The 72,089-nt window shown below is 38.6% G+C and overlaps 3 protein-coding genes and 1 non-coding gene across 8 annotated transcripts; 3 read left to right on the top strand and 1 right to left on the bottom strand.

Annotated features, from left to right (window-relative positions):
- The first annotated feature begins 5,121 nt into the window (after positions 1 to 5,121).
- On the top strand, positions 5,122 to 5,195 carry trnaa-agc (transfer RNA alanine (anticodon AGC)). The gene has a single exon. It is a non-coding gene; the product is annotated as a tRNA-Ala (tRNA).
- Positions 5,196 to 35,010: 29,815 nt separating this feature from the next.
- On the top strand, positions 35,011 to 37,510 carry junba (JunB proto-oncogene, AP-1 transcription factor subunit a). 2 transcript variants are annotated; one of them, XM_063009651.1, is made up of 2 exons: positions 35,070 to 35,092; positions 35,278 to 37,510. In XM_063009651.1, the coding sequence occupies exon 2, from the start codon at positions 35,319 to 35,321 to the stop codon at positions 36,144 to 36,146; it is 828 nt and encodes a 275-aa protein (XP_062865721.1). In that variant the 5' UTR covers positions 35,070 to 35,092; positions 35,278 to 35,318; the 3' UTR covers positions 36,147 to 37,510. The 2 variants fall into 2 exon arrangements, with proteins under 2 accessions (XP_062865720.1, XP_062865721.1); XM_063009650.1 differs by having other exon boundaries at positions 35,011 to 37,510.
- A 6,695-nt stretch (positions 37,511 to 44,205) lies between these two features.
- Positions 44,206 to 60,262, bottom strand: prdx2 (peroxiredoxin 2). Of its 4 annotated transcripts, XM_063009385.1 has the most exons (7): positions 60,167 to 60,218; positions 58,938 to 59,013; positions 57,728 to 57,845; positions 52,672 to 52,825; positions 48,406 to 48,528; positions 47,135 to 47,265; positions 44,206 to 44,579 (listed from the first exon to the last, which is right to left on the bottom strand). In XM_063009385.1, the coding sequence occupies exons 2-7, from the start codon at positions 58,989 to 58,991 to the stop codon at positions 44,497 to 44,499; spliced, it is 663 nt and encodes a 220-aa protein (XP_062865455.1). In that variant the 5' UTR covers positions 58,992 to 59,013; positions 60,167 to 60,218; the 3' UTR covers positions 44,206 to 44,496. The 4 variants fall into 4 exon arrangements, with proteins under 4 accessions (XP_062865455.1, XP_062865456.1, XP_062865457.1 ...); XM_063009386.1 differs by lacking the exon at positions 58,938 to 59,013 and having other exon boundaries at positions 60,167 to 60,262; XM_063009387.1 differs by lacking the exon at positions 58,938 to 59,013 and having other exon boundaries at positions 57,728 to 57,870; positions 60,167 to 60,217.
- Positions 60,263 to 62,941: 2,679 nt separating this feature from the next.
- LOC134329592 (uncharacterized) lies at positions 62,942 to 71,674 on the top strand. Its single transcript, XM_063010873.1, has 4 exons — positions 62,942 to 63,050; positions 63,141 to 63,764; positions 70,054 to 70,125; positions 70,213 to 71,674. Exons 1-4 carry the CDS (start codon positions 62,993 to 62,995, stop codon positions 70,842 to 70,844), a joined length of 1,386 nt encoding a protein of 461 aa, XP_062866943.1. The 5' UTR covers positions 62,942 to 62,992; the 3' UTR covers positions 70,845 to 71,674.
- Positions 71,675 to 72,089: the final 415 nt, after the last annotated feature.

Genomic DNA, 72,089 nt, shown 5'->3' with positions numbered 1-72,089 from the left:
TGTAAATTTTACTATATTGTTTTTGTGTTTCTAAAGTTTTTTATGCTTATAAGTTATACAACAGATGATTTATTGCAATTATTGTAAACTATTTTTGTTATTAAAATATACTTGTTGTCAATTTGTATACTTTTGACAACAATCTTTTTTCTCATTTAAGTGTTGTTTGAATTAGGCCTACATTTAAAGCAACAGGTAGCAAAATTCGCATGATTGTTCATCGATAGTAATATCGGGGGTGTCTTATAGTAGTTACCCAGTAGCACCTCACGCTGCCTGAAAAAAAGAATGAAGAGCCAATTTTTTGGAACGCCTCTTTAAAAGGAACAGAGCCAAAAGATCCGGCTCCCTTCAAAGATCCATAATTCCCATCACTAGTGGCTAAACTATTAGGCTGTTTGATCCGGCATAAACAACTCTATGAATCGGTTCATTTGGTGAAGAGATTCAGATGTATAAACCAATCAGAGCTTTTGAATTCACATTCTGGGCGGAATTTTAATCTTTTTCTTCATTGGTTGTTGTATAAATGACAGTTTAGTAAACGAATCACCAATTTAAGCTTTTTACCGGGAAAGCTAAGAGAATAAATGATCTACAATGGTTTTCATTAGTTAGGTGGATAAAAGAGTTGGGTATGGATTTATATATTCTGGAAACATACAAGATGGTCTTATATAAAGTGGATTATATCCCTAATGGAACAACACATGGATATACAGTGTATCACAAAAGTGAGTACACCCCTCACATTTCTGCAAATATTTTATTATATCTTTTCATGGGACAACACTATAGAAATAAAACTTGGATATAACTTAGAGTAGTCAGTGTACAACTTGTATAGCAGTGTAGATTTACTGTCTTCTGAAAATAACTCAACACACAGCCATTAATGTCTAAATGGCTGGCAACATAAGTGAGTACACCCCACAGTGAACATGTCCAAATTGTGCCCAAAGTGTCAATATTTTGTGTGACCACCATTATTATCCAGCACTGCCTTAACCCTCCTGGGCATGGAATTCACCAGAGCTGCACAGGTTGCTACTGGAATCCTCTTCCACTCCTCCATGATGACATCACGGAGCTGGTGGATGTTAGACACCTTGAACTCCTCCACCTTCCACTTGAGGATGCGCCACAGGTGCTCAATTGGGTTTAGTCCATCACCTTTACCTTCAGCTTCCTCAGCAAGGCAGTTGTCATCTTGGAGGTTGTGTTTGGGGTCGTTATCCTGTTGGAAAACTGCCATGAGGCCCAGTTTTCGAAGGGAGGGAATCATGCTCTGTTTCAGAATGTCACAGTACATGTTGGAATTCATGTTTCCCTCAACGAACCGCAGCTCCCCAGTGCCAGCAACACTCATGCAGCCCAAGACCATGATGCTACCACCACCATGCTTGATTGTAGGCAAGATACAGTTGTCTTGGTACTTCTCACCAGGGCGCCGCCACACATGCTGGACACCATCTGAGCCAAACAAGTTTATCTTGGTCTCGTCAGACCACAGGGCATTCCAGTAATCCATGTTCTTGGACTGCTTGTCTTCAGCAAACTGTTTGCGGGCTTTCTTGTGCGTCAGCTTCCTTCTGGGATGACGACCATGCAGACCGAGTTGATGCAGTGTGCGGCGTATGGTCTGAGCACTGACAGGCTGACCTCCCACGTCTTCAACCTCTGCAGCAATGCTGGCAGCACTCATGTGTCTATTTTTTAAAGCCAACCTCTGGATATGACGTCGAACACGTGGACTCAACTTCTTTGGTCGACCCTGGCGAAGCCTGTTCCAAGTGGAACCTGTCCTGGAAAACCGCTGTATGACCTTGGCCACCATGCTGTAGCAGTTTCAGGGTGTTAGCAATCTTCTTATAGCCCAGGCCATCTTTGTGGAGAGCAACAATTCTATTTCTCACATCCTCAGAGAGTTCTTTGCCATGAGGTGCCATGTTGAATATCCAGTGGCCAGTATGAGAGAATTGTACCCAAAACACCAAATTTAACAGCCCTGCTCCCCATTTACACCTGGGACCTTGACACATGACACCAGGGAGGGACAACGACACATTTGGGCACAATTTGGACATGTTCACTGTGGGGTGTACTCACTTATGTTGCCAGCTATTTAGACATTAATGGCTGTGTGTTGAGTTATTTTCAGAAGACAGTAAATCTACACTGCTATACAAGCTGTACACTGACTACTCTAAGTTATATCCAAGTTTCATGTCTATAGTGTTGTCCCATGAAAAGATATAATGAAATATTTGCAGAAATGTGAGGGGTGTACTCACTTTTGTGATACACTGTAGATCAGGTAAGCAGATAAGTGGTTATGATTTTCTGCTGCTGTGTGATTGATCTGGGTCGCGGTTCTGCTGTTTACGATATGCTTACATTTTGCAATGATAGCAAAGCATTATGAAATATTGTGATTTTTTTTATGTTCATTTATTTGAAGTAAAACGGACAGAATAAATGTGATTGTGAGATTCTGCTGGTTTGTTTTTGATTTTGGTCATGTTCCTACGACAGGGTAAGACCCGTTATATTTTTTATAAGTGCAACCCTAACCACCTAAAACCCCCCTCACCCCCTATTTTTTTGAGGTCAGATGCAATATTAAGAGCTTGAGCGCAGCTCTATAAACCTTTTTAGGTATCTTTCACTTATTATTTCTCTAAAACACGGCACATAGACGATGTATTGATCAGACATTTTTTGCACATCAGTCCATAGATAAAAGGAAGTGAAAGATGCTGGCCTGCACAGAGAGGAAGCAGATCAAAGCCTTTGAGCAGGAAATGAGAGCAAACTTCTCTGTGTATAATCTGACTGATGGTTGGGGGTCTGTGTTGTGCCACGATAAGCACAAGAGAAAGACACTTAGCAAAAAGAGACTCCTTAAAAACCGATGTTTAGTCAACTAATTAGACCAACTAAAGCAATGTCCTCTGTAAAATGTGGTGGAGCTAAGTGGGATAAGGACTTTGCTTAAGGGCTTAACAGTGGCTGCTTGGCAGAGTCACAAATTTTGGACCCTCAACCTTCTTATGGATAGCCCAAAGCTTGAACCACTGAGCTACAACTGTTTTACGAATTAAGCAATAGAACACGAGAGGGAGTATGCTATTCGCGATAACACATGACCTCAAGTGTTCTATTGCTTTTATACAACAGTTTTTACAAAATAAATAAAGAAAATAAATCAAAGAAGCCCTGAATTTCATAATAAATATGCTTTAATATTGACAATACCTTCTGCCAAAAAGTAGTTCCACAACAAATATAAAGTTTAACACTACAAAGCAGACATCCCAAGTTGCAAAAACTCATTCAGGGAGGTAAGAACAACAAGAAGAAAAAGTCAAGAACCTCCGAAGAGAAAAAAAAGAAATAAAAAACATCTTGCACACACCAAAGGATATGGGTGAGAACAGAACAAACACATTAATGTTCCCTACATAGTGCACTAGATTGTGTATCGGATAACACATTCATGTTCACTACATAGTGCACTAGACAATATATTAGACAATTGATTTATGTTCCCTACACAGTGCGCTAGATTGTACTGTATATCAGATAACGGATTTAAAACGCGATCGGGAATAAGGTCTGTGTCGCCTGCGTGCGCGTTTGTGTGCATGAAGCTTGTCGTTACTGGCAACGCGTCAGCGGAGTAATACCATTGTGGTGTGAAAAGATCGTGCTGTTATCACGAATATCAGCACAGTTAGAACGCTTCTCAACCAATCAGATTGTAAGGTCGGAACTACCTGTTGTATTATCCCCGATAAACGCACACCTATGACCACCTCACATCATTCCATATTAATAAGCCACTGAAAAGAAAAAGTGAATGTTATGTTCGCCCTCGTGTTGCCTAGCAACACTGTTAAGAACTACCTGGGGTCGCGGAAGAATGCTTTTTGTAAGTGTTTTTGTAAATAAAAACATTTATAAATTGAACATTGTTGTATTTTATTATATTTTATGTTGACCGCCGTTTTATAAAAGCAATAAGCCACTCGAGACCGTGTGTTACTGCTATGATTTTATCACGGGGAAAGATGTTTTAGAACATTAGGTTTAGAACAACCTTCCCCGTGATAAAATCGCAGTAACGCACGGTCTCTCATGGCTTATTGCTTTAGTAATAGCTGACAAATGTTCCATGACTGAGTCTTAAACAAAGGTTATGAATATGAAAGCTTATGATTTTTTTTTTACATTTGAGTTTTTTTACATTTAGTACTAATAGTATTTTTTAGATAGAAACATTTTGATTTTTTGGAAGTGGTGGGGGGGCTCTCCCTTGGAAATAAGTGTCTGATTAAAACAGTATTTTCATGTGATATTCTTATGAATCCCGATTGTGACAATCACATGTCCAAAAAAGATTTGGGGGACTTTTTCACAGCACAGTATTTTAATGCATTTTTTTAGCATTCTGAAAAACACATTTATCAGAATCTTACTCTTTTATAAAAAAATCTGGGCAAAATAATTCATAAACGCTGATGCACTAAAGATAAAATGCTGAATGAACCAGTTGGACAACACAGATGTTTAAGAAAGAGCTTAGCAAGAACAAACATGCCAGTGTGATTCACTGATTGATTAATATGCCACTTTCCAACTGACGTCAATCAAATACAAATTCATATTTAAGAAAAAAAAAAACTCACCCTGATCAGGCAGCAGCTGCAGCAACAGGGATAGGCTGCAAAACTGACGCACTTTCAGATGAAGTGACAAATCACTGTATTCTAATGTTCTAACCACTGGAGTGGAACATGATAGACATGGAAACTTGTACTTACAAACAGGGCTATGCACTAAATCACAAATACAAATTCAATATACACATTTAAAATCCATGTTCAAAATGCAAACTTCATAGTTAATGTTAAAAGATTACAAACACTTGTAAGAGACATACAAACCCTATTTGGGTTTGTATATCATGGCAGTCTGATGATTCTACACCCATCTTTCTTTCTTTTTCAGTTCATTGTGGATCCAACATTCAATTAATTAAAATATCCATTTAGCAGAGCAAATATTAGGTTATGTACCGTAGTTACCTCAATCATGTTCATTTGTACATGATTGTAGGGCAGTTGTAGCCTAGTGGTTAAGGTACTGGACTAGCAATCCAAAGGTCGCTGGTTCAAGCCCCACCACTGCCAGGTTGCTGCTGTTGGGCGCTTGAGCAAGGCCCTTAACCCTCAATTGCTTAAACAGTATACTGTAACAGTACTGTAAGTTGCTTTGGATAAAAGCGTCTGCTAAATGCCGAAAATGTAAATGTTGTACACTAGTAAGTGTAACAAGGGCTTTGGAAAGACCATTTTACAAGTCAGATTTTACCATGCCAGCCAGTTGCAGAAATCTTTGAAGACCCAAGACTGCCATGGCATGAATAAATAATTGAATACTAACATGCAAACAGACACCCACCCACACCAATACTCACAAAAAACACACACAGACACCCACCCACACTTACAACAGGAAATAATGAGAACATCCGGTTTCATCTGGTAAGAGATTGGGCAGGAAGCAGTCAGTGCACAAATTGCATGGTCGGTTGGTCTTATACAAAAACATCTGATTATTCATTGAGAGCTGAGCAAACTAGACACCATACCTAATACCAGAAAATTTTGGTTTATATCATATTTATGTATACTTTGGAGAAACCAGTATTCACACACTTAATATAGTTAATCACTTAATATACCTGTAGTATATACTTCAAGTGCATATATTTACTTTTGATGTTCACACACAGTTTCCTTTTCACAGTTTCCACTATAATTCCCAAATTATAGAAAAGCCAGCAGTTATTTAAATAGAGTGGCAGATAGACCTAAAGGCAGCAGGTACAACAGTTACACAGCAATAAACTACACCACAGTCATCTCTGTTTCTACACCCCACACAAAACAACTGCTAAGAAGGGCTCAGCGATGTGTGTCTGAAATTAGCACACAAGCATTCGGACACATGAAAAACAAGACTTTCTGGACAAAAAACAAAAAGTGTAGATTGGGGCATTACATGCCATATGAGAAAAGCATTTGTTCTCATTGGCAAAGAAATTTGGATGTTGTTTTAACCTTAATTCTAAGTTTTATATTCTAAAAACTATAAATCAATAAAAGTTTCAACATTTATAAACAGGGGTGCCTCACAACCTTACAAAATTAAAGACAATTTGAACAGAAGAATGGGTCAAAATTGAACCACAATGCTGCAAAAAGCTAATTGTTATCGTGTAGACTTACTGAAGCTATAACTACCAAAAATAGCTTTGCATCAACGTCCTAACTTTATTTGTTTGTGGTGTCTGAATACTTTTTATTGTTTGTAACAATTTGAATTTTGAAATTACATCAAATCACAGTGGCACAACTAAGAGTGAGTGCCGCGTAGCAATAGCCTTAAGGACCTGGGTTTAATCATCATCTCTGGCTACTGCCTAAATAAAGTTTTGTCCACTCCATGTTTCCTTCCGCTTCCCAACAGCATGCAAAATGTGAATTGTCTGCTTTACATCGGCCATAAATGTGAGTGATGTTCTAAACATAATGAATGTGTGTAAAATACTCACACACTTTAGCTCTTGTTTATCTTATGCTATTCTACCTTTTGTTAAACCACATTCATTCATTTTTGTTTACATTTAAGATGCAGCCACTATTGCTACAAAGTCTGATACGTGTTTTTGTCCTTTTTATAAACATTAAGAAACATATGAAGATATTTTAGATTACAAGACAAGACACAGCTTAAGGCATGCAGTTTGCATGAAGATGAACTGGTAGCTACCGTTGCAATTGGGAACATTCAACCTCTTAAAGAAAATTATTTAGAACTTCAGTTCTGCAAAACTAGATTTTGCTTTAATTTAAGTCATCAGATGATGATGATGATGATGATGGTAAGGAAGAAATAAAATGAATGATGAAGTATTTTAGAGTGGCAGAATTTTTGTTAATACTGCCATGTCAGTATTAACAAAAGTACAGCTGTAGCCTAGTAGTTAAAGTACTGGACTAGTGATCAAAAGGTTGCTGGTTCAAGTGCCATCACTGCAAGGTTGCCACTGTTGGGCCCTTGAGCAAGGCCCTTAACCCTCAATTGCTTAGATTGTATACTGTCACAACTGTAAGTCACTTTGGATAAAAGCATCTGCTAAATGCCAAAAATGTAAATGCCATATGTATTCAGCTCCTGCATTTTGTTACAGATCTTAAAATCTTTGACTAGGCTGTATGACCTAAAGTTGGGTCATAATCATTATCGGGAGTCAGTGCCAACCATAAGATGATCACTTATCAACCAAGTGCTCCATAAAAGGACTCCACAACACACACCATTTGATGGGACTCAAAGAAAGCAGTTGCAGCACAAAATCCATTAAACCTCAATGAGCTGGAAGCTTTTGCGCAAGAATAGACAAAGATTAAACTAGAGAGGTGTCAGAAGCTTGATAGCACTTCAATAACCAAAATAGCTTATTAGGTTATTAAGGCAAAGAATGTTACACCAAGTACTGATATTGGGGGTTGAATAATAGTGCACATGGACATTTGTCAAGAGAACTGAATGTTTCTCATTGCAACTTAAAATGATGTAATTTATGTTATAAAAATTGCTTGTGTGTATCAATAAATGTTCTTTCTCCGTTTACTAAGTTTTCTTGTTGTATGGTTTATTTAATTCTATACACATCACCATAATATACCATAATACACCAATACTTCTGACTGCAACTGTAAAAAGTTTTCTGTACTGGTCGGATAAATTATCATTGAAACTTAAGTGCAATGTTGGTTGGTTTACAACATCTGGGAGAAAGGGAACTTTGTAAAAAACAGCATGTTCCTATTTACTAATGATTAATCAGAGAAGTGAATGATTAAGTGCTTAACAACATACCTACTAAACTTGTTTAACTCCTTGTTTTTGATCATCTCAGCAATATTAAACACACTTCTGCCTGCCAGTCTGATTATAATTGGTCAATTACCAGAAGTGCTCATTAAACTGATTGAGACCAACAGCTTGTGATTCAGAATGAGACATGCAGGCTCATGCAGACCTTTAATAAGGAGCATAAACTATTAACTTTCTCCAGCTGTTGTGTTCATCTGAGCAAATGTCCACTTTTAACCATACATTTAAATGTATAAGATGTATAAGACAATCAAATAGCAGCTGTACTGTATACTGTATGTATATATGATAAATGATATGAACTCCCCATACATTTACATCTACAGCAAACAGTTAAGTAGAAAGGAAATTCTGGCAAACCCAAAATGGCTCAAAACAGAGGGCTGCAGGTTGCTCTTCTTTGAAAGAGAATGACTAAGATGTAACCGTTTCAGTGCCAAACCCTTTTGTGTGGTCTGTGGCTGACATGTAACTTTCAGTTTTAACATATTGGCATAAGTTCAGTTATAGGTACCGTTCACGCGACCACCACTCTAAGTGACTTGCCCACTACTGCTGAGATCCAGGGTTTAAATCTTAGTGGTGCTATTGGCCAGTCAGGCGTCTACACAGGCATGATTGGCTATGACTGACAGTGAATAGCTTAGCCATTGGAAGGTGCTTGTCATTCCACTTTTAGTGCAGGTCCCAAACCTGAATTAAAACAAAGAGGGTTGCTTCAGAAAGGGCGTTGGCCATAAAAAACTGTGCCAAATCAGGTATTCAGACCAGAATGCTTTGCTGTGGTGACCCTTTAAAATATGAAGAAGAAAAATGAATTGTTTCTTCTTTAAAATATGAAATTTGGCATTATGTCCCTCAGCTCTTTTCACCTTCATCAGCTGGTTTTAATAGCCATCAGATTTGACATGACTCTGGTGGGATTGTTGGGATCTGGTTGGACCACTACTACCAAACATGCAAGTCAAGACTGCCATGCCAACAGTCAATGGCGGCTCCTGCCAAATGTCTCGGGGGGTGGGGGCCAAGGTGACCCGTTCAATGGGTAAATCTTACAGGGTTGGACAAAATAACTGAAACACCTGTCATTTTAGTGTGGGAGGTTTCATGGCTAAATTGGACCAGTCTGGTGGCCAATCTTCATTAATTACACATTGCACCAGTAAGAGCAGAGTGTGAAGGTTCAATTAGCAGGGTAAGAGCACAGTTTTGCTCAAAATATTGCAATGCACACAACATTATGGGTGACATACCAGAGTTCAAAAGAGGACAAATTGTTGGTGCACGTCTTGCTGGCGCATCTGTGACCAAGACAGCAAGTCTTTGTGATGTATCAAGAGCCACGGTATCCAGGGTAATGTCAGCATACCACCAAGAAGGACAAACCACATCCAACAGGATTAACTGTGGACGCAAGAGGAAGCTGTCTGAAAGGGATGTTCGGGTGCTAACCCGGATTGTATCCAAAAAACATAAAACCACGGCTGCCCAAATCACGGCAGAATTAAATGTGCACCTCAACTCTCCTGTTTCCACCAGAACTGTCCGTCGGGAGCTCCACAGGGTCAATATACACGGCCGGGCTGCTATAGCCAAACCTTTGGTCACTCGTGCCAATGCCAAACGTCGGTTTCAATGGTGCAAGGAGCGCAAATCTTGGGCTGTGGACAATGTGAAACATGTATTGTTCTCTGATGAGTCCACCTTTACTGTTTTCCCCACATCCGGGAGAGTTACGGTGTGGAGAAGCCCCAAAGAAGCGTACCACCCAGACTGTTGCATGCCCCGAGTGAAGCATGGGGGTGGATCAGTGATGGTTTGGGCTGCCATATCATGGCATTCCCTTGGCCCAATACTTGTGCTAGATGGGCGCGTCACTGCCAAAGACTACCGAACCATTCTGGAGGACCATGTGCATCCAATGGCGGTGCCGTGTATCAGGATGACAATGCACCAATACACACAGCAAGACTGGTGAAAGATTGGTTTGATGAACATGAAAGTGAAGTTGAACATCTCCCATGGCCTGCACAGTCACCAGATCTAAATATTATTGAGCCACTTTGGGGTGTTTTGGAGAAGCGAGTCAGGAAACGTTTTCCTCCACCAGCATCACGTAGTGACCTGGCCACTATCCTGCAAGAAGGATGGCTTAAAATCCCTCTGACCACTGTGCAGGACTTGTATATGTCATTTCCAAGACCAATTGACGCTGTATTGGCCGCAAAAGGAGGCCCTACACCATACTAATGAATTAGTTTGGTCTAAAACCAGGTGTTTCAGTTATTTTGTCCAACCCCTGTAAGTCATCTGTCAGTTTGCCCTCACACATAACTTTGAACATGGAGAGAGACCAGCTTTACCATTAATCATAAAATTAAGTAAAGCCTTCACACTAACAATTTAATTCAGTCTTCATCAGATAGCATTTTTTTTTAGGTGCAGCAGATCCAGAATGAAGATTGGCATTGGGGCTGATGTGCAATGAATAAAAAAGTACAATTAAACAATTCGGGAGATACAATAAGTGCAATCACAATTCACAATTTAAAAATTATATTACTTACTTGTAATTTACTTGTAACTTATATGACTTTGTAGATACTTGCTTGATGTTTAAATTTGGTCTGGGTGGCCCTAATTCTTAAATTGCTAATTTATCCTGATTACTACGACGACTAAATGGCATTTCCCTTAATGACACGATGGAGTTGCTCCGAACTAAAGTAATGATGGTCATGGTGACGAGATCGCGACACCAGGTTAAGTGCGAGCCCTCCCAGAACCCATTCAGATTGTATTGCAGCGCCTGCAGTTTGAAAAAAGTGCCTTAACATGAGAGTCTATGAGAGCAATCTGGGGCAATTTTTAGTCAGACTGAAATCACCCCAAAAGGGGCGGTACTGTATGGAACACAACTCGATGCTGATTGGACTACGATATTCAGAGGCAAAACAGACTGTCCAGAACAGTAACAGCTGTGATAGAAAAATTTCTTCCCTTTCGCCCTTTGGTGGTGCGTCGCCCGATCGCCCTAAGGAACGAGCCGCCCCTGCCAACAGTGCTGTTTCTGCTAGATGTGACGGGAACCTGTCGTGTTTGCACCGAAAATGTCAAGAACTCACTTCGGACTTTATCACAGACTGGACTGGATAATGAAGAACTTCAATTGTTTACATTATTATTATTATTTATTTATTTTAGCTAGTTATATTTTTTTGTTCAATTTAATTTTGTGTATGTATGATTTGAAGTTAGAACCTTAGGATGGCTGACCCAACAGTTTTATTTTGTCCTGTATTTTGCAGTGCTAAACCAGTTTAGATGTGTGTTTTGGGTCATTGTTCTGTTGGAAAAAAAACTTCTGACTGATGGTTTAACGTTGTGTTAAAAAGGGTTTTTTCTTTATTATTCTGTCAGCTTTCTGGAATACACCGGTTTCACTGAGAGCAGAACAGCTCCAGAAAGTAATACCACTTCTTAATGTACTTTTTAAAGGGTTGCAACAAAACTGCCCTGTTTTTATGGGCACAAAGTCACCAGCTGTAGTCAATCATAACCAAAAAACAAGGAGTTAGGAGACCAGGCAACAATGCTAAGCAGACGATACAATTTTTTTTTTACACAACCAAGTTAATAATAAACAGATATAAAACAAATGTCCTTTACAAGTGTCAGTAAATATTTTACTTTTAAATGTATCTGGAAGTATCTACAGTCATTATGTTACTCCTCTCATTATTTGGGGTTTTCCCTATTCTCCCACCTGTCTGTGGGTCAGCAAGCTCATATTTGCAAGTTGACCATGTTTGTGTTCTTTAGAAGGTTCTGTGGTTCTTTGCGTTGTGTGCATTTACTGGACGTGTACAATTAGTTATGGGTTTGTTTGTGGGAATTTTTGCCTTTCACGTTGCATATTGCAGCACATGCAGGGAAATTTAAGAAACAGTTAAAGAACCAGTCCGGTAAGAACCTTCCCACAATTAAGTTCTTGCTCTTTAAAAAGCACATTCTGTGGTGAACCTGGATGGCACTGCAGCATCCTGGTGGCTAGCAGGCGACGACATGTGCAGGAAGAAGCGCTGAGCGAGATGCTTACATGCAGATGTTTATCGTGGTTTATAGCAAGGCTGACCTGGAGAGAAGTAGAATGGTGGTTTCTGTTTCTCGACAAAACCCACACAAGCGCATCACACACAAACACTCACAGTCATATACGCACATGGTTCAACCACAAGTGACAAGGCTTTTTATGTGTCACTGTTCACAGAGCAAGGAAGGAAATTCTCAGGAAGCTTCATTATTGGGGTAAATGGATCGTATTGACTATTATCATGTAAGTGTGTGTGTGTGTGTGTGTGTGTGTGCGGTTGCAAATTCCCATGCACTAGCTGTTTAAGTGCCTCAGTCAAGTACGATAACTCTACTGTGTGTGCGTGTGTATACGTGATGTGTACTCATCATGAAAAAGGGCATTGAGGTGGTGGTAAAAGGGTTTTTAGAAGCACATGGACATTTAAGAGAATGCTTAACAGGTGAGCGATATCAAAACGTCCTGTGTTACACAGCACCAGCACACGTTTATATATCTGTTTTATGTTTTTCTGTATAGTTTGCCTGGCCTGGTGAAGCTTGTGAATCTCATCCCTGAGAATTAATTTGGGGAAAGTGCATCTGGTGCTTGGGGAGGCCAGGAAAAGTGCTGGATCCAGATGTTCATCAAAGCAGTCTTTAATAATTTTAGTGTGGGTATTATTATTATTATCATTCTTTATTACAGGGGTTATCATTAGGAAAGAGTACACTTAAACACTTACTGTTAGTCTACAAACTATGTGTGATACACAGCAATTTTTACTACCTCTGTTAATTACACACATACACTTTACACACATACACACATACCCAGTTCCTCTCCAAGGTTCCTCCCCAATCTAAAAGAACATGCAATACGTGCACTGACTACTCTAAATGGTCTCTCTATTATTATTCATCATTATTTTTTACGTTACATTCTTACTTTAGTTAGTACAAACTCAAAATAAGAAAACATTGCATCAAAGTGCATCTGCTAGCTGTGATTTCTACTGTTTTATATACATATTTATATTTACAAACCAATAAACCTAGCCAAGCGAAAAACTGATTTCACTCATTTAATTGACTGATGTACAGTATATAGACATACAAAAATTGGTGACATACACGTAGAACTGGAGAGAGCTTCTGCCAGGCAGAAATGAAAACTAGCCACTGTGGCTCTTCATGCTCTTCAAGACTCCTGCCAGTTGCTTTAAAAAAGGCACCATGCCAAGACTAAATAGCTACAGGGACACATCCAATTAATGCACTCTGCTACATACACAAACACTTCTGCAAATACCAGAAAGAGGAAACAGCCTAATGCTAAAGAAAAAATACATGAAGAGGTGGATAAAACCCATTTCTGTTTTCGCCTTCTCTCTTTCCCCCCCTCCTCTCTTTCATTCTGTCGTTTGTGGGTGTTGGATTACTGGAACATTCGGCTGCAACACTGTTTAATGCAAGAGTCTCTGGCTGCAACGTTACAATTCAGGGCTTGATACAAAGCTTTAAACAGGAATGTATAAGAATGTTTGGTGCATGAGATAAAGGCAAGGCATGGCTACGAAATTAATTGGAGACCTAGGTGCATAAAATTGTGTGTGTGTGTGTGTGTGTGTGTTTGTGTGTGTGTGTTTTGTTTGTTTGTGTTTAAGTTACGGTTCCAGCTACCATTTCAGTGAAACCCTAAATGTGCTACTTCAAGAAGCTAACAAAACTGGGGAAAGCACCAAGCTAAAAATATTTCCTCTCTGCATAGAGACTCAGTCAGCGAGTACCTAAACCTGAAAGCTTATTTTTGTCTACACAACCAACTTACTTCTAATTTTAATTTTCCCTGACTTCAAAGCATGTTTTCTGAATGATCACTTTAAGATGGCTTGTTTAAATAATTGCTAAATACAATGATAATATGATTTCCTGCTGAATACAGAACATACTAAATAAATGTAATTATTCTTTTGCAATATATAAAAAGTTCAGAATTGCATTACATTTTAAAAAGTTATACTAGTTCTGGAAGTTCAGGGGTGATGAGTTGTGTGCAGGACAGAATAGAACTTTGGACCCACATACACAGAATAAGACCATTTATAAAAAATGCATAAAGAAAAAATATGCATGGAGCAATGTATTCTTTTTTCTGGAGTGCCTAATAGAGCACTTTTGACTGCTGACGTGTATAAAAAACAACCAATTTTTTCAAAATACAGGCCAAAAGCTTAATTATACCAGACCTTTAAGCTGTATTGTCACAATTTTCTCAACTAATTATTTTGCTGAAATTGGCTACTGAAAAGTTTTTGTCTCTTGCGCCCATTTCTTCTTTTAGCATTGTACTTAGAACCTTCTTAAGATCCAATAGTGCAAAATGCAAAGTCTTGCAATTTTTTAAGATTTTGATCAGGAGTGTACACTGCCTGGCCAAAAAAAAGGTCACACACGCTAATATTTCATTGGACCGCCTTTAGCTTTGATTACGGCACACATTTGCTGTGGCATCGTTTCCACGAGCTTCTGCAATGCCACAACATTTATTTCTGTCCAGAGTTGCATTAATTTTTCCCCAAGATCTTGTATTGATGATGGGAGATTTGGACCACTGCGCAAAGTCTTCTCCAGCACATCCCAAAGATTCTCAATGGGGTTCAGGTCTGGACTCTGAACGACCACCTGACCACCTGAACGACTCTTTCACAATTTGAGCCCAATGAATCCTGGCATTGTCATCTTGGAATATGCCCGTGCCATCAGGGAAGAAAAAATCCATTGATGGAATAACCTGGTCGTTCAGTATATTCAGGTAGTCAGCTGACCTCATTCTTTGGGCATATAACGTTGCTGAACCTAGACCTGACCAACTGCAGCAACCCCAGATCATAGCACTGCCCCCACAGGCTTGTACGGTAGACACTAGGCATGATAGGTGCATCACTTCAGCCACCTCTCTTCTTACCCTGATGCGCCCATCACTCTGGAACAGGGTATCTCTGGACTCATCAGACCACATGACCTTCTTCCATTGCTCCAGAGTCCAATCTTTATGCTCCCTAGCAAATTGAAGCCGTTTTTGCCAGTTAGCATCACTGAAAAGTGGTTTTCTTAAGGCTACACAGCTGTTTAGTCCCAATCCCTTGAGTTCCCTTCGCATTGTGCATGTGGAAATGCTCTTACTTTCACTATTAAACATATCCCTGAGTTCTACTGTAGTTTTTCTACCATTTGATTTCACCAAACGTTTAAGTGATCGCCGATCACGATCATTCAAGATTTTTTTCCGACCACATTCCTTCCTCGAAGATGATGTTTCCCCACTGTCCTTCCACTTTTTAATAATGCGTTGGACAGTTCTTAACCCGATTTTAGTAGTTTCCTTAGATGTTTTCTCTGCTTGATGCATGCCAATAATTTGACCCTTCTGAGGCATTACTCAGTGCTCCTTTCATTGATGAGTAAAAAAATTTTAGTCAATTAATCATAACTAAATCCCTTACAGTCATCAGGTTAAAAACATGGTGTAAGTTATATGTGATACCTTTCACATCAACAATCACATTTAAAAAACATTTTGGACTAAAATTAATTGCACACAGTAGTGTGTAATGTTGATACTGCACAGTTCCTGCTGCAGCAGCTGTGGAGTTTGGCATGTTCTTTTTTGGTTATTCTGATTTGATTGCACATGATGAAGCATAAGTGTGATCAATTAAATGTGTGTTTGTCCTTGATGGACAGGTCTCTCATTCAGAGTTTATGCTTGCATTGGACTCAGAGTTTCCTGGATGAGTTCCAGACTCATTGAATATGTTGATATCCAGAACAACTTGAACAAGAAAGTGGTATTAAAGAGAAGGCCAGTGATTTTTTTCTGAAGATAAAATCTTTAAAATCAACAAACACCTCTGGCCCACATTTGTTCACTCCAAGCCTCAAAAACTTCATACTGCTTAGAACTGATTGACAGTCATATAGAATTTGATTAATTGAAGATTTCTGGTCATTTCAGTTGTTTTTTATTCTTTCTTACAAAGAGCTGGTTACTCTAAATGTATTTTAATATAAAAGTTGTCTGGCTAAAAATCACCCCCTCCCCCAAACAAAAAGTACAGAAATGGTCTGTGGGTGAATGCGGGTAACCTGGTAAATTACCGTGTGAAAGTTGCAGGTGAGAAAGATGTAAAGCCAGGGCATTTAGTGTAAAAGGTACACAGTGTAAAACACATATAAACCACAGTTTGAAGTACTTTCTATGGGACGTTACACATCTTATGGCTAATGAACTACACTGCCTTTGAAGTCTTATCAAAACAGATGTGGGGGTTTTGACTGAAAAGCTGAAAATGTAACAGCATTTCTGGAGAAATAATAGTCAGAAACATCTGCATTTTAAACTTTATTCACATCATAAGTATTCTAGTAATGTATCAGAAAAGAAATTGACCAATTGACTCTCAGGATTATGAACATTTAAGCCATTGCGCTCAAAAATATCTTTAATACACAGTGAAAATCTACAGAAATTCTACAGACCGTTATAAAAACAAAAATCTCAGGAGCTCAGCAGTTTCTGGCATCCTCAAACCAGCCTGTCTGGCACTAATATCAAAGTTAAATATACCTCGTTTTGTACCTAATGTTTAATGGAAACATCCCATGTCAGTAGGATTTTGTGCATAGCACTGCTGCCACATAACTTGTTGACTGGATAATCACATGATATTGATATTAAAAATACACAAATGGACAGGTGTACGTGATCCTAATAAAGTGGCCTGTGAGTATATACGTGTTGCAATCAGTATGAACCTCCTGATACAGGTTATCAGGGTGAGTACACATTACGGGAAAAGACTTTTAAAAAAATCCATAGACAGGATTATACACATTTTCCACAGGAGACTTTTTGGCAGGGATTTTCAACATTGTATAGTTGTTCACACACGTCTGTGTGTATGATGTGTTTTATTTGGGTGTGTTTGGTTTAGCGTGGGTGAGTCGGACTTTACTCACCAGAATGAAAACACACACACACACACTCACACACACACACTTCCTGTGGTATGCACTAAAATATCACATTCCCTTTGAATGACCCTGCTAAATATCACAGTACTAATGTACAAAGTGTATACATTTACTTTCGATTTTTAGAAAATCAAAAATAAGCAATCAAATACATGGCCAAAATTACGTGTACTTCCTGTACACACAAAATGTCGCACTGTTGGATTAAATTATTTTAGCCACAACTTCCATGCAGTATCTGTTGACAAATGCTGGCAGTAAAATATGGCATACTAAAAATCCTAGTGATTTTCAAAATGGCACAGTTAAAGCACAGAAAGCTATTTTACACCAGCTTTGTGTACCAAATTTAAGCCTTGCTACCATTATTATGTGACAGACCTTACATATAAAAAACTGTATATATAGCATAAAAAAATTTTTCCTCAGACTTCCAGTCGGCCTCTAGCACAAAACCTGTTCACCAGACCTGTTCACCAGAAGCTTTAGGGTACAGTGGTGCACAAAAGTCCAAATAAGTGGATTTTAAGGCAGTGAAAAGACTGAACAATTTTACAGATACATCAGAGTGTGGCAGGTAGCAGAATATGCTACTATTGATAGAGTACTGACTGTGAAGTTTGGTGATGAGGGACAATGGACTGGGACTGTTTTCTTTATGATTTGGGTCCTGTTACAGTGAAGGGAAATCTTTATGCATAAATGCCCTAACGCACAAGTCAAGCTACATAAAGATTTCCATGAAGACCTTGATTTATCTGCTCGCTGCGTGCTCTCAATATAACTCATGTTCCACCTTTAGAGACCTTTAGAATAGGGATGGTTGTGTTTAATGTTTTTTTAGTTTTAGGATCTATATGGCTAATGTAGGTAACAATAACTCACAACTTTAATATTAGAAAATACTATACGATACAAAATCTGACAATGTGTTCTTCACACATTATTCTGCATCTTGGGTAAATTTTCCTGAGGATGTGGAAAGGATTATTACATTATTATATTTTTCCATGGCTAGACTTGGGGTAAAACCACTGACCTGTTTCTGACACTGCTTACCAGCTTCTCTGGATCACATCCAAGGACTTGCTAAGACAGGAATTTACCTCTGACAAGTTCTGGCAAAGCACTGCAGTTTCCTGATCTCGCTGCAGGGTCATTTATCTTTAGTGCATTTGATTGCTGCACTGAAATTTGTGGAAGAGCTTTTATACGTAAATCACTTGGCCTTGTGAGAAAGAAAAAAGGCATTGCTAAGCAAAAACAGCAAGAAGGAAAATTAAGGAGTTGTGTTTACTTATTGAAAAATCTCATTAATATCTTCACAGCATTTTTTTATAAACCTGTGACAGTCTTTATGATTACTTCCTTTTCCTCTTCACCCTTCATTTTTGGCACCACCTGTAAGATTTTCCTATTTCATTAAATAGGTGGATGTGTTTTACCCTGTGATGGTTTGGTGCATTGTCCAGGGTGAATTACTACTCTGCACCCAGGTTTCCAGGTGCATTGGAATCCATTGCAACCCTAAACCGGATAAAGTGGTTACTGTAAATTAATGATTAATTAAATAACTTAATGACACTAGCAAGCAGTGTGGGGACATGCAGAACAAAACTGGTATGTATACTAGGTGTAATGTGTTTAAACCAGTAAGATCACATAAAATGAGTAGAAATTACAGTTGTGTTTTAAATCTTTATTTTACTGGCAGCTGTTCAAATCAGAAGCAGAATTTCTCGTGTTTCTTCTCTCGCCCATATGCACTTGGATTGTGTGTAGCCTTGGGGTGTAAATAAAGCTTGTGCATCGGCCTTTTCCTGCCAATCTAATTTTGCCCAGCAACATCAGCATGTCTGTGTTAAAGGTCTCTAAGTGCTATAAGGCAAAGCTACCAACCCCCAGTATCTTACTAGAAGCTACATGCCATAAAATTGCACAGTAGTAATTAGTCAAGCTTTCATTAGTATGATCAGCCTAATAGGGGGCGGACTTCTGACTAAAGGCATATACAGATAACAAGGCCTGGAAGTGAACAAATAAGGAGGACATACTGTTTTCTGTGTGTTTATGGGAGATTAATTGACATTATCTGTCTGTTAGCCTAAATGACCCTAAAGCACTGATTTATCTAAAGCCTGGGATCAGTGTGCTACAGTGTATATATTGGGTTATATAAAAAGTAAAAACTGATCCTGGGTCAGCACTCTGGCTTAGAAACTTGAGTAAGGGCTGACTAACAAGCTCCTCGACTTCCCAACAGGAACTGGAGTGTTGGACTTTGTGTCATCGCTCTCCTTGCCAGGAGGGTCTAAGAGAGTCACTCACCTGACTCACCACATCTGTAGGGCTCTTATGGGTCACTGGTTAGTTTGCTAATGCTAACCTTGCCCAAGCTTGTGAAAATTGTGTTTTGGACCATTTGGCTGCACTGGCCAAACTTAAGTACTTGGCAAGCAACACGCTAGAAGGAGTTTAAGGCTGTCACTGTGTATGTGTGTGTGTTTGGCTGTCAGAATTACTGTTTATGCCAGCATGCTTTGGGGCAGCATCTTGTTTTTGTCCTTCACTGTCTTAATTTACCCTCTGAAGTCAACTAATGATTCCTTATGGACTAAGCGGTCACCTAAGGAAGCATGTTAACAGCAGTCATACATTTAAAATCAACAGTTCAAATACATTTGTAAAGATCATGAAAAGATTAGGATTTTTCTGTACACTACAATAATTACTTAACGTGTCACTGATTGTGATTAACTCTACCCAGTGACTTCTCTGTGCCCATAGATATAGGGATAGTTTGACTGCACCTATTAATACAGCAACATAGTGTGACAGTGGTCTCTGAGCCAAAGTCAGAAAGAAATACCAAACTGTTACATTAAGGAAATGTGTCTGGATGGTCATACGTAATCCAAGAACCACCAAGAAACATGATGACACTGTCAAGCAAGCTTCAAATCAAGACAAAGAATCATGAGCAGTCTTTTCTTCCTTCCACAGCAGTCTCTAACCCCATGATGATGTAACGCTTGCCTCACTGTGGACAGTGCTACCCATGTTACAACAGCTTCATTTCACGGCAGACCCATTTTTGTGGTTCACAGATTACATTTAATCATCCTTTTAGAATTAGGTAAATTTCTAGAGGCCCAGGATTTGTTCTCCATTTACCAAGGGTCTTTGACACAGAAGATTTTTTTTGTCTATTTCTGGCAGTGAGCTTTGACTTTGACTCCACTGTTCCTCTTTGTTGATGCAGTTTCTTAATGATTGACATTCACTGCCATGACTTTTGAGACAGTTGTGCTTTAAAATGAATCAACATTTTTGTGACCAATGCACTCACTAAAAAGTTTAAAATAGGCAATGAGTGAAGCAACAAGTTAGGTATACCTAATAAAATGGCAACTAACTGTGTTTCATTATTGTTATTGCTGTGTATAATAATACTAATAATAACAATAATAATAATAATAATACATTTATTTAATGCTTTGTGACCATTGTTCGTAACACTTGTTCTTGACTGGTTTGCGTGACTGTGGGCTTTGATTCTGAGAGTGGAACTGTTCTCTTCTGGTTCTCTTTCACTCTTCTGTAATGCTAATAATGACTGCTTCCTTATCTCTTTTCCTCCTCTCAGTTCAAGTTCAGTTTAAATTGGCATAACTCGAAAACATTTCGTTGCTTTTGAGTTACGATACCTTGTTGAGTACTTGTCTCAACACTTTTTTTACATCACAGCCCAGGATTTGTGTCAATTTGACTTAAAACTCAACATTTTAATAGTATTTCTTCTTATTTCTACTTTAAAAATAAGACTTGGAAAAAAAACCCCTCAAATTTATCTCTGTGTTTAGTAATTGGTTAAGACACTTCTGTCAGCTACCAGCTTTTACGATAAGCCATAATTAATTTTGCACAGTGTGATGAAGCAATGTTGGCCTGTTATCCTTTACCCCTTATGTTTTGCCAGGTTCATTTGGGATCAGTTATAAAATCTCACCCCAAATGTTTGGTATAGTAAATATCAGAACATACAAACACATTGGAATAACTTCAGTCGGATCGGAGAAAATCTTTGCATGTAAACATAGTCAGTGATCCAAAGCACAAGGGCGTCCACTTCTGAATGGTTCAGGAGAAGCCTAGTAAAAGTCTTGACATGAACCCTACTCAGATGCTGCGGCAGAACCTTAAATGGACAGTTTGTCCACAAAAGCCCTCTTGGGCTAATGCGTGGCCCTATGTGTCTGAATTAAAGCAATCCTTCAAAGAAGGTTCAGCCAAAAATTCTCTAGAGCAATATAAAAGTCTGATATACAACTAAATACTATTCGTTGCAGTTATTGCTGTTGACGGTGGCATCAGTTTAGGGAGATATTTGGATGATGTTTAGAAATATACAAATCCCATTTCCAGAAAAGTTGACAATTTGTAAAGTGCACTAAAACAAGAATCTGTGATTTGTTCATTTTTTTATCATTTTAAAGCTGACAAAAATACGAGTAAAACATTTTCAATGTTTCACTGAACAAAATTTGTATTTTGCAAATATATGGGTCAAAGACGAGACGTAACTTTTTAGTGTCCCCACTTGATAAATAATATACAATTATATTAATATAAGTGGATATACCTTCAATCTACTCCATTTGTACATCTTTACTGAAACTTAAAGTAATTTTTACAGAAAATGTATGATTTTTGAAAAAATTACCCTTGAAACCCCCAAAATGTCATTCAGTGCAACGGTCCCCCTACCTCTTTAAGTAATAAAACATTAAGAAAAAACGAATTAATCTTAAGTAAAACTTAAAATTGACTGCTTTGGCATAATTGTACAAATGTCATGTGTGACATATTAAATAATATTCAGTCAGATGTGTTTTTTAATATTAATAATATTCAGGACACTTTCAGTCCCCATTTTCCCAATCTTCAGTTGTCATTCAGTACAATGTTAATAAAAAGCCTTATTTTAATATTTGATCAAGTTACTGCAGTCATGTGACCAATTATAACAACAAAAGAAGACACCTGGGGACCCTTCAGCACACACAAGGTCAATGCATTTTAACATTATTTGATAAAAATGTTCTTTCTTTACATTAAAGAACAAAACTAAGTGTCATTCAGTACAACACAGAAAACTTAATATTACGGTTACTCTTGTAAACAAACAAGGTTATTAACATTTAAATGTGAATATGTGTAGAAATGTCTTCGAGTTAAGGTCAATGTTAGCTTTGGCTAACCACTGGGATAACTGTAAAATGTGCTAAAGTAAAATTTCTGTCATTCAGTACAACAACAGTCATTCACCGCAACAGAATTTCGGTGTTGCACTAAATTGACAATGACATTGTTATACTGACTTTTTAATGTTTTAAAATTATTTTTTTAAAGCAAAACTGAAACAGAAATTCCTTTGTGTGGCCAAATCCACCTGAGGAAATTTACTACCTTAAGTCTGATGTCAAAATCATAATCGCAGAACTAAAGCCATGTACAGCAAGAACCTCAAGGTTAACAACAAAAGATAGAATGTGACTTCAAATGGTTTTCACTGCTGAATGAATTTAGATTTACTGCAGCAACTTTTTCACGTGTTATGACACAAATTCCACACTGTTATGATGGCTTCATTAGCTATGTTTTAATATTAAAAAGCTTTATGAATATATTGAAATGCTTTAACAGCAACCATTTTTTCATGCTATGACAGGACTTCAAATGATCTTGTTACATCACTTTTATGCAAGTTTCTTGTTTTATTTTAGAATAAAGTTTACATTTTTGATTGCCTTACTTTTTTCATGATGTAGTTTGTTTGTTTGTTTATTAGGATTTTAACGTCATGTTTTACACTTTCGGTTACATTCATGACAGGAAACGGTACTTTATCTTCACACAAGGTTCATTAGCTTTATCAAACACAGTCATGGACAATTTAGTGTGTCCAATTCACCTTACTTGCATGTTTTTGGACTGTGGGAGGAAACCGGAGCTCCCGGAGTAAACCCATGCAGACACGGGGAGAACATGCAAACTCATGATGTAGTAATATTATAACACATACTTGCCACTGGTGTAGCATAATTTCATTCTACTACTGCTACTTTAATCAATAAAGAACTTAAAAACAAATTAAGTCATGAATATTCTGATGTAACAGGATAATTTGGAGTATGTCATTCAGTGCAGCATAAAATCATCATACAGTGCAACAAAAACATTTGCTTAAAATAACTGTAATAAGTAATTATTATATATTTTTTTCATGTGAATGCAAGAGAATCCAGGCCTGCTCCATAGAAAACAGAGTTTGATTGGGTTTCAAATAGAATAGAATGTGTAGCAAAAACGTCTTGTATACAAATAAACAAAATCCCAAGACGCATTAGAGTACAAACAATGCACAGAAAATTCAAAACAGAGTAAGTACAGTTTCTTCTGAGGTTTTAAATCTTTTGTAAGAGATATACTAAACTTATAAATTTGAAATGGCTAAGATTGTTCCTTGTGTGTGTATTTTTTCATAAATTAGTCATTGCACTGAATTACATTTTTGTGCCCTTGTGTGTCAACAACACTAAAACTATCAAATAAGCAAAATGCTGAGAAAAAAAATACATATTTACATAGGTGACACATTTGTGCACAATTTTAAATGGTAAAATTATACAATTTAACCATTTAATTTTTTTGGTACTTGGAACACCCTATTCGTCTTTCACCCATATACAAATATTTAATTTGATGCCTGCAAAACACCTAAAAGTTATGACAAGGGCAAAATAAGAGTAAAAGGTTGCTGTGTTTTGAAACATTTCACAATAAGCAGGTAAATTGGTAACAGGTGAGGGAATCATGATTGAGTATAAAGGTTCAGTCTTTCCAACCATATAAAATAACTTATTGTCTATTTAAAAAAAACATTTAATAATGCAAGATTGCAAATAATTTATGTATTTAAAGATATACCATGCTGTGAAAAGATTCAGGGTATCCATAGAAATCCTAGTTCATGTCTGGCATAGCCAGAAATCACTGTTGATTGTGCTTGATTTTTGGGCACTCAGATGGGATTGCATAAGTTGGAAAGTAACTTTTTCATGGCACTGTCAATAGTTATTATAAAGAATTTAAAAAGACAAATTTAGCTTTTAGACTAAAATATGCAATCACATATGACAATCACACCTCCAGATTTAGAGTTAGATTAAACCATAAAATACCCATTTATATAAGGGTTGATCCTGTGCAAATATTGTGCATCAGACTGCTGAGCTATTTATAGGACACTAGACGTCAAGTCAGCTAGAGGAAGCTCAAATTTGTGTGGCTGTTTTGATTTTTAAGATTAAAAAAATGACACGGAAGCCACTGTTTTCTCTAAAACCACCACACACATAGGGCTGCTCTCTTTTATTTTGTTTAGTTTTTTTTCTTGTCTCTGTTTTATGCTTTCACTATGACTCTGTCATTCATGAACCAGCACATGGTAGTACATCAACATGAAAAGGAAAATGAACACTTTATTACTCATCATATCAAGCTGTATTGTGTTAATATGAATATCAAGAATAAAATAAATATTTACAATATTTGTTGCAGATCCTGTTGTATATACAGTTTAATTTTTGTAATTTAATGTAGCATATATTTAAATGTACTTGCATTATGTCTTTTAACTTAATTTTTTAACTTAGTTCTCATAAATATTAACAAAAATGTGTTTATTAGCATAAACTGGAATAAAAGCCATCGTAATATTAAAGCCTTTTAAAGTTTTCAGGTTTAACATTATTAAACAACAATTAAATGGAAAAGGCTACAGAAAAAGCTGTCAGTTTAAATGGTTCAATATTACACAAGTGAAAAGGTGTGCAATATTTTACGATTCACTATTAGGCTAATTATAAGGAATTTTGAAAATCCAGCAGTCACTTCACAAGAGTTGCCACATGACCTGAAGACAGCAAGAACAATAGTTACACAATGAACAATAAGCAATAAACAGCACCACAACAAGCAATGTTTTCACACAGAGATGTATGTCTAACATTTGCACTTAAGCATTTAGACTAATCAATTACTTATATTATTTAACTAATAATTTAGTTTACTGAGTTTGGCTGTATGTATCTCAAGATCACCATACACCCAGTGGAGGTGGGAACATCATTATATGGGGCTGCTTCTCTGCAAACAGAACCAGGGTATTATACCTCATTAAAGAAATTCTGAATAAACCAATGTACACTATATGGCCAAAAGTATCCGGCACCACCACCCTCTTTTTAAGACATTGACAGCCTGAGTATCTGTAGGAATTTATGCCTTTCCAGTCAAAAAACACTAGTGAGATCAGGCATTCTTGTTTAACAAGAAGGCCTTGCTCACAATCAGTGTTCCAGATCATCCCAGTAATTTTCAACAGGGTTAGGTCTGGTTAAGGTAAAATATCTGAACTGAATAATCCGAATACTTTTCTTACTGTCCATATAGTGTACCATGACGGAGAACGTACCGTGGCATCTCCTGATGTAAAGCTTATTAATATTTATGAATGATTTTAAAATTGTGAGTCACAATGCTTTAGGCTAATTATTGTTACTTTACATGTCTCAAAGCTGAAACTGCCAACAACGGCTTTGCAAGTAATTCGTATGGTTTTTTTCTCAACATATGAAATATGTTCATTAATGTCAAGAAACATTAAACGTTTTATTTTAGTGGATATACAAACATATTTGAGGTTAATTAAATAACAAAAGATAAGGTAGAATACTTGTTTCCCTTCACTGTATATATTAATTAATTAATTAATTAAGTTTTGAGTCAAACGCTGATTTGAGTGATGGAGTAAAGTTGTTGCGTTCAGCACATGTCATTGTGAATCAGTTAGTCACTTTGTTAAGGTAGCCAGAGGACTCGACACAAAGTGCTGAGTTTGCAGAGTAATAGTCTGCCCTTGCCTTTCAGGGGCCTGGCTTTTAAAAGTTAACCACTTTAGTGTCTGCATAAACTTTTCAACTGAAAGATTTAAATAACCAAAGTAATTCATAATTATATACAATATAAATACTATAATACTACACAACAATACATGGCAGAATGGTTCAAACTATGCTGTCAGCTGTTTCAAAACAAAAAAAAACCAAATAGTATTCTATTTAAAGTTAGGGCACTTGGGTTATGCAGCACTAAAGTTTGATTGCCCACTGCTGCTTAGATCTAGCCATTGGGGAGGTGCACTTGTTAGCGTGCTCTCAGTGCTGATCCCAAGCCCAATTAAAAATAGGAGTGTTGTATTAGGAAGGGTTTCACGGCGTAAAAACTGTGCCAAGTCTGGTATGCAGACCAGATACACTGTGGTGGCCCCTAAATATAGGAGAATTCGAAAGAAAAAAATTCTCTTTAAAGTCATGCTCCCTAGGCACATGGTGTCCAGGTGGCATAAGATCAAATCAAATCAAATCAAATCAAATCAAATCACTTTATTGTCACGTCACATTAACACAGGTGTGAAAGGTGAGTGAAATGCTTAGGTGCTCGGTCCCTCACAGTTGCAATACACATAAAACAAAAAATATACACCTTAACTTACAGAATAAAACTGGCACCATTTTCAATATATACAGATATAATACAGGAATCTTAATGTGCAGATGTACAGAATTATGAAAAGTGAATGAATATAAATATATAAAATACAATTGAATAATAAGTCTGAGATGTACAGTTATTGTGCAAGATATGAATAAATACATAAATAAATACATGGTAAAGTGCAGAGTGCAGAATGGGTTGTATGGGGGGGGGGGGGGGGGGGGGGGGGTTATGATGGGAGAGATCATTGTGTTGATCATGAGGGGTGTGCTTGTCCATTGCTGTTCAGCAGTCTGATGGCTCGGGGAAAGAAGCTGTCTCGGAACCGGCTGGTTCTGGTCCTGATGCTCCTGTACCTCTTGCCGCTCGGCAGCTGTAAAAACAGGCAGTGGCTTGGGTGGGTGAAGTCCTTTATAATCCTCCTGGTCTTCCTCAGGCAGCGGCTGGTGTAAAGGTCTTGGAGGTTTGGCAGTTGAACCCTGGTGATACGCTGGGCTGTCCGTACGACCCTCTGCAGGGCTTTCCGTTCCAGAGCAGTGCAGCTCCCGTACCAGGCGGTGATGCAGTCTGTCAGTACACTTTCCACAGTGCACGTGTAAAATGTCCTGAGGATACGGGTACTCATGCCAAACCTCTTGAGCCGTCTGAGGAAAAAGAGGCGTTGTTGGGCCTTCTTCACCACCCGTGTGGTGTGTTCTGTCCATGTGAGGTCCTCAGTGATGTGGACCCCGAGGAACCTGAAGCTGCTGACCCTCTCCACCGTGGCTCCGTTGATGGTGATGGGGCGTGCATTGTCTCCTGCTTGCTGAAGTCCACAATCAGCTCCTTGGTCTTGTTGACGTTCAGATAGAGGTTATTTTCCTGGCACCAGTGTGTCAGGAAGCTGACCTCCTCTCTGTAGGCTGTCTCGTCGTTGTTGGAGATCAGACCTATGATCGTCGTGTCATCTGCAAATTTGATGATGACGTTGGGGCTGTGACTAGTGTACACATGTGTGTACAGGCAGTAGAGCAGGGGACTCAGAACGCAGCCCTGGGGGGCTCCGGTGTTGAGGGTCTGTGAGGAGGAGGTGATGTTTCCCATCCTGACCACCTGGCGTCGATCAGACAGAAAGTCCAGGATCCAGCTGCACAGAGAACTGTTCAGACCCAGGTCGCGGAGCTTAATGTCCAGTCTTGAAGGTACAATGGTGTTGAAAGCTGAGCTGTAGTCTCACATATGTGTCCTTCTTGTCCAGGTGAGATAGAGCAGTATGTAGTGTCAGGGCTATAGCATCATCAGTGGACCTGTTCTGTCTGTAAGCGAACTGCAGAGGGTCCAGGGTTTCAGGCAGTGATGAGCAGATGAAGTCTCTGACCAGCCTCTCGAAGCACTTGCTTATGACAGATGTCAGAGCAACTGGGCACCAGTCATTTAAGCATGAGGCAGAAGCAGTAGCAGTCTTTGGGATGGGGACAATGGTGGCCAGTTTGAAGCATGCTGGCACGACTGAGAGAGAAAGAGACAGATTGAAAATGTCCGTGAACACTCCTGCTAGCTGATTCGCACAGACTTTAAGAACACGTCCAGGAATGCCGTCCGGTCCGGCTGCCTTGCGGGTGTTAATGCGTTTAAAAGACCTGCGCACATCAGCCACAGAGACAGTGAGTGTGTTCGGTTCAGTAGCGGTGGGTTCTACCGGAGGTGCAGTGTGATTTGCCTCAAAATGGGCGTAAAAGGCGTTTAGCTCGTCTGGAAGCGCAGCACTGATGTTCACTGCACCGCGAGTTTTTACTTTATAGTCCGTTATTGTGTTTAACCCCTCCCACATGCTTCTCACATTGGTGCTGTTGAACTGCGATTCCACTTTTGCTCTGTACTCGCGTTTAGCTGCTTTAATGGTTTTACGGAGGGCATAGCTGGCTTTTTTATACTCCTCTGTATTTCCTGATTGAAAAGCAGCAGTACATTCGTTCAGGGCTGCACGGACCTCACAGTTCAGCCATGGTTTCTGATTCGGATACACACGGATAGTTTTAGTGGGAACAACATCATCTATGCACTTACTGATGAACCCAGTGACTGTGTCAGTGTACTCATCAATGTTGTTGTTGGACGCTTCTCTAAACATCTCCCAGTCAACATCATCAAAACAGTCCTGGAGCATAGAGTCTGATTGGTCCGACCAGTGACGTACCTCCCTGAGAGTAGGCGGTTCCCGTTTCAGTTTCTGCCTATAGATGACTGGTCAGCTGACTTATTTCTATTAAACAATGTGTAGTCTGGTTAACAGCCTGGGTGGTCTTTTTTGCCTTTGGCATGGAGAGCTCAACATCTGTCTTTAAACTTTAACGCATCTGACCACAGCATACATTTCCACTGACTTTCACTGGTCCATCTAATACGAATTTGGGCCTAGAGAACTTGTCAGTGTTTTTGCATAGAATTGATGCATGGCTATTCAAGTTTAATTCACATGGTAAGTGACAAAGTGGTTTTCAGAAATACTTTCAAACCCATGTGACCATACTTATTACAGTAGCATTCGACAGTGGTTTCTGGCCTTGCCCTATAAGGACTGAGATTTCTCAGGATTCCCTGAATATTTTCATAATATTATGTATAGAGGATCGACTATTGTAATAACATAGGACAAGCAAAAGACAAATTGTTCAATTTGACCAAACAATTGATTAATGAATAAAACTTAAACATACTGTTATTTCTATAGTAAAAAATGGTACATAATTCATATAATACTTTGGGCACTTGACCATGAGCCTGTTGAACATCCCATTTCAAAAACAAAAGATATTAAATGGTTATACTGATCTATAACAACAGTCACTCTTCTGAGAATCCTTCTCACAAGACTTTAAAATATGTCTGAGGAAATCTGTGTACATTTAATCAAAAGAGAATTTGTATGGGCGGTTGTAGTTAAGTGGTTAAGGTACTGGACTAGTAATCAGAAGATTGCCGGTTCAAGCCCCACTATCGCCAAGTTGCCACTGTTGGGTCCTTGAGCAAGACCCTTAACCCTCAATTGCTCAGATTGTATACCGTCACAATTGTAAGTCGCTTTGAATAAAAGTGTCCACTAAATGCTGAAAATGTAAATGTAAAATGTATGGCTGGGCAGAGATGTTGGTCAAGAAAACCTCAATTAATTCTCCAGTTCTTTCCAAAGCAGTTCAGTGGGGCTGAGGTCAGGGTTCTGTGCAGGCTACTGAAGTTTCTTTAAACAATCCTTTTTCTCATGTCTTTATAGAGCTTGCTTTGTGCACAGGGGTACAGTAAAGCTGGCACAGGAAAGGGCCTTCCCTAAAGTCGGAAGCATATAATTTACTAATATTTTGTTCATTTGTGTTTCTACAAAATGTGTGTCACAGTGCAACTCTCAGCAAACCAAAACATAGCTCACCTGGGTGTAGGTGGAGGGTGAGATCATACACAGACCTAACATAACACCTGTTTCAGAGATAGACTGCTGTCTGCACAATATGTTAATGTGTGCTGAATCACGACACCTTAGGCTTACTGCCAAGAGCCTAACCACACAACCTCACACCTAGCTGTCATCCTGGTGCACGTGCATCTGTCTTTGCTAAATGTCACCAGGTAAACTGGGATGCTCACATTAAATAATTTCTCTTAGTATAAGGAGATTATTTGGTTTAGAACATTTTATGCTGTTAAATAATAATGATGCTGTTAAATAAATATGAATAATTCAGCTATTTTAACCATATGCTTTATCATTTAGGTTAAATACAGTTAACCTTTCTGTTTTCTGAAGGAATGTAATGCCCTGAAACTCACAAGTAAAGTTGAAGAAGACAGCATCTCCTCTCCTCCACACCTCCTCCTCCTCTTTTTCTCTCCAGCCTACACTGTGGTGTCAATTTCATAAGCCGACTCAGATGGTCCTCCTTCAGAGCAAAGAAATTGTGAGGAGTATTACTATTTATTTAGCTAACTTTTTAAATGATTTGTTCTGATCAAGTGCCAGTGGGTTCAGGACTATATTTAAAACACCAGGTGAGAATGGGGTTTTAGAAAAAAGCAGTACCTTGTAATTTACGTTAACCAATTCATTTCTGTAACAAACACATCGTTTAATCAAGCTGCTGAATATCATTACAATTCTTACTTAATTTTAATTATCTTACTTAATTAATGGAATATTAGGACCTTTTGCAGGCAACAATAGTTTTTGATCATCTTTAATTCTGTAATTACTAAGTCAGGTAGACTAAATGTTGTATATGTCTAGGTAAATAAAACAGTAATATGCAAATTTTTCTATAATAACCAATTATGCTAAGCAGTGCTGCAGTGGATTCAGTGCCATTTAAAAACATTGGGTGCACGGCTGGAAAGTTTGATGATTCATTGATGATCATAATACAGTTTCAATTATTTTAAATGTAATGAAATTATATCAGTAGATCTGAACTCAGTGTGTTATGTATAAGTCAGATTTTTTTAAATTTATCTAGTGGTTCCTACTGCTATTTGCATTTGGTTTAAGGAACCTCAATTCCAGAACAGTTGGGATAGTATGTAAAATGTAAAATTTGCATTTTATATACTGTCCCAACTGTTTACATACATTTGCAAGGCATTATATCTTTTAATCTTTAACTAAGTGGTTAAAACATCCATTTAATTGAGTTTTTTTTATATAAAAGCTCTATAATGTTATATTTCCGTATTCATTGTTAGTGGTTATGATTTGACCACTATGTGACTTTTCTGTGTATATTTAAATAGTCCAGTTTAACTACATTAATAAATAAAAACACATTTTAATCAATGCAACTACTGATAACAATGACTAATAATAGTAAAACAATGTGCAAATAGGGCATTTCTTCTGTCCAATTAAAAAATGACATGCAAAATGCAAAAAAACAGCTATCTTAAAGAAACCAACAATTTAGAAAATGTAACAGGGTCAGCAGGATCATGATTTTTCTTTGTTTTAAACATTTCTTTTATTGCCTATCTACTTTATTAATACATATTAATACATTTACTAATAGAACTAATAAATCTACAACACTTTGACTTGACCATCCAACATGCAATGTCTAGTCTGTAAACCTACATTTGTGCTTTGTGTGTGTGTAATTAAGAAGAGTAAAGGTACTGTTGGCTTGATTTTTGGATCATATAAGTTTGTGTCAGACATTGCCAAAATGATTAAATATACCTAATTAATATCAAACTTTCTTTTACAGTCTGACCAAAGTACACTGACCAGTCATAACATTATGACCACTGACAGGTGAAGTGAATAACATTGATTATCTCTTCATCACGGCACCTGTTGGTGGGTGGGATATATTAGGCAGCAAGTGAACATTTTATCCTCAAAGTTAATGTGTTAGAAGCAGGAAAAATGTTAGAAGCACAAACTAGCTGCTGCTATGACATAACCACATTTGCCGGGGCTAGCTAATCCTAGCTGGGTAATGAGTATGCAAAAGATCCGGCAACTGTGTTACTTTCAGTATTTGAAAGAATGTTGGAAAACATTGTTTCAAGCAAAACATTAACAGTGTGCAAAGCATGAAATAAATTTCTCAGATTTACCATTAGGTTAGCCAGCTAGCTTAACTACTAGCTAGCATAGCAAAAAGCTATGAGAGATTACCCAAGCCAAGGCTAGCTGCAATATGTAAAATATTATTCTGTGTAAGCAAAAAAAATGGTACTACTACATGTTAAGCATGTATTATAACAAGGGGATTCAGTGCGTGCGTGGCACGGAGCTTTTTCTCTGGTTGAGGTTAAAAAATGAGAAAAATAGAAAAAAAGGAAAAAAATGAGAAAGGCCCGGCAAATGTGGTGATGTCATAGCGGCAGCTAGTTTGTGATTGGTTGAACGATTTCGATTGAAGCACCTCCCCTGTTGACCCAGGGCCACATCTCACTCTGCAATATCAGGATGTGCTGTGGGGGCACACAGACAAGCTACTGTAGCTACAAAAGGCATGTGAGCATCGGAACTGGACCACGGAGCAATGGAAGAAGGTGGCCTGGTCTGATGAATCATGTTTTCTTTTACATCACATGGATGGGCGGGTGCGTGTGCATCACTTACCTGGGGAACACATGGCACCAGGATGCACTATGGGATGAAGGCAAGCCAGCGGAGGCAGTGTGATGCTTTGGGCAATGTTCTGCTGGGAAACCTTGGGTCCTGCCATCCATGTGGATGTTACTTTGACATGTACCACCTACCTAAGCATTGTTGCAGACCATGTACACCCTTTCATGGAAACGGTATTCCCTGATGGCTGTGGCCTCTTTCAGCAGGATAATGCGCCCTACCACAAAGCAAAAATGGTTCAGGAATGGTTTGAGGAGCACAACAACCTGTTTGAGGTGTTGACTTGGCCTCCAAATTCCCCAGATCTCAATCCAATCGAGCATCTGTGGGATGTGCTGGTCAAACAAGTCTGATCCATGGAGGCGTCACCTCACAACTTACAGAAGTTAAAGGATCTGCTGCTAACATCTTGGTGCCAGATATCACAGCACACCTTCAGGGGTCTAGTGGAGTCCATGCCTCGACAGGTCAGGGCTGTTTTGGCAGCCAAAGGGGGACCAACACAATATTAGGAAGGTGGTCATTATGTTATGTCTCATTATGTTATTGCCTCATTATGCTATGCCTCATAAGCTGCACAACAAAGTGATGTTGATTAATCCATCCATTATTTATATCTATACAGATGCAGGAGAGGCTGAGCAACTAGCAACTAGCAACTAGTCAGCAAAGTGATACATTCATGGTGAAACTGGTTAGTAGAATTATGTTATCCACATGAATGGGTTAAAAAGGTACTCAGGTAAAATAATGTAAAATAAATACAATATAAAAAAACAGTAATTGCTTGTTTTATACAACAGGGAGTTTGTACTGAGCAATTTGATTGAATGAGTGCCAACTCCCTGTTGTAAAAACAAGCCATTATTATTATTATTATTATTATTATTATTACACCTCAGCAGCTATTGTCTGTTCAGTGGACCGTTCTAACTTAAAACCCTATCACATGACTAGAAATTTTGAACCAGCTATAAAAAACCTCCCAACATTACTACTTAATACACGTAACCATTAAACATCTATGCAAGACCTCCTTTTATCATCTCAGAAACATTGCCAAACTTCGTCCTACCATCACCGTCTCAGATGCTGAAAAGCTGGTTCACGCATTTGTTTCCTCCAGGCTGGATTACTGCAATGCACTTCTCATCGGGATTTCTACCAAGAGTCTCCAGAGATTACAGTATATCCAGAATAGTGCTGCACGGATCCTGCTGAGAGTACGGAAACACGAGCACATCACACCTATCCTTCTTTCACTCCACTGGCTCCCTGTCTCTGCAAGGATAGAATATAAAATTTCTCTCCTTACATATCAGTGCATCTATGGAAATGCACCGCCCTACATGAAAGAACTTCTTACCCCTAAAATTTCATTGCGATCCCTCCGTTCTGCAAAATCAAATCTTCTCCACATTCCCAGAACTAAACTAAGTACCATGGGTGATCGGGCTTTCTGTTCTGCTGCTCCTCGTCTATGGAATGCCCTTCCTGACCATCTGAGGGCACCACAGACGATTGAGAGTTTTAAAAAGGGTCTAAAAACTTTTCTTTTTAACAGATGTTATGACTGTTAAATTAACGCTGATTTTATGATGTATGTCTCATAATGCTATGTTTATATTTGTTTTATATTTCATGTTTTATATTACTGTTTTTCTGTAGCACTTTGAGATTTGTTTTCAAATGTAAAGTGCGTTATAAATAAAATGTATTATTATTATTATTATTATAACGTAGTGGTTGCATAACCTAAGGTACAAAATCAGGCTAATGTTTTTGCACTGTAACTTGGTGTCTTGCGTTTTAATTTTAGTTCCCAATACGTAAAACAAGCATGCAGGATACAGCTCTGTAGCCCAGCTCAGACTTATTCTACATTCCCTGGCAGACTGCTCTAACCATAATGGCGTGTTGATGTTGTTGTTGGTTTTTTCTTTCTTCCTACCCATGGGAAACTTTGGTAAAAGCTGTTTTTGAAGGTCTATGGAAACGAGAGTGTGTACGCACTGAGCGCCTCCAACCTTGTTTTCAGTCTCGGTACTTCCTGGCAGTAACGTCATCGCTGAAGAAAGAGGGGCGAGCTCCTGAGCCAATCGGCCGCGCGCTTTGATTCTCGTGGACTAGCCTGTGTAACGTGCGGGCATGTATAAAAGGACGCGCTTGAATCAAAGGAGATTACATTTCAGAACGAAAGAAGACGTGTGTTTTGTAAATAGACTTGTTAGGACAAGGGATTTTGGACAGCAGTTTGTGGCGGCTGTCAAGGAAAAGGCATCTGACGAATTGGTACAGTACAGAAAAGTTTTTTGAAAGTTTGTTTGACTTTTGATCTTGGTTATTAGTCGACACAGGAGATGTTTGGACTGTTTGCTCTGTAACGTGTACAATACTTAAATTTTTGATTTAAACAATGTCAACCAAAATGGAGCAACCATTTTATCATGACGACTCGTTTCTCTCTGGCACTTCAGACGCCGCGACCCTGCGCGACTACAAGCTCCTAAAGCAGAGTATGAGCACCGGCTTCGTCGAGCCGTACCGCAGCTTCAAGAACGACTACTACCCTGTCGGGAGCGCAGACGCGTCCGGCTCGCTAAGACTCGCCTCGCCGGAACTAGAACGCTTGATCGCGCAGAGCGCCGGTGGCGTAATTACCAGTCCAACACCTGGTCAGTGCCACCTGTACGGACGCTCCTTCAACGAGGACCAGGAAGGTTTCGCGGACGGGTTTGTTAAGGCTCTTGAGGATTTGCACAAGATGAACCAGATTGCGCCACCCAACGTGTCAATTGGAGCACATGGAATGTCAAACTGCTCGGTGCAACCAGAGACGCCCGTCTACGCTACCCTGAACACCCCTAACACTAGCGTCCCACCTCCCACAAGCTATCCCAGCGCCACTATCAGCTACCTGCCTCATCACCACCAGTACCATCAGCATCATCATCAGCAGCACCATCACGTATCCCAACATCACTTTCAGCACGCACCCAGACTTGCCGCGCTCAAGGAGGAGCCCCAGATCGTCCCCGACGTGCACCCGGCCTGCGCCGAGACCTCACCCCCGACCTCACCTGTCGATTTGGAGGAGCAGGAGCACATCAAAGCGGAGCGCAAACGCCTGCGCAACAGGATGGCGGCCACCAAATGCCGGCGAAGAAAGCTAGAGCGTATCTCGCGTCTGGAGGACAAGGTCAAGGTGCTCAAGTCAGACAACGCCGGCCTGTCCAATACCGCGTCTCTACTGCGCGAACAAGTGGCACAACTCAAGCAAAAGGTCATGACGCACGTAAGCAGCGGGTGTCAGCTCATGTTGACGCCAAAAATCAAGTCGTATTGAACTACATGAACTGATTACAGACTGGAATATTTCAGAACATGCATTGCACAGGACACAGGACAATAGGTCCTATGAACTGTAACAAGATGAAAAGCAAGTACTGCACATTTCTTGCCTTAACTGTATGTATTGGTGAGATGGTTTGTTATAGTGGCCATTTTTAATTAATGGACCAGATTCACCTTTCAAAAATAAAGGTGCCAGTAAGGTTTCTTTATGATTATATCCTTTACCACCTGACTTTAAAGAGCCCTATTGCCAACTTTATTTTTAACGTGTACAGCAACATTGCTAGACCTAATTGTCAGTGACCCTCTAGCTTAGAGGTGCTCCAGCTTGGGATCATTTCCTTTTCTAACTCACCCACTAAACCCAGTTATTACTATATTAGCTGAATAAGGTGCGAGCAGGAAAATCACCAAACTGTGCTGGACTTGAGTTGAACTAAAACATTAAAAAGTCACTGACATTTAGGTCAAGCATGTTTAGAATTTTTAAAAAAATCTGTAAGACTTTTAAAATAAACTGTAACTGAATAGCGAACACTTCAAATTCCAGATTATGTCAGATTATTTTAAAAAATGTTGACTGGTAAAACAGAACAAGAACTTTAGTTCTGGAAATCCCAATTCAAGCACAGTTTTGTGGTTTTCATGCAGGGAATCTGGTGTCTTCAAGTAAAAAAAATCACCAATTGTTCATCTCTCTAGGACTGGATGTTGACTGATACATCCCTATACCGTAGAGAAGCTACAATACATGTTTAACTGACTGGAAGCTACAACTTTTAAGGATTTACATTACTCTTTAACAACCTCACTAACAGAAATATGTTACTGAAGTATTTTGTGAACACCAGTGGTACTATATTGGAGTTTTATTTTAAAAAAAACACACACTTTAAAAATTATATACAGTAGCTTTAGTTTGAAATCATCCCTAATTGTGGTACATTTAATAATAAAGATGCAAATCTTTAGTTGTATAAAATGTGCAAAACAGGCTTAACATCTCTGCACTGCAGAATGATGGAGATTAAAATGGGAAACACTGGATTTTTTTATGCAAATACAGTACATATTGCAGCACTTAAGTGGTTGTGACTATATTTTGTGTTGGGTTTTTTTTTTTGTTAAAAACTTTGTGTTGTATATTTTCCCAAATAATTTCATTTAGGTCAAAAGGTACTTTAAAATGAAATTCTGTGCACACTGTGGGACTTTTGCAGCACATCTTAATTGTTAAAACTCCATCCTTGTGCAAGTTATATCCTATGAATACATTCCGTAACTTATTTTCACTGTTTACGTCCGGTTGATCCGGACAAACCTTGACTGTAAATATTTTTTTTATTTGTATTTAAGTAAAAGTCATTAAAAAAAAATCAAATTTTAAGAGGATTTTTTCCAGATACACGCTGAATTCTTTACAGGGACTGGTACTAAAAGAAAAAGGTTCACTTTATGTTTTTACTCCATTTTTGTTAAATGACACATTTAGTTTCTTTTTAAGGATGGGGTAAAAAATGGAGTCTGGAAATTTTATTTGGGGTATTCAAGTAAAAACTAATGCATACTTCCGCACTAAACGTCAGTCTTTCAGAACAGTATCTGGTTAATTAAATTGTCATACCTTTAGTATGGAAGTATGTATTCAATGAACGACCAAAAGTCAAACTCGTTTCTTAGCAACGTATCGTCCATATATGGGTAAATCTTTGGCATGTACGTCATAGAGAGTAGAGTTGCCGGGAAACCCCGCCCACACTCCTGTCTTTTGCCTCCCTTTGAAGTCAGACGTTCAAATGAATGAAACGTGTGTGTGTGTGTGTGTGTGTGTGTGTGTGTGTGTGTGTGTGTGTGTGTGTGTGTGTGTGTGTGTGTGTGTGTGTGTGAAATTTAGCAACTGGGGAAATCCCCCCATAAAAAAACGGTTTCGGCGAAAAGAAAAGCTAAGATAAAAATAAGAACCGCGAACATTTTCCAGGCAGTTTGCTTAAAATTAGAGCTATAGCAAGCACGAAGATCAAAGAGCTAACAACAAAAATATAAAATTTATATAAGATCTAAAATAATAATCTTAAATAAAATTTTGAAGAATTACATTTAATTTACTTAATCCTCTCATTAACTTATTAGCTTATTGTGGATATAAAAAGTCTACACACAACTGTTAAAATGACACGGTTTTGTGATGTAAAAAAGGTCAGAACAGGAAGAACACACTACCACAATACATGTTCCACTGTATTATGGTTTATCCCAGATGCCATCAAGGCCAGAGAACGTATTGATTACTTATTACTTATTATTTACTCATTGATTACTATGTAACTGTTCTACTACAAAAAAGGAAAGTGCAGACCTGTCTTCAGCACTTTTATTTCTAAATGCCTGCCTTACATCTAATTACCTATTAGAGAGGAGCATGACATGAAGGTCCAGAACAAGGTAGCAATATTGAGCCAAGCCCAGTCTACATTACCTTAAATAGAAGTGTGAAAGCACTTTTCTTAAGTCAGGAATCAACTTAAGTGTATGTTTACTGTATAGTTTGCACCACACGTGCTAGTTATAAAGATACACCTAAAGTGGTGGTGCCCGAACTGTAAACTATAATGTCTATAATGTCAGGAGTCCAGCACAGTTGTGATGTAGGCTACATGTTTTACTGTCTGCTGGCTTGCAAAATCCCAAACTAAATCTTGAATTAGTTGCTGATTTATCAGTTTTTCACGCACACATAACTTTAAAAGTTATAACCAACTAAACTGTCTTCATATGTAATGGATACCAACAAATACATTTTTGGGAAAATGTGCCACTGTATGTTTGAATAAGGTTTTACAACCAATAATTAAGCAAACTCTCGCCTAACCTACTACAGGGGTGTACAAACAACAGTTTTGGCAGGAATATCTCTAAACAAACTGATTAAACAAGTTAAATTAGGTGTGCCTTAGTTTAACTGGAATGAAACCCTGCAGCTACACAGTCATGTGTGTGGGTAAAGTCGAAAACAACTGACCAACTATTTCTAGAAACCCATTGCTACCAAATTTTGTACTTAGCTATTAAAAGTCCGCCATCTAGTGGCCTGTGAGCTTATCGCATTCTAAAATTGTCAAACGCTTTAAACGATATCACGTCTTTTGCAAAAAAAAAAAAGGCAGATGCTATTTGCACCCTGGTGTAAGCAGCAAAGTGTACAGTTTGCACCCTGGTGTAAACAGCAATTTATACTATTTACACCCAGATGTAAATATCACAAGATTATAAATAATTTCACTATTTTTTATATTATTTTCAGATTGTATAATATTTTCAGATTGTATTATTTACATTATACATTATCTACACCCAGGTGTAAAATAGCAATATATACTGACATGCCAAAAGTCTTGGTACAGGAACTAGTATCATGTTAGGTACCCCTTTAGCCTGGCTAAGTGCAGCAGGCATTGGGTCCACAAGTGGACGGAAATATCTGGAATAGCCACCCTCATGCTATGTGTACCCGGGTGCAAATAGACACTCCGTTTTTTTTCGGAGTGTCTATTTGCACCCGGGTACACATAGCATTCCCCACACAGTACAGCTATTCGTACCCCAAAAAGAAAAAGAGCAAACAAACTCAACTGCGCATGTCTACCAACGACTGCTCTGCTGTAGGGCGCCACTTTGAAAGTTTGAACACTTCCAACAAAAGCTCTTTGGAATTATCAGTGTCACCACTGCAAATTTAAATGTACTTTTTTTCATGTGTGACAAGCCTCATTGTCACAAAGCAGCTTAACAGAAATAAGGGTTCAAGCAAAAGGATAGCTAAAAAGCTTAGTCTTATTATTAGACAGTTACACAAAGGTGTGAATGGTATATATTTCTCTTTATATTAGGGTACAAACAAATACATCACTTTTTACACATGGATGTATAAATTGCTGTTTGCTTCAGGTTGTATATTTTTCAGTTTCACACCAGTATATAAACACTATACATGGACATGCTAAAGGTCAAGAGATAGCAGTAAATTGATCATGAAGTGGCGTTACCTGGGGACGACTTGGGAATGCCCAAGTTGTGAGGTATTATCTTGTAAGTAAGGCTGACCACTGGCCAGTGTGCTCATGGCAAGGCGATGCGAATTAATGGAGTTTGAGTGAGGCAAGATTGTGGGTACCAGACGGGTGGTAGGTCCCAGTGTCACATGTACTGGGAATATGTCATAGAGGGACCAGAGATCCTGCACCTACAAATACTGACCTGTGTGTAGCTATCCAGATGGCACGGGTCAACACCCCTCCAGATATTTCCGTCCACTTGTGGAACCAATGCCTGCTGCACTTAGCCAGGCTAAAGGAGTACCTAACATGATGCTAGTTCCTGTACCAAGACTTTTTTTACATTTACATTTACACTTTTGGCATGTCAGTATATATTGCTATTTTACACCTGAGTGTAGATAATGTATAATGTAAATAATACAATCTGAAAATATTACACAATCTGAAAATAATATAAAAAATAGCGAAATTATTTGTAATCTTGTGATATTTACACCTGGGTGTAAATAGTATAAATTGCTGTTTACACCAGGGTGCAAATTGTACACTTTGCTGCTTACACCAGGGGTGCAAATAGCATCTGCCTTTTTTTTTCCGGAGTGTCTATTTGCACCCGGGTACACATAGCATTCCCCACACAGTACAGCTATTCGTACCCCAAAAAGAAAAAGAGCAAACAAACTCAACTGCGCATGTCTACCAACGATATATAAACACTATACATGGACATGCTAAAGGTCAAGGGATAGCAGTAAATTGATCATAAAGTGGCGTTACCTGGGGACGCGGCACGGTGGCTAAGTGGGTAGCACTGTCGCCTCACAGCAAGAAGGTCCTGGGTTCGATCCCCAGGTGGGGTGGTCCGGGTCCTTTCTGTGTGGAGTTTGCATGTTCTCCCCGTGTCTGCGTGGGTTTACTCCGGGTGCTCCGGTTTCCTCCCACAGTCCAAAGACATGGAAGTGAGGTGAATTGGAGATGCCAAATTGTCCATGACTGTGTTCGATATAACCTTGTGAACTGATTAACCTTGTGTGAAGATAAACTACCGTTTCCTGTCATGAATGTAACCAAAAGTGTAAAACATGACGTTAAAATCCTAATAAACAAACAAACAAACCGGGGGACGGCTTGGGAATGCCTATATCTGTATAAGTTGTGTGGTATTATCTTGTGAGTAAGGCTGACCACTGGCCAGTGTGCTCATGGCAAGGCGATGCGAATTAATGGAGTTTGAGTGAGGCAAGATTGTGGGTACCAGACGGGTGGGACATTTAACATTCCTTAATCCAGTGTCACATGTACTTGGAATATGTCATAGAGGGACCAGAGATCCTGCACCTACAAATACCACTGACCTGAGGGTGGCTATTCCAGATATTTCCGTCCACTTGTGGACCCAATGCCTGCTGCACTTAGCCAGGCTAAAGGGGTACCTAACATGATACTAGTTCCTGTACCAAGACTTTTGGCATGTCAGTATATATTGCTATTTTACACCTGGGTGTAGATAATGTATAATGTAAATAATACAATCTGAAAATAATATAAAAAATAGTGAAATTATTTATAATCTTGTGATATTTACATCTGGGTGTAAATAGTATAAATTGCTGTTTACACCAGGGTGCAAATAGCATCTGCCAAAAAAAAAAAAGGCTATGAAAAGTACTAAAACGACACCCAGGTAGTTTTATCCATAACACAAGCCAAACAATGGCTTTGTATTAGTGAAGAATCTACATATTCAAAAACTATGTCAGAATTGATTTAGTGGTTGATTTAGTCCTTTCAGAGACTTTTTATTGCACTGATTTTTGTGCACTGACTTTTTTTACAACAATTCTTATAGAGAACAGTGAGCTATTTAGCTAATGCAAATCCGAATGTCTATATTTTATTAGTGTAGCTACCAATTCCATTATCTGTATGATTCCAGCTGCAATTAGCATCATTACCTAATTTTATTTCCTGAATAAAGAATTCCTCCAATGCAACAGTAGCTAAACAGTTTACTTTTAAAATACAACCCCAAATCAGAAAAAGTTGGGACAGCATATAAAATGCAAATAATAAAATACATTTACCTTGTTTTTTATTTCATTGCCGACAGGATGAACCTGAGATATTTCATGTTTTGTCTGGTCAACTTCATTTTATTAATTAATGAACATCCATTTATGCATTTCAGGCCTGCAACTCATTCCAAAAAATAGTTGGGACAGTAAAGCATTTACCATTTTGTAATGTTGCCATTCCTTTTCACCACACTTAATAGACGTATTGGCACGAGGATACCAAGTGATTTAGTGTTTCAGCTTTTATTTTGTCCCGTTATTCCTACAAACACGTCTTAAGATGTGCAACAGTACGGGGTCGTCATTGTCATTCTCTATTGGGGACAGGTCAGGACTGCAGGCAGGCAGGCCAGTCCAGTACCTGTACACTTCTTCCGCAGCCACGCTTTTGTAATGTGTGCAGCAAGTGGTTTTGCATTGTCTTGTTGAAAAATGCATGGACGTCCATGGAAACAATGACACACGGCATCCACTTTTTTCAAAAAAGACCTGGAATGCTGATTCATCTGTCCCCAATACATGTTTCCACTGTGTGATGATCCATCCTAGATGCCTCAGAGCCCAGAGAAGTCGATGCTGCTTCTGGTCATGGTTAACATAAGGCTTCTTTTTTGCACAGTAAAGTTTTAAGTGGCATTTGTGCATGTAACTGTATTGTAGTGCTTGAAAAAGGTTTGCCAAAGTAATCGCTTGTGGTTATATCAGCTATTGTTGAGTGGCGGTTCTTGCTGCAGTGCCGTCTGAGGGATCAAAGATCACAGGCATTCAGCTTAAGCTTGCGCCCTTAGCCTTTACACACAGAAATTCCTCCCGATTTCTTGATTTGTTTAATGATATTAAAATATGCAAATTCCTTTTAATCTTTTTTTGAGGTACATTGTTTTTAAACATTTCAATAGTTTTCTCATGCATTTATTGACAAACTGGAGATCCTCTGATCATCTTTGCTCATCAAAGACTCAGCCGTTCCTGGAAGCTGCTTTTGTACCTCATTACTAGCCCTAAATTGCCCCCGTCCCAACTGCAACAGTCCCAAGGAATGTATTGTAGGCCTGAAATGCAGGAAGTACTGTATATAAACAAATGCAATTAAGTTAAGCAGACAAAAAATAAAATATCTTTGGTTCAAACTGTCTGCAATCAAATAAAAGTCAAAGTAAATGTAAGGAACACTGCATTTTTATTTTATTTGCATTTTCCATACTGTCCCAACTTTTTCTGATTTGGGGTTGTATTTTAAACAGGAGTTAATGTCCACCACAATTGCAAGACACAAAATCACACTTGACTGACATGGTACTTCTAAAGCGGCAGAATTGCTACGATTACAAAAATGTCAAAATAAATTACTTAAAAAAATAAATTCAAACATCGAAGGCACCTAACGACAGATGTGTATCTGTCACCTTTTCCAACTGGGAACTTGATCCACAAGGGGTCTAATTTCACCCTGCAGAATTTATGATTGGTTTCTCATACCAACATGCACTTGTAGATTAAATGTTTCACATTTCATTAGCACATTTTGTTTGATCTTACCTGAATTTTTGTAGGTCAGCCCCATTTGAAAAGATTTACAGCTGTACAGGTGTTTTCTTTAATAGGAGATAGCTGTGACTCATTTGAGACTTCAGACTAATATATCTTAGTATTTCAATAACTATCTCTATGGAATTTTCTTTAATCACTGCATAGTGTGCTGCTTTCTGAAAAAAAAAAGCTATTTTAAATTGCTAACATTGTCTAATTAAAACAAATTATTAATTAAATTTGGTTTACTGGTTAACTGAAGTGACATTTTTAAATAATTACTTCCATTAACCACAGAACAAAAAAAAGCAGCAACTGCACACTGTCATTTCACACTAAAAACAATTATGAATTTAAATAAAACTTTTCACAAATCCTCACTAAAAACAGCTTTGTTTTTCATCTTTAATGGGCATCCAGAAACCTAAACACAAGGAAGACTGTAATGGTGATAAATACAAAATCATTTTACATGTTAACAGAGGTATCAAACAGAAATCTCAGTGCATGAGACTACTGAGGTAAATAACATGTTAGGTAACAAGCAGAAGTGCACTAATGTTTGGAATTTCTCTTTAAGGCTAATTAACAGCAGATAATATTCAAACTAAAGTTCAGTGATTAGAGTCAAGTGCTTTAATACTCCGCTGGATTGGAGGCTCTGAGGCCAACACTGCCACCTTTACTGCTTGGAGAAGAACTCCTTGCTCTTCTGAACGTCAGGGATGATGGTGTCACTTCCAGGCTTCCATCCAGCAGGGCAGACTGCAAGCAACAGTAAGTTAGAGTGAGCAAAACAAATATTGATTTTTTTTTATTATTTAATATAATCTTAGTGCAAATATTCTTCACAACCTCAGGACATTTAAAATAAAAGTGTTTTCTAAGCATTAAGCATGTGTGAAAGTATACTAATACAAATTGATCGGACACCTACAAAAAAACTACTCAATTTAGTACTTTGTTACAAAGCTCACAAGTGATATTTCACAATGTTCCAACAGTGTGAAGAACAGCGTTCTGAACAGGTCATTAGAGTTCCTCCACACAAAACCTGTCAAACCATGTCTGTTTAGACCTCACTTTGTGTACAGAGGCACAACGATGCACTGAAGCAGCCTTAGCCAAAAAGTTAATTTTAATTTAGACGTGTAGCTGAATAATCTAGACTTCATAAATTGAGGTAAATATTTTGGTTGGTTGTTTTGTTTTGTTGGATGGATGGATGCGTGTGTACATTTCAAGTGAATGTACCTTATGTTTATACATTAACAGTTTCATTACATGTACAGACTAGGGTTGTGTGATATGGCTAAAAAAACTCGATATGCTTTTGAGAAGTGGCGAGTACAATACTTAAAGTATATTGTTTATAAGTTATCTTAAAAACACAAAACATTGTAGTTCTGCTGAAATTTGACTAATTACAGTGTTTATATTTTGTATTATTAATGGCTGTATTTGTATTCATATTAACAACATTTATATTAAACAAACCAGCAGAATCTCACAATCACATTTATACTGTCCGTTTTACTTTAAATTAATGAGCATGAAAAAATCCCGAAAACGTTTAATATTTGATAATGCTTTGCTATCATTGCAAAATGAAAGCGCACGGTAAACAGCAGCACCGCTTCCCAGATCAGCCACACAGCAGTATAAAATCATAACCGCAGTTTACATTGGAGGCCATTTTGTATATTTCCAGAATATAAAAATCCATGTTTAACTGTGTTTATCCACCTAACTAATTAAAAGATCATTTAACTTCTCTCGGATGTCGCGGTTAAAAGCTGAAACTGGTAATTCGTTCACTTATCTGTCAATTATACAACAACCAATGAAGAGAGAGCTTAAAATTCGGCCCAAAATCTGAATTCGAAGCTCTGATTGGTTTATACTAGGGCTGTCAAACGATTAAAATTTTTAATCGCGATTAATCTCAGAATTTCATATAGTTAATCGCGATTAATCGCATTAAAAAAAAATCTGTGTAAATGTTATAGAAAACAAGGATTTTTATGTGAAATGTTACAATTAAAATGGTGAACACATTTTATGCTAAATGTACTGATGTTAAAAACTGCTGGGACAAGAGAAAACTGTAAGGGAGTTTTATTCACTCACATACTAGGCAGTAAATGTCAGATTGTAGTTTAAAATTTCTCCATCAGCAAACATTGTAGATCAGCGGTGCTTTAGGTGGGATAAGGCGTAGTTATTGTAACAGACTTTTCTGTGGTTGTATTGTGACAATGGTTTGATGGCCGTTTCTACACGAAGTGAGTGTGTTTTGACCCTTTGGGGCTTCCATAGTGCATGGACTAACGTGCTTGACTCAGCTTTCCGGTATTTGGTACCTTAACAGAATAAGTTAATAAAAGTGTTCTGCTCCCGACAACTTGTGAATATAGCGTGTATTTATTTCTTTACCAGTCAAGTCTCAACATTAACTAGAATTTGCGTTAACGGCACTATTATTTTTAATCGCGTTAAATTGAAATCGCGTTAATGCGTTATTATCGCGTTAACTTCGACAGCCCTAGTTTATACATCTGAATCTCTTGAACCGGAGTTGTTTTGCCCACAGAGTGAGAAAAACGAATGAATCTTTACCACAGATAAGAGCACAGTTTTCTGATTCGATTCCAATGAATAATTCATCTGAAAAGAGTCATTTCTGACTCAGTGATTCAGTTTCCATGCTCATACGTGAAGGAAAGCGTTCTGCTTAGCACTTTTGTGTTTTAAACGTTCTCAAATAGTAACCTATTTTGTTCACCGACACAGTTTTTGGGCTCATCATTCTCACAAAGTGACTGACACTCCTCGTACTCACACGGGTGCTTTTGCTTTAGATGGTGAAATAAATTTGATGTGTTGCCACCTTTTGTCGTCACAGTATTTTTGCACGTTTTGCAAATTACAGTCGTTTGTTTGGAGTCTGACCTTCTGTAGCCGAAAAACTTCCACACTAGTGATGTAGCTCCCCTTTTAGGGACTAGTTCATCCTCAGTGCTAACTCCTGTACTACTCTCTGTATTGGTCACCATTATTTCACTTGAGAGCGAGTGACACGCGTTTGCTAACAATATCCTGATATGGCAAAAATCATATCGAGTTTACAACTATACCGGTATTATTGTGAACAATATTATATCACCCACCCCTAGCACAGACACTACCAAAAGATTTAAATTGACTGGATCTATACAGCAGAGGTAAAGACAATGAATTAAAGTAGCATCTCTCAGCATTAATTTTCCACCTGTCTGAGGAAAGATAGTCCAAGGGCACAGGCAGCAGGTTGAACTTACCTTCTCCATACTTGTCAGTGTGCTGGAAGGCCTGAACCAGTCTGAGTGTCTCGTCCACTGAGCGTCCCACAGGCAGGTCATTGATGGTGATCTGCCTCAGGATGCCCTTATCATCGATTACAAACAGCCCTCTGCAGAGAAGCAAACAAACAAAAAACAGATTTAACATACCCACTTCTAGTAAATAAATAAAGCACAGTACAATGTTATAGTCATCATGTTTAGTCATACCACATCTGCATTATAGTTTCATTTTTAAATGTTGATAATCAGTATGTTACGTTTTATTTATTGAATATTGTTTGTTTATTAGGATATTAACATCATGTTTAAACTTTGGTTTAATTCATGAGGAAACTGGAGCTCCCAGAGGAAACCCACACAGACATGGGGAGAACATGCAAACTCCACACAGAAAAAAACTAGACCGAACTGCTTCACCTGAAAATCAGACCCAAGAACATCTTACTGTAAGTCACCAAGCCACATAAGTTCATTCAATTAATGAAACAAACAGCTTATACTTTTGAAATTACAACCAATGGGCAGGGGTAGCTCAGTGGTTAAGATGAAGGACTAGTAATCTGAAGGTTTAATCTAAGATCTAATTCCTTTTTTATTTATTTTTTACCACCTCTTTATCATGGTCAGGGTTAGAGTAAGTTCGGTTTTACTGTAATCACTAGACGCAATGCAATAACACAATACTTGTACACATAGTTTATTACTGTTTGCTTATGAAAACAAGTGGTATTAAAATGAAGTGTGTGATCTCTTCAGCTATGACAACAGCAACTTTTCTGAGAAGGCTTCTCATAAAACTTAATATGTATGTGGTAATGTGTGTCCATTCAGTCATAAGAGCATTTGTATGGCTGGACACTGATGTTGCTTAAGAAAGCCTCAACTGAAGTTCCAGTTCATTCCAAAGCTTTTTATTGGGGCTGAGGTCAAGGCTCTGTGCAGGCCTCTGCAGTTTCTTTAAACCAAGCTTTTCTTCATTTCTTTAAGGACCTTACTTTGTGCACAGGGACACAGTCATGATGCAACAGAAAAGGGCCTTCCCTACACTGTTGCAGTCCAAAGTTGGAAGCATTACATTTCCTTCATATAATTTATTTATTACACCTGTTAGCAACTTCTGTGGCTGAAAACATTTATTAAAAAATTTGAAGGGGTGTCCCAATACTTTTGTCCATACAGTATAATTGAATCTACAGTAAACTAAACCATAAAAATCAGCCTTTAAATGTTATCAGTGCAGTACATACCTGTACGCAATGCCCTCGTCCTCCTTCAGCACACCATAATCGCGGCAGATGGACTGGGTGAGGTCAGCCAGCAGTGGGATGTTCATGGAGCCCAGGCCTCCCTGTTTCCTTGGGGTGTTAATCCTATCAGCAGAGAAAAATAGAGTGCCTTTGTTCATAGACAAGACTTTTAACTAGACATTTAAAGTCACACAAAGCTTTTTTTAATGCCATGTTTGTTTAATCAGTATAGTCACAGCAACTGCTGGTATCCAATGAACAACAGCACTGCTTCTTTACCAGCTTCACAAATGTAATAATCAGGTTAAGCTTACCACACTGTAGTGTCCATGGGTATAATGGGAAATGTAGTCAGGAAGACATTGTAGGTCCTGTACTAACAGTGTAACACTCTAAAACTACCAGAAGCTGTCAGTTTTTACTCATAATTTATTTACCATTCTTCATCACAAATATCTTTTGTGGCTGATTGAAGAGTCCAACGTAATGATGAAATAACTACACAAATTTTTTTTATTTCTGAACTTTTTTTTTTTTACAAAGCGATCAGGCAGCACAGTTCAGTAATGCTCGATTAACCAGTCATATTAGGTTCTAGATAAAAGCAACCGTTACTCTTTACTCTTTATCTAGGGTATACTGCCCACACGCCCATTCTTGTTGGTCTTATCAAGGAGCTACAGGTTACTGGGAGCAACGTTAGATAACACAAGTACGTAGACAGCATGGCTGATAGTTACCAAAAGTTTGTATGACACTCAATGCTACCAACTCAATTCAATGAACAACAAATATACAAAAATGTAAAACACAGCAGATGTACAGTGGGGTCAAAAAGTATTTAGTCAGCCACTGATTGTGCAGGTTCTCCTACTCAGAAAGATGAGAGAGGTTTGTAATTTTCATCATAGGTACACTTCAACTATGAGAGACAAAATGAGAAAAAAAAATCCAGGAAATCACATTGTAGGATTTTTAAAGAATTTTTTTCTAAATTATGGTGGAAAATACTGTAAGTATTTGGTCAATAACGAAAGTTCAACTCAATACTTTGTAACATAACCTTTGTTTGCAATGACAGAGGTCAAACGTTTCCTGTAAGTCTTCACCAGGTTTGCACACACTGTAGGTGGTATTTTGGCCCATTCCTCCATGCAGATCTCCTCTAGAGCAGTGATGTTTTGGGGCTGTCGCTGGGCAACACAGACTCCACAAATTTTCTATGGGGTTGAGGTCTGGAGACTGGCTAGGCCACTCCAGGACCTTGAAATGCTTTTAACGGAGTCACTCCTTCGTTGCCCGAGCGGTGTGTTTGGGATCATTGTCATGCTGGAAGACCCAGCCACGTTCCATCTTCAATGCTCTCACTGATGGAAGGAGGTTTTGGCTTAAAATCTCACGCCCCGTTCATTCTTCCCTTAACACAGATCAGTCGTCCTGTCCCCTTTGCAGAAAAACAGCCCCAAAGCATGATGTTTCCACCCCCATGCTTCACAGTAGGTATGGTGTTCTTGGGATCTTCTTCTTCCTCCAAACACGACGAGTTGAGTTTTTACCAAAAAGTTCCATTTTCGTTTCATCTGACCACATGATATTCTCCCAATCCTCTTCTGGATCATCCATATGCTCTCTGGCAAACTTCAGATGGGCCTGGACATGTACTGGCTTAAGCAGGGGGACACGCCTGGCACTGCAGGATTTGAGTTCCTCTCGGCGTAGTGTGTTACTGATGGTAGCCTTTGTTACTTTGGTCCCAGCTCTCTGCAGGTCATTCATCAGGTCCCTCCGTGTAGTTCTGGGATTTTTGCTCACCGTTCTCATGATCATTTTGACCCCACGGGATGAGATCTTGACCCCAATGGTCTTGTATGTCTTCCATTTTCTTACAATTGCTCCCACAGTTGATTTATTCACACCAACCTGCTTGCCTATTGTAGATTCACTCTTCCCAGCCTGGTGCAGGTCTACAATTTTCTTCCTGGTGTCCTTCGACAGCTCTTTGGTCTTGGCCATGGTTGAGTTTGGAGTCTGACTGTTTGAGGCTGTGGACAGGTGTCTTTTATACAGATAACGAGGTCAAACAGGTGCCATTAATACAGGTAACGAGTGGAGGACAGAAGAGCTTCTTAAAGAAGAAGTTACAGGTCTGTGAGAGCCAGAAATCTTGCTTGTTTGTTATTGACCAAATACAGTCGAATTCGGTTAATTGGACCTCCGGTTAATTGGACCACCGGTTAATCGGACCAGCCGCTTATTCGGACCGAATCCTAAAGTACCGAAACAAATCCTATTATGTACGTGTAATGTTATTCGCTTATTTGGACCAAAATTCCGTTTAATCGGACCAAAGAATGTGAGAGCGAATAAGAAAAAGAAGCCACAAGTCACCACTTAGAGCAGATGCAAAGCGGGTCAGCGAGATATGGGAGGATTCCTGGGCTCCCCGGGAGAATTTATGCTTCTATCAAAGGTCAGGAAATCCGAAAAGTTGTGTTGACAAGAGCAAAACCAGCGGGAGGTGAACACGCCCACCACTTTCTTTCCCACAACGATGCACCCAGTAGCCAGCAGCGTGGTTATTGGATCCATCTGCATCTCCGCTTTTCGGCGAAGTGAAGTCAAGCGTAAACAAGAGTGTCCGGCAACACGTGCAAGGAATTCCCTCCTGTCAATCACGATTAAAGTCTACACGAGAAAGCTATCATTCCACTATTATTCCTTGTAACATAGGGCATGTTCGTGTAATCGGACCAGCCGGTTATTAGGACCAAAACGATCGCGTCCCGATGTGGTCCGATTAACCGGATTCGACTGTACTTATTTTCCACCATAATTTACAAATAAATTCTTTAAAAATCCTACAATGTGATTTCTTGGATTTTTTTTTCTCATTTTGTCTCTCATAGTTGAAGTGTACCTATGATTAAAATTACAGACCTCTCTCATCTTTCTAAGTAGGAGAACCTGCACAATCAGTGGCTGACTAAATACTTTTTGACCCCACTGTAACTACAGCACCAGCATCATTGTTACATGTTACACTTACACCTGTTCTACCGCAGACCAAAGCAGGATGTGTAAACTACTGCAGCAGAAAAATGTTTAATGAAGTGTGATCATTTTAATAACTAAATCTGATTTAGCCTTTGGAGTAGGAGTCACAGCTCCTTCTAAATTCTAACAGTTATATCATAGTTGTTCACATAATTATATATTAAATTTATATTATAAGAGAGCTCCTACTTAGAAGCAGACAAGATGTGCTGTGTTGAGATAGGAGTGGACAAAGTCAAATGCAAAGCTCATTTTTACAGATAGTCTGATGGATAAAGAGCTGATAAGCAATATTGTTTGTTACCAAGTACCATGAGACAAGCTATTTCTTCATCACTGTTGGTTTAGCTTAGCATTCTTTCTTTTTTATACTGCATACAGACCGACTGTACTCATTATATTCATGAACAATTCTCAGTATAATAATAAGTAACCTGTTCATGCACTTTACTGCATTTCCATTGTTTATTTGACTAACTGATGCAACAACAGCACAAGAAAATGATAAATCACTTATGTAAAATTGTCACCTATGTGTACATAGTCAATCATGTCTATGTAGATGCATGACTGGCCAATGGCATTTGTTTGTCTGGGCGCTCAGGTGGTGCACTAAAATTGAGAAATGGAGTTTAAATCTCAAAAGTGCGACACCTGCACACGTTTCCAAATAAGTGCATATTAAGTATAAAATTTAGGAGATATTAATTCTAACATTCATTCATTGTCTGTTTTACCACCACTTTATCCTATTTAGGGATAAACACCCCGGACCATCATGGGGAAACACACACAATCATTCACATACCAATTTTAGCAATTTTAGTAGCTTTAATTAACCTAACTGCATGTCTTTGAACTGTGGGAGCTCCTGGAGGAAACACACAGACACAGGAAGAACATGTAAACCCCACACAGAACGGACCAGGACCACACTTCTTGGGAATCAAACCCAGGACTTTCTTGCTGTGAGGCAACAGTGCTACCCACCGAGCCACCAACTTTAGTGATTGGTGTGTGGAGGTTCAACCAATCAGAGAGTATAAATAAGTATACAGAGATTCTGTATGCAAGGTCAGCCAAAGGTAATCAGAACAAAATATTAGCTGCTTTTATTTTAAATGACCTTAAAGGTGCTATATAGATTAAATATATTCCAAGTTAATTTTAGAGCACAAGATCACACATTGCAGGTGTGCATTGCATTCTTACCAGGCCAGGTGACTGAAGTGGGAATCAGTGGAGGCAGCGAGAACCTCACAGCCAATCTTGCGGAATTCTTTAACACGATCACTAAAGGCGATGATTTCAGTTGGGCACACGAAGGTAAAGTCCAGAGGATAAAAGAACAAAATCACATACTTCCCTAAACAGAGCACAAACAAAACATGTGTTTATAGAGAAGGATCAGTTAAAGTAATTGAGAGAAAGGCATCTTTTAACGCCGTGTTTACTCTTGTACATTCACATTAGTTTAAGCCTTTGAGGGAGACCACCAATCAAGTTCAAATGTGTTTAGTGCCAACAGCCTGGCCAGGTGCTTAACAGACATAACTGGACATACCTGAAAAGGACAAGACTGAATGGGCAATGGCCTATTGACACTTCTTTATACTTTTGAAAACATACCAATACAAGTATAAAACAATATTTTACACATGTTTAAGGCCAGACTACTATTGTTCCATGCGATTGATTGCCATCCTGTCCATGGTGTACTACTGCATTGTGCCCAGTGATTTCAAAACCTAAGATAGCAGATAAGACAGTACAAATGCAAAAACTAAATTTAACCAAATAACAGTGATGTCACTATTGCAAGTCAGTAATCCCATCTTCTAGCACAGCCCCGCTCAGGGTACATAAATTAACTTCAAGTATGTAACAGATTAGCATATCTGAAATGTGCCAGTATCAAGCCACTAAATACAAATGATTATCCTTGTAATAAATATTTGTACCTCATATACAGGGGTTGGACAAAATAACTGAAACACCTGTCATTTTAGTGTGGTAGGTTTCATGGCTAAATTGGACCAGTCTGGTGGCCAATCTTCATTAATTGCACATTGCACCAGTAAGAGCAGAGTGTGAAGGTTCAATTAGCAGGGTAAGAGCACAGTTTTGCTCAAAATATTGCAATGCACACAACATTATGGGTGACATACCAGAGTTCAAAAGAGGACAAATTGTTGGTGCACGTCTTGCTGGCGCATCTGTGACCAAGACAGCAAGTCTTTGTGATGTATCAAGAGCCACGGTATCCAGGGTAATGTCAGCATACCACCAAGAAAGACAAACCACATCCAACAGGATTAACTGTGGACGCAAGAGGAAGCTGTCTGAAAGGGATGTTCGGGTGCTAACCCGGATTGTATCCAAAAAACATAAAACCACGGCTGCCCAAATCACGGCAGAATTAAATGTGCACCTCAACTCTCCTGTTTCCACCAGAACTGTCCATCGGGAGCTCCACAGGGTCAATATACACGGCCAGGCTGCTATAGCCAAACCTTTGGTCACTCGTGCCAATGCCAAACGTCGGTTTCAATGGTGCAAGGAGCGCAAATCTTGGGCTGTGGACAATGTGAAACATGTATTGTTCTCTGATGAGTCCACCTTTACTGTTTTCCCCACATCCGGGAGAGTTACGGTGTGGAGAAGCCCCAAAGAAGCGTACCACCCAGACTGTTGCATGCCCAGAGTGAAGCATGGGGGTGGATCAGTGATGGTTTGGGCTGCCATATCATGGCATTCCCTTGGCCCAATACTTGTGCTAGATGGGCGCGTCACTGCCAAGGACTACCGAACCATTCTGGAGGACCATGTGCATCCAATGGCGGTGCCGTGTATCAGGATGACAATGCACCAATACACACAGCAAGACTGGTGAAAGATTGGTTTGATGAACATGAAAGTGAAGTTGAACATCTCCCATGGCCTGCACAGTCACCAGATCTAAATATTATTGAGCCACTTTGGGGTGTTTTGGAGAAGCGAGTCAGGAAACGTTTTCCTCCACCAGCATCACGTAGTGACCTGGCCACTATCCTGCAAGAAGAATGGCTTAAAATCCCTCTGACCACTGTGCAGGACTTGTATATGTCATTTCCAAGACGAATTGACGCTGTATTGGCCGCAAAAGGAGGCCCTACACCATACTAATAAATTATTGTGGTCTAAAACCAGGTGTTTCAGTTATTTTGTCCAACCCCTGTATATACAGTGTATCACAAAAGTGAGTACACCCCTCACATTTCTGCAAATATTTCATTATATCTTTTCATGGGACAACACTATAGACATGAAACTTGGATATAACTTAGAGTAGTCAGTGTACAGCTTGTATAGCAGTGTAGATTTACTGTCTTCTGAAAATAACTCAACACACAGCCATTAATGTCTAAATAGCTGGCAACATAAGTGAGTACACCCCACAGTGTCCAATTTGTGCCCAAATGTGTCGTTGTCCCTCCCTGGTGTCATGTGTCAAGGTCCCAGGTGTAAATGGGGAGAAGGGCTGTTAAATTTGGTGTTTTGGGTACAATTCTCTCATACTGGCCACTGGATACTCAACATGGCACCTCATGGCAAAGAACTCTCTGAGGATGTGAGAAATAGAATTGTTGCTCTCCACAAAGATGGCCTGGGCTATAAGAAGATTGCTAACACCCTGAAACTGAGCTACAGCATGGTGGCCAAGGTCATACAGCGGTTTTCCAGGACAGTTTCCACTCGGAACAGGCTTCGCCAGGGTCGACCAAAGAAGTTGAGTCCATGTGTTCGGCGTCATATCCAGAGGTTGGCTTTAAAAAATAGACACATGAGTGCTGCCAGCATTGCTGCAGAGATTGAAGATGTGGGAGGTCAGCCTGTCAGTGCTCAGACCATACACCGCACACTGCATCAACTCAGTCTGCATGGTCGTCATCCCAGAAGGAAGCTGACGCACAAGAAAGCCGACGCACAAGAAAGCCAGCAAACAGTTTGCTGAAGACAAGCAGTCCAAGAACATGGATTACTGGAATGCCCTGTGGTCTGACGAGACCAAGATAAACTTGTTTGGCTCAGATGGTGTCCAGCATGTGTGGCGGCACCCTGGTGAGAAGTACCAAGACAACTGTATCTTGCCTACAGTCAAGCATGGTGGTGGTAGCATCATGGTCTTGGGCTGCATGAGTGTTGCTGGCACTGGGGAGCTGCAGTTCATTGAGGGAAACATGAATTCCAACATGTACTGTGACATTCTGAAACAGAGCATGATCCCCTCCCTTCGAAAACTGGGCCTCATGGCAGTTTTCCAACAGGATAACGACCCCAAACACAACCTCCAAGATGACAACTGCCTTGCTGAGGAAGCTGAAGGTAAAGGTGATGGACTAAACCCAATTGAGCACCTGTGGCACATCCTCAAGTGGAAGGTGGAGGAGTTCAAGGTGTCTAACATCCACCAGCTCCATGATGTCATCATGGAGGAGTGGAAGAGGATTCCAGTAGCAACCTGTGCAGCTCTGGTGAATTCCATGCCCAGGAGGGTTAAGGCAGTGCTGGATAATAATGGTGGTCACACAAAATATTGACACTTTGGGCACAATTTGGACATGTTCACTGTGGGGTGTACTCACTTATGTTGCCAGCTATTTAGACATTAATGGCTGTGTGTTGAGTTATTTTCAGAAGACAGTAAATCTACACTGCTATACAAGTTGTACACTGACTACTCTAAGTTATATCCAAGTTTTATTTCTATAGTGTTGTCCCATGAAAAGATATAATAAAATATTTGCAGAAATGTGAGGGGTGTACTCACTTTTGTGATACACTGTATGTGTGTGTATATATATATATATATATATATATATATATATATTATATATATATATATATATATATATATATATATATATATATATATATATATATATATACATACATACACAGGGGTTGGACAAAATAACTGAAACACCTGGTTTTAGACCACAATAATTTATTAGTATGGTGTAGGGCCTCCTTTTGCGGCCAATACAGCGTCAATTCGTCTTGGAAATGACATATACAAGTCCTGCACAGTGGTCAGAGGGATTTTAAGCCATTCTTCTTGCAGGATAGTGGCCAGGTCACTACGTGATGCTGGTGGAGGAAAACGTTTCCTGACTCGCTTCTCCAAAACACCCCAAAGTGGCTCAATAATATTTAGATCTGGTGACTGTGCAGGCCATGGGAGATGTTCAACTTCACTTTCATGTTCATCAAACCAATCTTTCACCAGTCTTGCTGTGTGTATTGGTGCATTGTCATCCTAATACACGGCACCGCCATTGGATGCACATGGTCCTCCAGAATGGTTCGGTAGTCCTTGGCAGTGACGCGCCCATCTAGCACAAGTATTGGGCCAAGGGAATGCCATGATATGGCAGCCCAAACCATCACTGATCCACCCCCGTGCTTCACTCTGGGCATGCAACAGTCTGGGTGGTACGCTTCTTTGGGGCTTCTCCACACCGTAACTCTCCCGGATGTGGGGAAAACAGTAAAGGTGGACTCATCAGAGAACAATACATGTTTCACATTGTCCACAGCCCAAGATTTGCGCTCCTTGCACCATTGAAACCGACGTTTGGCATTGGCACGAGTGACCAAAGGTTTGGCTATAGCAGCCCGGCCGTGTATATTTACCCTGTGGAGCTCCCGACGGACAGTTCTGGTGGAAACAGGAGAGTTGAGGTGCACATTTAATTCTGCCGTGATTTGGGCAGCCGTGGTTTTATGTTTTTTGGATACAATCCGGGTTAGCACCCGAACATCCCTTTCAGACAGCTTCCTCTTGCGTCCACAGTTAATCCTGTTGGATGTGGTTTGTCCTTCTTGGTGGTATGCTGACATTACCCTGGATACCGTGGCTCTTGATACATCACAAAGACTTGCTGTCTTGGTCACAGATGCGCCAGCAAGACGTGCACCAACAATTTGTCCTCTTTTGAACTCTGGTATGTCACCCATAATGTTGTGTGCATTGCAATATTTTGAGCAAAACTGTGCTCTTACCCTGCTAATTGAACCTTCACACTCTGCTCTTACTGGTGCAATGTGCAATTAATGAAGATTGGCCACCAGACTGGTCCAATTTAGCCATGAAACCTCCCACACTAAAATGACAGGTGTTACAGTTATTTTGTCCAACCCCTGTATATATCCTGTTTCTTTTAGCTTTGTGCTCAGTGTTTAATTCAGACTCTTGAAAACAACCTCTTCCTTTTTATTTGGTTACCTCTGTAGTCGGAAAGCTGAACATCTTTAAACTGGCCGTCCACTACTGCTGTGGTCTTGAACTGAGGAGCAGGATGACCGATCTTGGCATTTCCAGCAGACATTTTGCAGTCTTGTTGCTGTTGACAACAAGAGCAATCTCTGCTAGAAGATGAAATAATTTACACCAGGGATCAAAAAAATGTTTGTCTTCTACATTACATTTTGTTTTAGTTTTGTGATCATTTATTATATTGTGATATTTAGTCTGATATTTATGTGGAAAGCAAAAAATTGACATTGTGGCTACAGTAATCTAAACTCCAGTAATTTAAACTTCTCTAAAAATAAGTTTTTTACCCATACAAAACAGAGCAAAACCAGACATTGTGGATAACATGCTTGTCAGTTAATGCAGAGGCTTGAAGTAATAATACCCTTCCATAAGAGATTTTACTAAGCCACACTGCACAGTAATGGTCATGATGCGCATCATTTACATGTAAAGCATTTAGCAAATGCTTTTATCCAAAGCAATCTACAGTTATGACCGTTCAAGCAATTAAGGGTTGCAGGCCTTATTCAAGGGCCCAACAGTGGCAACCTGGCTGATGTGGTGCTTGAACCAGTGACATTCTTTTAAATTAGTCCAGTACTTTAACCACTGAGCTACCATGTAGTGTCCGTAAATAATCAAATTAATGCAATAAATGTGAAGACTCTATGAGATTTTGCATTTATGTCAGTGACCATTACTAATTACTTGCATACAGCAACCTTAAAAGCCACAACTGCACAATTTTGTCAGAATAAAAATTTTATAAATGTAAGTTGCTTCATAATTTATTAAGGTTTTTCCCAAAAATCTGCTGAGTTAAAAATATACAAGCTGAGTTTGGTGGTGTATTTTTACGAATATTTTTATTATTATTTTTAATACCCTTAAATACATCACAAATCAGGTTTGTCATCAGGCAGCTGAAATATAGGTAACACTGTCCATAGTAAGGCAAGCTTTATGTAGTTGTAGACTTATAGTTGGCTAGGTCAGCTGTATTCCAGCTGCTTCTAATTCATGACAGTTGTGTTGGTTGGTCTTGAATGACATCTGATGCAGTTAAATAAGCTTTGTTTATATGGACACAAATAATCAATTACCAGTTATCAGTTATAACAAAGGTGACAAAGATCAACGTTAAGATAATAAATTATTGACCAAAGAGTCGTCTTACCACAGCCAAGTTACCACTGTTAGACCCCTGAACAAGGTCCTTAACTGCTTGCATCGCATTCAAATTGTAGCACTTTCTAAAGCAGCAAATATTTAGCAAATTACAAATACCCACAAAACTCAAAACAACACAAGTTCATAGAAGTTTTGATTAAACAATAAATAATTACATTTAAAGAAAAAAAATGCAATTTAATCATGTATATCCGAAGATATCATGACACGTAAACTTTAAACTGTAAGGGCATTATTTTACAGATATTATTTAATAAGGTAATTATGGCTACACTGTTGGCATAGTTTCTTTTAAAAAGAGGCTTGCAAAAATGGCAGGCCAGACTACACACTGACAGAGAAATTTCTAGAGAAAATGAATAGGAGAATTTCGTGGAAACGAGATAAGATGGGCAGGTTCGCTAACCGCTAAGGTTTAGCCCTTCTTGATTTCTCATACCCGTTTTCGGATGACTTTGGGCTTATCTTTTATGATTGGCTAGCTGCAACTACACCTTTCTTTGATGTAATTGGGTAGAATTTTCAGATTGTAAGCAACTAGCCAATCACGTATCAGTAAAAATACACACTGGCCAATGCCAACGCAGAAAACAAGATAGTCCGAAAACGGTTGGGCTGAAAAAGGTCTTCTCGCTGCGTCAACAGCTTCCTTTGACTTGAAGGCCATCAGTAAAGTAACAAGCCAAGTTAACATTAAGTGTCTAGCAAAGATATAAATGCATTCCAGTCGTGACGTTAGTAAAACAGCAGTCGATATTTAAAATGTCTGCGAAGCTACTTTTATCAAATACTTTTGCATAGTATATGACTGACTGCAGAAACAAACACTAGCGTACTAAGTAGTGTGCCAGAATAGTACAGAAGCAATTGCTTTTAGCCATTAAACATACTAGCTAGTATGGTAGAACGCAGTCTGTGTACAAAATAAAGCTAATATGCAGCTAAATGAGTTAAAAGTTACACACATACTTTAAAAATTATAAGCAGCACCATATGTATATGAAATATTAAGATTTTTTCCCATTTCTTAATGTTTCAATGTTCTATTGCTATCAAGTTCATTGAATGGACTGAAGGCAAAGTATGCCTTTCTTTTGTTTCATACAAACCTATGTAAACCGCTTTCTGAGCTAAACAAAACCGCTCTGACTAATATTATTAATTATAAATATACTGTTTCTAAAGTGAAAATATACGACTGTTATTAAAACTTACATTTTGCTGTATGAGAGTGAAAGCAGTTGAGGGATGAACAACTCTCCGATCTCACCGGGGAAAGGAGGCTTCAACAGCGGGATTTAGAGAAATAACATGGGGCGGAGACTTTGTCAATCATCTGCTGTATCAGCCAATCGCATTACAGATTTAGAATTTTCATCGTTCGCCTCAACCAATAGCCAGTTAAAACCAAAACTGTCTCCGCGTCCCTTTGGTCATTTAATTTTCATTTCAAACCCGGTAAATAAAATAGGGGTATTACGGTAGTGCAAACGGGTATTCGGGGGTATTACGGTAGTGCAAACGCGTTCTATGTTCATGCATGCAAAATGACCTGAGCTGAGCTTATATTTTAATTAAAGCTCATAATATTTCCCTTATTCCACACGTTATCTGATGAGTGACCACACCAGGTTTGAAACAGATCTTTGAAGACATTTTCCTTCAAGTGTTTTGAGATATAAAACAGAGAATTTAATTATGAAGACATGCACATGGCGCTGTATCTGACAAATAGCTCAAAATACAGTATGTTCCTTATTCTAACTAACCAACTATGAAAAAAATATATAGCAGAAATTTGGAGTTTTGGAAAGACTTGAGATTATTTGATTATTAAAGCTCATATTACTCATTACAAATTAATTCAGTACAACATCTGATAAGTGTCCACACGAAGTTTAAAGCAAATCTGAGGTGGAGTTTCAGATAGATAACCACGTAATGTATACTGTATATTTTGTAATTATGAACACATGCATATACACTTGGGTTTGTATCTGTGATAGACATTTCATTATGTTCTTTTTTCCAGATTCATTCTATTCTAGCTTTAAGAAACACAACACCCAGGTCTATATGCAGGCATTGATAATAACAGTATTGTGGCGCCGGATAGCGTCAGGGCCGCAAGTGAGCTGCCTTTGGCAGTTCATTCAGTGGTTTAGGAACAGACTCCCATCCATACACACATACATTCATACAACAGACAAACATATAAGCTACTTACCCAACCCTCACCGCAGCCACCCCACTCCCAACAACGGGATACACGGCTACGGTGAGCTTAGACACCACTGCCGCAAGGCTTTCTGGGTAAAGCCTGTGCCGACGCTACACTATGTATAGGGTGGTTACATTTCCAAAACTCAAAAATATTCACCACAGATCTGCTTCTAACTTGTCCCACTAAATTTCCCATGCCTTTCTAATTTTTAAACATGTATCTCTTTTTTTCACTGACAGTAACAGAACCAAAAACGAGAAACACGAGATTTCCCCACTATTTAATTATATTTTTTCAAATCAAACAAGCAAAAGTACCCTGCAACCATTGCTGAAAGAAAACAAGCTGGTGGTGGCAGCGTTATGGTCTGGGGAATGTTTTCGTGGCATTCTCTGGCTCCATGTGGAAGGTACTCTCAAGCCGTTTGGTCATGAATCCATCCTTGCACATGCTGATGTCTGAAACATATTCCAAAAAAGTTGGGACAGGGTAAATTAAGACCAAGAAAACTGTGAAACAGTAATAAATCATGACTGAATATAAGGGTTATAAGTACAAAAAGACCATTAATAAAAAGTCTAGGTTTGCAACTTTGCAAAAAAATGCATGAACAAGTAAACAAATGGTTCTAGAAAAATGTTTCACTAAGTCTGGCACAAAGTGTTGAGCCATAACCCTTTTTGCTTGCAAAGACTAAACCCTCAGCTGTTACCAATTTATCTGCTTATTGTGTAATGTCCTAAAATGGTTTAAAAATATTAACATTTTAATTTGCTCCTATCACAAGTTTCTTAATCCTAAATTTGTTTGTATTTACACAATATAATTGTTGGTCAAACAAAACATTCAAAAGTCATTTCTTGTACTTTTGTCAGTTAAATAAAGGTTTAAGAGAATAAACAAACGACTTACTTTTTAAAGCAGTTTTAAAAATGTCCCAACTTTTCTGGAAATGGGGTTTGTAGTAGAAGGCCAGTCTTACAAAGTTACATAAGTTTATTATTATTATTCCACAGTCTCAAGGGCTATTGGTTATAGACCACACATGTTAAGTACCTGTAAACAAAAAGGTGATTTACAAAGAACTGGGGAACTTGACTGAAACACAGAGACTGAATCAATCTCATTGTGCCTGAGCTTAAGCGGGATGGAGCAGCATAGTTATGTGTGGACTTTTAAGGAAACCATGGCTTTAAAATGTCATGCCTATATTCAAAAACCTTATATTGACCAGGCTATGTCTGGGCTATGCTCAAGATAAACAATCAATTTTCATCCATTCTCTGAATAAATAATATTAGTGCAACATTTATGTAAAGCACATTATGCAGCTGGACAAGTGATAAATAAGTGGTCACATTCAACTGACAAATAAGGGAACAAAGGCAGTGGTAGCTTAGCTTAGTTAAGTTCCTGGGCTAGTATAAGAATAATAAGAAGGTACCTGGTTCAAGCCTAAGCACTACCAGGTTGTCACTGTTTGAAACTTAACTCTAAATTGCTTGAATTGTATTATGTCACAATTACAAGTCATTTTGGATAAAAGCATTCACTAAATGCCAGAATATAAAGAGCATCTCATTTGAAGAATGCAGGATGAACTAACATAAAAACAAAGATTTATAAATTACATTCTATTGACTCTGGTCAAGGTACTAATTTACATTGCAGTTATTGTGGTACAAAGGTCAGTCTGACAAAATTTTACATGGGTTAATTAGTTACAGAGCAAAATAAATAGAATACTTATAAATACGACACACTCAGTACTGTTAGGGATTTCTGTTTGCTGTTGATACATAGACTTAGCTGTAGAAATGAAGCGACTTCTGGTCTTACTATCATTATTTTTTCTTACTGAAGCTGAAAGACAAGGTTTGTCCATCTACTTCTGAATTTAAAAGTTTTGTTGATTATTTTATCATTTTTAAAGGCAAAAAAAACTTATATTCTGAACTTCTGAAGATCTTTCAGGTAAAATGTTCACATTTCCAGTGGAGTCCAATACTGCCTATTTGAGTCTAATACCTGAAGTGGACAAGACCTTCGTTTCTGTAACAGTGTGTCTACGAGCTTTCTCTGATATTTCTAGAGCTCAGAGCCTTTTTTCTCTTTCTGTGCCATCAAATGACAATGCCTTTTTAATTTTCAAGCCAAAACAAGGAGTGTATGAATTTTACGTGTTAGGACAAATGGCAGAGTTTTGGGGCTTGCAGGATGATTTGAATGTGTGGAATTCAGTGTGTGCTACCTGGGACGGTACTACAGGACTAGTTCAGCTGTGGGTCAATGGTAATCCAAGCTCACGAAAAGGAGTAAAGAATGCAGGATCCTTAACTGAAACTCCAAAAATCATCTTGGGTCAAGAACAGGATTCCTATGGTGGATCATTTGATAGTACACAGTCATTTGTAGGGATGCTGACTGATGTTCACATGTGGGACTCTGTTCTGTCTCCTGACCAGATTACTTATTACACATATGGTTTGACATTTCAGCCAGGCAATGTTCTTAACTGGAATTCACTACAATTTGCTAAAAATGGGAATGTGATTGTTGAAAGCCAGAAAACATCACAGAAAGCTGTTAGTAATTAGATTCAAGAGTAAACATGTAATATAAAATTGAAAGACATATACCATGTGATGTATATAATTAAATGTCAGTAAATTTAACACAAATGTGTGCTTTGCTATTCACAAAAAAGCAAATAATATAAAGTTCTTTTTTATTTTAGTTTTGGTTTAATTGTTATAGTTTAAATGAGATGTCAATAACAGAACTGATTTCTAATTGGCTGAGACACCAGAAACGAAAGTTTTGGCACTATTAAAAAGGCCCTGGCACAGCAGTATTTAACGCTACCCCATTACCCCTGGGGATTCAAACCCTCAACCAGCTATCGGCTACATACAGACATGATTGGCTATGCCTGAGGGGGAGATGACTGAGACTCCGCAATGTATTGGCGTCCAGTCTGGGGTGTGTTACTGCATTGCACCCAGTGATTCTGGGTAAACCAAACCCAGCAAGACCCTGACCAGAATAAAGCAGTGATAAAAATGAAATGAAACTAGATTTAAAGGTCCATGTGCAGCAACAATAAGAGATGATTTATACGGGTCTATAAATGTAATGCAACTATTACCAGAAAATATCCAAATAAAAATATTTAACACACCCACATAGGCAAATTGCATGATTCTATTAAAAAGAACAATATTAAGTTTACAGAATAAAAAAAAAACTGTCCCCATCTGGATGCCCCTAGACATTTGCCTATATCACCTACTGTAGGTCAATGTTTAGGCCTGGGTCAGATCCCTCTACTGGCCAACATCTGTCATGGCATGATGCATCAGTGCTCACTGCATGGGTGACTTGCAAATGTGTTAAGGTGGCATTGATGCAAGGACATATATTGGGATTTTAGAGAGACATGTGCTGCCATCAAGATTACATCTTTTTTCCAGGATGTCCATGGTTATTTAAGCTAGACAATGTCAGGCCTAATTCTGCATGCACTACAACAGTTTGCTGCTGTTCTAGTGTGTATGTTTTAAGTTTCCCAATCCAAATCTATATATTTTTCCCATTTTCCCACTTTTCAATTATGGTTTTTAAACGGAAATCAAATAAGCAAAGGTACCCTGCAACCATTGCTAGAAGAACACAAGCTGGTGGTGGCAGCATTATGGTCTGGGGAATGTTTTTGATTTATTCTCTGGGCCCATGCATCCATGTGGAAGGTACTCTCAACTCATTTGGCTATGAATCCCAATGCACACTCCAGCAGCTGTGGGATGCACTGCAGTCAGCATGGCTCCAGATACCTGTGACAACATATCAGGACCTTATTGAGTCACTCCCAGCCATCTAGCTGCTGTCCGTGCTGCACACGGTGGCCTTTTTTGAAACAGAGCTACTAACCCCATTTTCAGAAATGTTTTTAAACTGCAATAAAAAAAAGTAAAATGGGCTTAGTGGGTGGCTTAGTGGGTAGCACTGTTGCCTGACAGCAAGAAGGTCCTGGGTTCGATCCCCAGGTGGGGCGGTCCGGGTCCTTTCTGTGCGGAGTTTGCATGTTCTCCCCGTGTCCGTGTGGATTTCCTCTGGGTGCTCCGGTTTCCTCCTACAGTCCAAAAACATGCTAATTGGAAACACTGAATTGTCCTATAGATACCTAGCTGCTAGATGCACAAACCAGTGCATTGTAGTGCCGGTCCCAAGCCCGGATAAAATAGGGATGGTTGTGTCAGGAAGGGCATCCGGCGTAAAAATGGTGCCAAATTAATGCGGATCATGATCCGCCGAGAGCCGACCACGCAGCCAAACAGGACAAAGGCCGAGGAAGAAGAAGAATAAAAAAAGTAAAATAAAATAGAGTATGTGGTTTGTTTATTCTCTTAAACCTTTATTTAACTGACAAAAGTTTAAGAAATTACTTTTAATGTTTCGTTTGACCAACATTTACATTTTCGACATTTAGCAGACGCTCTTTTTTTTTTTTTTTTTTTTAGTAAGTACAAGAGGTGGGTTTTTAATCATCTTTTGAAGACTCAGATGTTCGGAGAGACAGAGGAAGTTCATTCCACCACTTGGATGCAAGTACAGAGAAGAGCCTTGATGCTTGTCTTCCTCGAGTTCTGGGTGGACAGTCAAGTCGAGCAAGACTAGTGGCTCGGAGGTTGCATGGTACAGAGCGGGGTTTTATTAGATTTCAAAGGTAGCTTGGGGCTGGTCCATTTTTGGCTTTGTAGGCGAGCATCAGTGTTTTAAACTGAATGCGTGCAGCTACAGGAAGCCAGTGAAGAGAACGCAGCAGTGGGGTGATGTGGCAGTGTTTAGGTTGGTTAAGAACCAGGCGAGCAGCTGCATTTTGAATGAGTTGCAAGGGTTTAATAGTGGACATAGGAGCACCTGCCAGGAGGGAGTTGCAGTAGTCCAGCCGTGAGATTACAAGTGACTGAACAAGAATCTGAGTGGCTTCCATGGAGAGAAATAGCCGAATCTTCCTGATGTTGTAGAGGAGAAACCGGCATGATCTTGTCATGTTGGCTTCTTACATCATCAGACAGTCTGATCTGGAAGTCATCAAGAGAGATGACTAGGTCCTGGGTTGGAGATTGATCTCCAGGAATAAGTAACAGCTCTGTTTTGCTGGGATTGAGTTTTAGATGGTAAGTTGACATCCATTATGAGATAGCTTGCAGGCATGCTGAGATGCGAGCTGAGACTTGTGTGTCTGATGGAGGAAATGACAATGAGTTGAGTATCATCTGAATAGGAGTGGTAAGTGAAGCCATGGGAGGCTATGATCTTATGTTATAATATAAATTATTATTGGGCATTACAATATTGGTCTAAAACATTTTGGTATTCAAGGAATGTAATTGGAGTTGGGCCAAATCGCCACGTGGCATAAAACCGGTTAGAACTGGCTGAGTGGAAGCCTGGAACAAAAGGCATACCTTATATGGAGTAGTTCTACACCTGGCCACTAGGGGGTGGCGGTAAACTATAAATAACAGCTGCGCGCTCTACTCGTGGTCTGTTGTATTCTTCACTTAGACGGAGAGGATTCAGAACGCAGCTGCTGTGACCTGGAAGACAAACCAACCTTTTCTGAATAAAACTTTTAAAGAACGTCACCTAGCCTCCTGATAAATTCGGATCGATTCTAACAAAAGATCCACGTTCTAACACTTACCAAGAGAGAATAGAAGTGGGCCAAATACAGAGCCCTGAGGAACACCAGTTGAGAAAGTGCATGGAGGGGATTGCTGGGAGAAGCTGTGCAACCTCATCGGTGGTGTGTGGAGTGAAGCTGGTGAGTGTGTTAGTGGGTTGGGGGTGAGTTGAAAGTGTGTCAGTCTGAGAAAATGATTGATTGATTTTCTCAATGTTTTCATGAAAGAATGTTGCAAAATCAGTAGCTGAGAGAGGCCAATGGGGTGGAGGAGGAGGAGGGTTTAGAAGTAAGGAAAAGATAGCATGAAGTTTGTGTGGACCAGTATCAGATTGTTTGAGCTCGGCTTTGTAAAAAGATGTTTTTGCAATAGTCACATCAGACCTGGACAGTAGTGAGTGGTAGGAGAGAAGATCATCATTAAGCTTGGATTTCCTCCATTTTCACCAGCTGCCCTTAATTCTCTTCTATTGCTGCGCAATGCATCTAAAGGCCAAGGAGCAGGGTGGGAAGGTTTTCCTCGTTTGAGGAAGAGAGGACAGAGCTGTTTTTGTAAATACAAACAAATTTAGGATGATGAAAGCTGAATATTTTTTAAGTTTAATATTTTAAATAAGCAATTAAATTGGTAACAGCTGAGGGTTCAGTATTTGCAAGCAAAAATTGGTTTTGGCTCAACACTTGGACCATTGGACTACTAAACCTAGACCCATCCTTGTCCTGACCTAAGCCTTTCATTAATGCTCTTTTTGTACTCATAACCTTAATATTCAGTCATTATTATTTACTGTTTCACAGTTTTCTTGGTCTTAATTTACCCTGTCCCAACTTTTTTGGAATATGTTGCAGACATTATTTTAGGAGTTGTAATTACAAAAAGCAGTAGTGCTGATAAGGAAAAGCAATTCAATATCTGTAAAATTTAGTGATTTTTTGTTTTCATTTGCATTTCACGTAAACTGTTCCATATTTTTTAATCTGGGTTTGCATTTATAGCATACTGTTGTCAATTAACCAACATCTAAAATAAAACCATAACCCTTGTACTGTTTTTTTACTGCTTACATGACCTCTTGTCTGTTTAATATCATGCGCAGCTATGATGGGGAGCGAGAGGCATTATTTTATAAAGAATAAAAAAGCTTTTTCGGTCGGGAAGGTTCTGAAGAGGTCCTTGCTTGTCTCAGCAAAGAGTGAGATAGACGTCTGTCTTGCACACAATATTAAACAGACAAGAGTTCATATATAAATAAAACATTTTATATGTTATATTCAGTATTGTAATTTTCAAATCTACATCAATGCAAGTGTTATTCATTCAAAAAGATCAGCAACACAGATTCAATTTTTAGATGGAGCTCTATAGTCACTAGTGCTATTTTTAGAACATGCCCTGTGGGCGACTCACATGGTCCCTGCGGGCGACCAGGTGCCCGAGGGCACTGTGTTGGTGACCCCTGCTCTGGTGGTCATAATAATGTGACTCGACAGTGTATCTTTCTTATATCCATTTTAAATGAATTCAGTTTAAAATGTTTAGTTTTTGTCATGTGTGACATAGAGTTTAGTTTGTAGCTGACTTGTAGTTTTTGTTTTGAAAAATTCAGTGTTTACATTTTTTGTTATGTTATTTTGATATGTGTTATCATAGACTGCAGGAGAGATTTCTTAATTTTATTGCTGTCCAGGGTCATGTAGTAAAAAAACAGTACAAGGGTTATGGTTTTATTTTAGATGTCGGTTAATTGACAACAGTATGCTATAAATGCAAACCCAGATTAAAAAAATATGGAACAGTATACATGAAATGCAAATGAAAACAAAAAATCACTAATTTGTAAATTTTACAGGAATTTAATTGCTTTTCCTTATCAGCACTACTGATTTTTGTAATTATAATTCCTAAAATGATGTCTGCAACGTATTCAAAAAAAATTGGGACAGGGTATATTAAGACCAAGAAAACTGTGAAACAGTAAATAATAATGACTGAATATAAAGGTCATGAGTACAAAAAGAGCATTAATGAAAGGCTTGGGTCAAGACAAGGATGGGTCTAGGTTTGCGAAAAAATGCATGAACAAGTAATCAAATGGTTCTAGAAAAATGTTTCACTAATTCTGGCACAAAGTGTTGAGCCAAAACCAATTTTTTTCTTGCAAAGACTAAACCCTCAGCTGTTACCAATTTAATTGCTTTTAAAATGGTTTATTAAACTTTTCATTTTTATTTGTACCTGTCTCAAATTTCATCATCCTACATTCGTTTGTATTTACACAATATAATTGTTGGTCAAACAAAACATTCAAAAGTCATTTCTTGTACTTCTCTTGTAGAGAATAAACAAACAGACTCTTTTTTTACTTTTTTATTGCAGTTTTAAAAATGTCCCAATTTTGCTGAAAATGGGGTTTGTAGTACAAGGCCAGTCTTACAAAGTTACATAAGTTTATTATTATTATTCCACAGTCTCAAGGCTATTGGTTGGAGACCACACATGTTAAGTACATGTAAACAAAAAGGTGATTTACAAAGAACTGGGGAACTTGCCTCATTGTGCCTGAGCTTAAGTAGGATGGAGCAGCATAGTTATGTGTGGACTTTTAAAAATTGTAAAATGTATGCCTATATTCAAAAACCTTATATTGACCAGGCCTGCGATAATTATGGTGTCTGGGCTATGTTCAAGAAAAAGCTATCAATTTTCATCTATCCGCTGAATAAATAATATTAGTGCAACATTTATGTAAAGCACATTATGCATACATGTGATAAATGGTCACATTCAATTGACAAATAAGGGAACAAAGGCAGTGGTAGCTTAGCTTAGTTAAGTTCCTGGGCTAGTATAAGAATAATAAGAAGGTACCTGGTTCAAGCCTAAGCACTACCAGGTTGTCACTGTTGGAAACTTAACTCTAAATTGCTTGAATTGTATTATGTCACAATTACAAGAGCATCTCATTTGAAGAATGCAGGATGAACTAGGATAAACACAAATATTTATAAATGACATTATATTGACTCTGGTCAAGGTACTAATTATTTTGATTGCAGTTATTGTGATACAAAGGTCAGTCTTAAACATTTTTACATGGGTTAATTAGTTACAGAGCAAAATAAATAGAATACTTATAAATACGACACACTCAGTACTGTTAGGGATTTCTGTTTGCTGTTGATACATAGACTTAGCTGTAGAAATGAAGCGACTTCTGGTCTTACTATCATTATTCTTTCTTACTGAAGCTGAAAGACAAGGTTTGTCCATCTACTTCTGAATTTAAAAGTTTTGTTGATTATTTTATCATTAAAGGCAAAAAAAACTTAGATTCTGAACTTCTGAAGATCTTTCAGGTAAAATGTTCACATTTCCAGTGGAGTCCAATACTGCCTATTTGAGTCTAATACCTGAAGTGGACAAGACCTTCGTTACTGTAACAGTGTGTCTACGAGCTTTCTCTGATATTTCTAGAGCTCAGAGCCTTTTTTCTCTTTCTGTGCCATCAAATGACAATGCCTTTTTAATTTTCAAGCCAAAACAAGGAGTGTATCATTTTTATGTGTTAGGACAATTTGCAGAGTTTTGGGGCTTGCAGGATGATTTGAATGTGTGGAATTCAGTGTGTGCTACCTGGGACGGTACTACAGGACTAGTTCAGCTGTGGGTCAATGGTAATCCAAGCTCACGAAAAGGAGTAAAGAATGCAGGATCCTTAACTGAAACTCCAAAAATCATCTTGGGTCAAGAACAGGATTCCTATGGTGGATTATTTGATAGTACACAGTCATTTGTAGGGATGCTGACTGATGTTCACATGTGGGACTCTGTTCTGTCTCCTGACCAGATTACTTATTACACATATGGTTTGACATTTCAGCCAGGCAATGTTCTTAACTGGAATTCACTACAATTTGCTAAAAATGGGAATGTGATTGTTGAAAGCCAGAAAACATCACAGAAAGCTGTTAGTAATTAGATTCAAGAGTAAACATGTAATATAAAACTGAAAGACATATACCATGTGATGTAAATAATTAAATGTCAGTAAATTTAACATGAATGTGTGCTTTGCTAGTCACAAAAAAAACAATTAATATAAAGATTTTTGTTGTTTGTTTTTTATTTTTGTTTTGGTTTAATTATTATAGTTTAAATGAGATGTCAATAACAGAACTGATTTCTAATTGGCTGAGACACCAGAAACGAAAGTTTTGGCACTATTAAAAAGGCCCTGGAACAGCAGTATTTTACGCTACCCCATTACCCCTGGGGATTCAAACCCTGTGCTATCGGCTGGTTGAGCGTCTACATACAGACATGATTGGCTATGCCTGAGGGGGAGATGGCTGAGACTTCGCAGTGTATTGGCGTCCAGTCTGGGGTGTGTTACTGCATTGCACCCAGTGATTCTGGGGAAAGTGGACTTGAAACTATATTTAAAGGTCCATGTGCAGCAACAATAGGATATAATTTATAGATAATCTATGCTGTCTTGAGCACATGTGAGACACTATTGTTCTCTCTTTATAAGAGATATATTATATGTATATGTACACCTGTGATTCAAATTAATAAGCAGTTTGTGATACAAATTGGGCAGTAATCTTCTATAAATGTCAGCCCTAATTCTGCATACACAACAACAGTGTGGTTGTGTAGCCGCTATGCTAAGCATGCCTCTGTTCCAGCTTTTTGGGTTTTATTTGCAAATTCTAAATGTGAATATATTTACAAACTACAGTGAAACTGATCAATGAAAAATTTCTACTTTTGTCAGTTAAATAAAGCTTTAAACAAATCAACAAATTATGCATTCTTCTTTTTACTTTCAAGTTTTAGTTTAATTTGTCATTTTTACAAATGTTAACAGCAATTATAATAATAATAATAATACATTTTATTTATATAGCGCTTTTCAAGATACTCAAAGACGCTTTACATAAGACAAATAATCAAAACAAATACGTACATACACCATACAAATCATAGTACAAAATCAAAATAGTACATCAACATCAAGAATAATTAAGATAAAAACAAAGAGAGCAGCATAAGACAGTTCATTAAAAATTAGCTAAATTATGAGAGAGAACAACAAATATAGAACAATTTCTTAAAATTAGACAGAAACAGGACAGATTCACATGCAATCAGGAAACTGAAAACTTTACACGTTTTAGGATCTAGGACTTCACATTTCTGTCATGATCTAAGTATAAAA

This window comes from Trichomycterus rosablanca, chromosome 15 (assembly GCF_030014385.1).
Source record: "Trichomycterus rosablanca isolate fTriRos1 chromosome 15, fTriRos1.hap1, whole genome shotgun sequence".
Classification (NCBI taxonomy): Eukaryota; Metazoa; Chordata; class Actinopteri; order Siluriformes; family Trichomycteridae; genus Trichomycterus; species Trichomycterus rosablanca.
The sequence above is the reverse complement of the archived record's forward strand: the minus strand, read 5'-3'. Positions and strand labels throughout refer to the sequence as shown.

Bases quoted from the DNA above. Each gene is read 5' to 3' on its own strand.
- junba (XM_063009650.1), top strand. From the start codon at position 35,217: ATGTCAACCAAAATGGAGCAACCATTTTATCATGACGACTCGTTTCTC.
- prdx2 (XM_063009385.1), bottom strand. From the start codon at position 58,991: ATGCAAGCAGTTAAGGACCTTGTTCAGGGGTCTAACAGTGGTAACTTG. The intron at 52,826-57,727 runs GTAACCAAATAA...TGCTCTGTTTAG, and splicing joins TCAGCTTTCCGACTACAGAG to GGAAGTATGTGATTTTGTTC. The intron at 48,529-52,671 runs GTAAGAATGCAA...CTCTGCTGATAG, and splicing joins CACTTCAGTCACCTGGCCTG to GATTAACACCCCAAGGAAAC.
- LOC134329592 (XM_063010873.1), top strand. From the start codon at position 62,993: ATGAAGCGACTTCTGGTCTTACTATCATTATTTTTTCTTACTGAAGCT. The intron at 63,765-70,053 runs GTAATTAGATTC...GTTGATACATAG, and splicing joins AACATCACAGAAAGCTGTTA to ACTTAGCTGTAGAAATGAAG. The intron at 70,126-70,212 runs GTTTGTCCATCT...GAACTTCTGAAG, and splicing joins TACTGAAGCTGAAAGACAAG to ATCTTTCAGGTAAAATGTTC.